General features: G+C 38.9%; 2 protein-coding genes across 2 annotated transcripts; one reads left to right on the top strand and one right to left on the bottom strand.

Annotated features, from left to right (window-relative positions):
• Positions 1-19,589: 19,589 nt before the first annotated feature.
• Positions 19,590-26,049, bottom strand: MED21 (mediator complex subunit 21). Its single transcript, XM_069490514.1, has 4 exons — positions 26,007-26,049; positions 21,190-21,304; positions 20,510-20,608; positions 19,590-19,654 (listed from the first exon to the last, which is right to left on the bottom strand). Exons 1-3 carry the CDS (start codon positions 26,046-26,048, stop codon positions 20,559-20,561), a joined length of 207 nt encoding a protein of 68 aa, XP_069346615.1. The 5' UTR covers position 26,049; the 3' UTR covers positions 19,590-19,654; positions 20,510-20,558.
• Positions 26,050-30,514: 4,465 nt separating this feature from the next.
• TM7SF3 (transmembrane 7 superfamily member 3) lies at positions 30,515-71,347 on the top strand. The gene is made up of 13 exons (XM_069489841.1): positions 30,515-30,843; positions 40,820-40,974; positions 45,057-45,207; positions 47,863-47,983; positions 49,108-49,279; positions 53,162-53,339; positions 59,448-59,534; positions 61,540-61,620; positions 62,227-62,379; positions 65,576-65,673; positions 66,260-66,422; positions 67,665-67,942; positions 70,939-71,347. Exons 1-12 carry the CDS (start codon positions 30,753-30,755, stop codon positions 67,925-67,927), a joined length of 1,713 nt encoding a protein of 570 aa, XP_069345942.1. The 5' UTR covers positions 30,515-30,752; the 3' UTR covers positions 67,928-67,942; positions 70,939-71,347.
• The last annotated feature ends 742 nt before the right edge of the window (positions 71,348-72,089 follow it).

The following is a 72,089-nucleotide window of genomic DNA, read 5'->3' as shown; positions in this document are numbered from 1 at the left end:
TATATGCATATTTCTTTATAAATTATATAAAGTATATAATGCTATGTTGTACTAATATATTTTATACATTATAAGTCAAAGCTCTAAAAAAAGAGATTTTAAAAGGGTGAGATAGAAATTAAATATAATTCTTAAATACATTTTATTTTATTATCAAGAAAACATTTCTTGGCTGGGCAAGGTGGCTCACGTCTGTAATCCTAGCACTCTGGGAGGCCAAGGTGGGCAGATCATTTGAACTCGGGAGTTCGAGACCAGCCTGAGCAAGAGCAAGACCCCATCTCTACTAAAAAATAGAAAGAAATTAGCTGGACAACTAAAAATATATAGAAAAAATTAGCTGGGCATGGTGGTGCATGCCTGTAGTCCCAGCTACTCGGGAAGCTGAGACAGTAGGATTGCTTGAGCCCAGGAGTTTGAAGTTGCTGTGAGCTAGGCTGATGCCAAAGCATTCCAGCCTGGGGAACAGAGTAAGACTCTGGCTCAAAAAAAAAAAAAAAAGAAAAGAAAAGAAAAAACCATTTCTTTGCCATTACCAAAAAAATTTAGTAAGAGAAATGTAATTAAATATGCTTTGTTTTTATAAAATTTGGATTGGTACTATGGATAAAATGATATGACGTTCTGGTTATAAGTTTAGTTTTTTTTCAATATTTGGTGTTAATGGCTCTCAAAGCTAAAAAAAATGCTGCAAAGATTATGGATTCAAATTGAAGGGTTAGTTTCACTTACTAAATCAGAATATTAATTTTTCAGTTCATCTACCAATAATAAAAGGATTTTTATTGAAATATAAGTAATAAATTTCCATCTTCCCAGATGTCAATAAATTGTTCTTGAAAACAAAGTTTTTTTTTTTTGCATTTTCTTTTCTTTTCTTTTTTTTTTTGAGACAGAGTCTCACTCTGTTGCCCGGGCTAGAGTGAGTGCCGTGGCGTCAGTCTAGCTCACAGCAACCTCAAACTCCTGGGCTTAAGCGATTCTACTGCTTCAGCCTCCCGAGTAGCTGGGACTACAGGCATGCGCCACCATGCCCGGCTCATTTTTTGTATATATATATTTTAGTTGTCCATATAATTTCTTTCTATTTTTAGTAGAGATGGGGTCTCACTCTTGCTCAGGCTGGTCTTGAACTCCTGACCTCGAGCGATCCACCCGCCTCGGTCTCCCAGAGTGCTAGGATTACAGGCGTGAGCCACCGTGCCCGGCCTGCATTTTCATATTTTAAACAAATAGTTTCAAAACTTTTTGAAAGATTTAAAATTAGATCAGATAAATTTGTTTTAGTGATATTTTAAATATTCAGAGAGGATAGTTTTACAGACGACATACATCATTTTTGACAACAAAATCTCATAATGATGGAAATAGTTCCAAACATCTGTCACTGAAATGCCTTTTACCTTGGAGGAATTTTTTTTCAAAATGCAGATACAGATTTTCTCACTCATTGTTAAGTGTCCCCTTTCCCTTGAAGTGAGAGATTAAATGGGGTTTTGTGTGTTTGTTTTATTTTGTTTCTCATTCTTATTTCCATATAACCACCTTGCAATAGTTTTGCAATATGATCCAGCCATTCTATTCCTAGGTATTTACCTAAGAGAAATTAAAGCTTATGTCCATACAAATACTTGGACATAAATGTCCATAGTAGCTTTATTTGTGTTGGACGAAAATTGGAAACAACCCAAATGTCCATCAAGAGGTGAATGGAAAAACATATTTGGTAAATCTATTAAATGGGATACTATTCAATAATAAAAAGGAATGTACTACTGATACACTCAACAATGTGTGTAAATCTAAAAATCATTATACTTAATGAAAGAAGCCAGACAAAAAAGAGTACATGCTGTATGATTCCATTTACGTGAAATTCTACAAAATTCAAATGTATCTATAGTGACAGAAAGCAGATCCGAAGTTACCTGAGGATGGAGGTGGAAGAAAAGATAAATTAAAAAGGGGCAGGAGGAAACTTTCAGAGTTGATGGAAATATCTGTCTTGATTTTGATAATGGTTTCATGGATGTATATTTATGTCAAAACTTACCAAGTTGCACAATACACACACACACACACACACACACACACACACACGGTCTATTGTCATCAATTAAACCTCAATACATTTGTAAACCAAAAAAAAAAAAGGACTGGAATATGATGGTTTTTAAATGCTATCAGTCAATATATTGGAGGGAAAAGGGAAAGGCTAAGGGTATTATTTATCAATTGAAGGCAAAATGTGAAAGTCAGAAGGCCTCCTTGGCAGCAAAAGCTCATCTCTTGTAGCCCGAAGGCAGAAAAAGCTGAGGATCAGATTCAGCCTTTAATTACCATAGTGAAGTTTCATAAACATTTGTTTCTCATCTCAGGCAATTTGGTTTCATCAAGGTCAGGAGATTGATAGAAAAGAGTGTGACCTTAACACTTGGAATGGGTCCTCTTGGTTAACGCACTTAATCTTAAACCTTCAGATTTCTCTGATTCCCCTGAGCTGGCACAAGTGGCCCTCTCCTCTCCCTCCATTAAACGTTAGCTCTACCCACTTCCTGGAAGATGATACTAAGTCCTCTGCTTTGCAAGATAAATGCCATTCCCCACCCATCCACCTCTGTCCAGGACACACTCGCACCTCGTATTCTAGCTACCAGATAAACTAGGGTCAATCACAATATAACACAGGTGGGAGGTGCTGGACCTGCTACTGAAGAAAAGGTGCTGCAGGTCCTACCTAAGGCATACTGGCAGGAGCTGAGAAAATATGTATGACTGGAACATGAAGTTGCAGAGTCAAGAAGAATAGTGTTGGATAAGGGAAAGTTTATCAACATAGGGATCATTCACATGCCATGTAACATACAACATCATATGTTTAACAACTGGCTAATAAAATTCCTAAAAATGTAACAGTCTTTAGGAGCTGATGAGAACCAGTTGATCTTGTGAGAGCCAGCTCTAGCACATCACCAGCTAAGGCTGATGGTAGGAGATGCTAGTACCAAACTAGGCTACATGATAGCAGTGCAAATGATAAGATCTCCAAATAATAGGAGCCAGCTGGCAATGCTTAATTATCAGAACCAAGATAGGCTCAATTACTGTAATGAGCAGCAAAGTCCAAGCAGCAAGCAACGGGGACCCTGACCCTCAGGGAGCTATGAAGACCGTTAAGAGCACAGGAGTACCTAATGGCAAGAGAGATGGGCATCATTGCTCAATTAATAGAATCAAAACAAACCAAGGATGGATGACTAAAATCCTGAGAGCACCTGACCCAATAAAAAGTCATGGTCTCTTTCCTGTTTCATAACTTGAGACCCTTTTCAGATTCAGAACTCAATGACTGAAGAACACTGAGGATCCCCCATGAGAAAAACCTTATAACACTGTGGCAAGTGTTTATGATAATGATTCTCCCAGACCTACCCCCAAAGGGACCTATGGCCATTTACTCAGATATATACAAAGAAAGAGAAATACCAAGGCATTTTGAGGAGTGTTGGTGGTAGGGTCTGATTTGCCATTAATACCTAAGAATCCAAAGCATTATCATGGCCCCCTCGTTGGGGAAGATGATTATGGCTGCCAGATAATAAAGTCTTGACAAAGATCCCACTCACAGTAGGTCCACTGGTTCCATGGTTCATCCAGTGATCATTTCCCCAGTTACTGCACTCTGTAGTGAGCAGAACCCCATATTGGTTTCTTAACCCATAGCATAAGAGCTATAGAAGTGGAGAAAGCCAAATGGAAGCTCTGAAACTGCCCCTCCCAACCTGTCTTGGCTAAGATAGAAAAACAAATATTGTAAATATTTGTAAAAAATTATAAAAATTCATAAATAAAAAACAATATTGCCTAGGGCTATGTTAGAAATTAAAGTCACCCTTAAGGACCCTAAAGTTGCAGGCACTGTGATCCCCATCACATCCCTATTTAATTTCACGGTCTGACCCTAAAAAAACTAGATAAGTCTTAAAGGATGATACTAGACTACCACACATTTATAAATTCATTTACTCTTCATAACAACCTCATGAGGCAATTTCTAATATTATTCCCATTTTACAGTTGTAAGGACACATAGGTAACCAAGGTCATACAACTAATTGGCAGTGCCTAGGCAGGGTGGCAGAAGAACATACATTATTACTGCTTTTTTACATTGCCTTTCCATGTAGGGCTATTCTTCAGCTAGGAAGTGGCAGATTTCTGACATGTGGCCTGTCCAAAACAAACACACAAACAAACATATGTGCATGCGGGTAGAAAATAAGTTGCCATCCAGAGAAAGTGCTCACATAACTTCTTTTGTGATTAATGCTAGTGCTTAACCTCCTACAGTGGGTTTAAAAGGGTCACATATGAAGTTGTGCCCATATCCTTTTGTTTTCAGATGGAAATAAGCGACATTTGGTCATCATATTCGTTACTGGCTCCAGGAAGTTACTAGTTCAAATTAGAATCATAACACTAGTGTTGAGTGGATTCCAGGGGAATCTTAATTTGGGGCTGTGGCTACCAAGCTCGCTAATCCCCAGTAGTCCCACTGGGTCACAAAACATCCTGTCCAACCGCTTCCTCTAACTGCTGCCTGTGTAAAACCAAAGCTCAAGGTCTAACCGCCCTCTTGTGGTGAAAGATTGCTATTCGTTTGGTCATCTTTTGACATTTGCCCTTCACATATAAGATTTTTGTTTTGGGGGTTTTTTGTTTGAAAACCTATTTTTAATTTTCTTGAGTATCCATCTAGGAGTGGAGTCTCTGGGTCACATGGTCACTCTATGTTTAGTCATTTGAGGAATTACCTACTGCTTTCCAAAATGGCTACACCATTTTACAGTTTTACCAGCAATATATAAGGTTTCTGATTTTTTTTTTTCATCCTTACCAACACTTTTATTTTCTGACTTTTTGATTCTGTCTTAGTGGGTGTGAATTGGTATCTCATTCTAGTTTTTATTTGCATTTCTCTGATGAATAATCATGTTGAACACCTTTTATGGGCTTATTGGCTATTTGTATATTTTGCTTGGAGAGATGATTTATTCTGATTCTTTTCCCATTTTTAATTATATAATTTGTCTTTTTTATTATTAAGTTGTAGGAGCTATATATTCTGGATAAAAGTCTTTTATAAGATCTATGATTTGCAAATGTTTTCTTTCATTCTGTGGATTGTTTTTTCACTCTCTTGATGGTATCCTTTGCAGTACAAAAGTCTTTAATTTTGATGAAATCCAAATCATCAATTTTTTCTTTTTTTTTTCATCCTTTTGATGATGTAAGAATCCTTTGCCAAAGTTGAGGTTATGAAGATAATTTATCTCTATGTTTTCTTCAAAGAGTTTTTTTTTTTTTTAAATAGTTTTGGGCCTTAAATTTAAGTTTTGATTCACTTTAAGTTCGTTTTTTGTATATGATATGAAGTAAGGGTCCAACTTTATTCCTTTGCATGTGGATACCAGTAGTCTCAGCACCATTTGTTGAAAAGACCATTCTTTCCCCATTGAATGTTTGTGGCACCCTTGTCAAAATCAGTTGACCATAGAAATATGGTTTTATTTCTGGGCTCTCAATTCAATTCCACTTATTTACATTATATTCCTGGGCTACCACCATACTGTCTGGATTCACATATAAGTTTTTAATCCATCTGGCATTGATTTTTTATATTTTTTAATAACAGCTTTATTGAGATATTATTCACATACCATAAAATTCATCTTTTTAAAATATATGATTCATTGGTTCTTAGCATATTCACAGAGCTGTGCAAGCATCACCACTATCTAATTCCAGAACATTTTCATCACCCCCCCAAAAAACTCCAGAGACTCTGACTTTGGGATATATATGCACAACCAGTTGTTCCAGCACCATTTCTCTTCTTTCCCTAGTGACTAGAAACATCTGTCACAAATCAATTTTTCATACCTGTGAGGATTTGTTTTTGATCTCTCTATTCTCTTCCATTGGTCTACAGTATTCGTCTGTCCCTGCACAAATTGTTAAAGCAGGCTTTTTCATTCTGTTATCTTTCTTCATGAGTACCTTGATTACTATTGGCCCTTTGTACTTTCATATAACTTTTAGAAACAACTTGTCAAGTTCCACAGAAATCCCAGTTGGAATCTTAGCTAAAATTGTGTTGTCTATGGACCATTTGAGGAAAATGGACACATTTACAATATTGACTCTCTCTTCCAAAACGATATTATGTTCTATCTACTTACGTTTAAAATGTTTTAAATAAAGTTTTATAATTTTTCCTTGATTTTTGTTATATTTATCCCAAAGTGTCTTACATTTAGGTTGTATTTGTTGTATTCTTTGAATTCTTCTTTTTAATGTCATTGAAAATGTACTTTAAAAAATCTTTTTCTTCCTACCATTTGTTGCTGGTATGTTGCATATTGTTTTTATCCAATGACCTTCCCAAAACCTATCTATGGAATCTACTTTATTTTATCTCTGTGTAATTATGTCATCTTTAAATATAAGAGTTTTGTTTCATTTTTTTAAATTTTTATTTCTTTTTCATGCCTAAATGTGTTTGTATCACCAGCACAAATGTGAGTAAATGTGGTCTTTTTTTTTAATGTGATAAAATACATTTATTGGTGTTGATAAAACATGAATGGTATGTAACACATGTTCATTCTGGTCTTCCGTTTTACAATTGCAAATTTCAATTCCTAATTGATTTCCATGTCATTCCTGTAAAACAACACAAATTCTACATTATTATTACATATAGAGATAGAAGGACAAAAATGATTCTCTTCTGCTGAAAAATAATACACTGTAACTCTTGAAATCAGATGAAGACTTCAACAGGAATTATAAAATATCCTAAGGGCATTCCACAGTACAGAAAGAAAATATCACAAGATACAAATCAGGCTACCAAGAAATCCACCCCTCATGTGATTTTGCAGATTATAAGAGAGTTTGACGGAGGTCCAGTAGAGAAATAAGGTCAAAGTTTTCCTGTAAAAGTATCAGTGAAGGTATAACTATGCAATCTATCTATCCAATTGCAAAATGAAATCTCCCATCTCATAATCCAGAAAAATGCCAATTTGTATGTTTTGCACTGTATCCCTGTCTCATATGAATCCTGGATTTTCCAGCAGCCATCCTTTGTTGATGGTGATACAACAGCACTTCTGAGGGAAGAGTCTTTGCACACCTAAGGAAACATTCACCTGTGCCTCTTCTACCTGCCAGTAATGTCTGCCAGCATGAAACCCTTCAGAACTTAGGACAGCTGGGTAAAAAGTTAACCTCTTGGGATTGTAAGGAATGTTTGATTGAATATCTTCACATTTTACACTTTTTCTGTCTTCTCAGATAATAAAATTGGGGTGGGAAGTCTCAGGATCTAGTGTCAAATCTTCCTGAAATATGCTGATCATTGTTTCCAGGTTGAAATACAGTGGAGAGAGACAGAAATTGTCTTCCATTAGTTCATATAAAATGACCACTGGGATTTTTAGATTTTCATACCTGTTCTGAATACTTCCAATACCTGTTAGAAAATTCAAGTCTGGTTGCACACACTTCTCTGCTATTTCACTTAGCAGATTATTTAGGGTAGACATATGGTCTGGTAATTGAGCTTCCTTTTCCATTAGTTTTCTTCAATATCCTTCTTTTCCATCAGTAAATCCAATAAAATAGTAATCTTTTGCTCTTTCAGTAAATGCTTAAGTTGTTTATATTCATTGCATAATTCTTCCCTTTGTTCCCCACCTTCCCGCTCATTTCACATGAGGTAGACACTTGAGTTTCTAAACCCTTTTAGCATCTTACACTTGCTTTTTTAGGTGCTCAGTGTAGCTTCTGAGCCTCCCTGGTGACTAGCTACAGCTTGCTCAATGGGCATCAGGGGTGATCCTGGTGGTTGGAGGGGACCCTGCACTGGGGACACCATGGCTCCAGGTCCTTCTCACAGAATAGGCCTAGAACCTGACTGTGCTTCTCACACAGGGGCTCCTTTTCCTGCCCTTCCTCTTGCTCCTCATTGGAGGGGAAGCTGCTTAACAATATTAGTCATGTGGCACAACAGGACGTTCCTCTTGAGGTTCTTGTCAGGGCAGGGGTGGAGGCAGATGGGACAGGGGAAGATGTCCTGTAGGTCTTCCCAGCACTGGTAGATGCAAGAGCAACAGAAGTTGGGCCCATGGTCAGTGGTCACTGGGTCTCTCAGACAATCCAGGCAGGTAGGGCAGTAGGCCTCTGCTTGGAGCTCGGCCATGGAGGCTGCAATGGCCATTATGCAAGGAGGGATCTGTTTGAGGTTCTGTCTTAAGAAAAGCCTGGTTCTGCAGGAATTAAGAAAATTGAGAAGCTGGTAACTCCACAACCTTATCTCTTCTTTCCAAAGTCAGTACCTAGGAAGCTAGAGGCCCTGAAGTGTTCTTCTGCCTCCTTTTCTTCAATTCCAGAGAAAGCTTTCAAGAAGAGCCAAAGCTCTATGGCCAATTATTGCTCTTCCTGTCTCCTTCTCCTGTATTCAGTGGCCTGCACGAATTGAAGGTTGGCTGTGTGTTGTCATGTTCAGGAAAGAATAATAATTGCAAGTACTATATTCCCCTTTCTGTGGCCCCTGCTACCATCCTCACTCAAATAGTCTGCTCTCAGTAGTGGCTTGGTGCTGAGTGGGGAGCTGCCCTGAATCCACTGATTAGGGGTTACTGGAAACTCTCAGCTGCTCATGTACTTGCAGAGCAGATGTTTCTTCCTCTATTCAGGTCAGAATATATAAGTACAACACAATCCCACTTCTTGGTTCAACAATCTAGATCAGTCTTTTTTTTTTTTTTTTTTTTGAGACAGAGTACTGCTCTGTTGCCTGGGCTAGAGTGCTGTGGCGTCAGCCTAGCTCACAACAACCTCTAACTCCTGGGCTCAAGTGATCCTCCTGCCTCAGCCTCCCAACTAGCTGGGACTACAGGTGCGCACCACCATGCCTGGCTAATTTTTCCTATTTTTAGTTGCCCAGCTAATTTTTTCTATTTTTTTTTTTTTTTTTTTTAGTAGAGACAAGGGTCTCACTCTTGGTCAGGCTGGTCTTGAACTCCTGTCTTCAAGTGATCCTCCTGCTTTGTCCTCCCAGAGTACTAGGATTTCAAGTGTGAGCCACTGTGCCTAGCCTAGATGTGGTCTTAATAGGCACCTTTGTCTTGTTCCCAAGCTTAAACGGAATGCATTTGACCTTTCAGTACCCTGTTTGCTAAAGTTTTGTAAGTACCCTTTATATTTCAAAAATTCTCCTCTGTTTCCCCTTTGCTGAGAAGTTTTTCAGTAATAGATGTTAAATATTATCAAATACTTTTCCCATATGAAGATAATCATATTCTGATTTTAATCTGTTAATATGGCAAATTACATTATCCTATTTAATCAAATCAAAGATTCATCATTATTTGATGTTTCAATAAGGAAGAAAAAAACACCTGCCCCTTCAATGTTCCAATTCAAGATATGTTTAAGAAAAAAATGAGCATCTTGGAATTTGTAAAAATACAAAATAATTTATTCTCTAAAGATAAAACTGCCAGGAATTCCTGAGATTAAAAGATTTACTGCAATGTATTCAATTTTTAATACCCACTAGCTCCAATTTGCAAATATCTTCCAAGTTTATGAGTGAAAATGGTTGTCATTTTTATTTTTGTACTGTCACTGTCAGATTTTGGCAATGAGCTTTATGCTTTATTTTGTATAAAACTGGAATTCAAAGAAAAACTGGATGTTTAGCAAAACTCACCAATAAAACTATTTGTGGTGCTTTATTTGTGGGAAAGAGTTTTGACTATTTTTTTTTCTATTTTTTTCTCTTTTCTTTTTTTTCTCTTTTTTTCCTATTCCTTCCTTTCTCTTTTTTTCCTTTTTTCTTTTCCTGCTCCTCCATGTGTTGGATATTTTTTAAAATTATTATGGGTACATAATAGTTGTATATCTCTATAGGGTACATATGATGTTTTGATACATGCATATAATATGAATTAATCAAATCAAGGTAATTGGAGTATCCATCACTGCAGGCATTTATCATTTCTTTGTTAGGCACCTTCTAATTCCACTGTTTCGGTTATTTTAAAGTATACACTAACTTATTGTTGATTATAGTCACTTTGTTGTACTATCAAATATTGTTCATTCTATATAGCTATATTTTTACACCCATTGACCATCCTCACTTTATTCCCCCCTTCCACATTACCCTTCTCAGCCTCTAGTAATCATCACTCTACTGTCTCCACGAGATCAATTGTTTTTAATATTTAGCTCCCATGTATGAGTGAGAACATGTGGTATTTGTCTTTCTGTGCTTGGCTTATTTCACTTAGCAAAATGCCCTCCAACTTTACCTATGTTGTCACAAATGACAGAATTTCCCTCTTTCATTTTTAAGCCCAAATAGTATTCCATTGTATATCTATACCATATTTTCTTTTTTTTAAATTATTATTATTTTATTTTTCAGCTCATTATGGAGGTACAAAAGTTCAGGTTATATATATTGCCCATGACTCCCCATCCCCCCAAGTCTGAGCTTCAAGTGTGTCCATTCCCTAGACAGTGCACATTGCACTCATCATGTAGGTATGCACCCATCCCCTCCCCCCACCCCATCCCCTCCAGTCAGAACTTCAAGCGTGTCCATTCCCCAGGCAGTGCGCATTGCACTCATCAAGTAGGTATACACCCATCCCTTCCCCCCAGCCACTACCTCTGTCCGATACCCAATTGGTGTTATTCCCAAATGTGCACTCAGTGAAACCAGTTTGCTGGTGAGTACATGTGGTGCTTATTTTTCCATTCTTGGGATACTTCACTTAATAGAATGGGTTTCAACTCTCTCCAGGAGAACCAAAGAGATACCATATCGCCATTATTTCTAATAGCTGAGTAATATTCCATGGTATACATATACCACATTTTGCTAATCCATTCATGAATCGATGGGCATTTGGGTTGTTTCCACATTTTTGCAATTGTGAATTGTGTTGCTATAAACATTCAGGTGCAGGTGTCTTTTTTATAGAATGACTTTTGTTCTTCTGGGTAGATGCCCAATAATGGGATTGCTGGATGGAATGGTAGGTCTACTTGAATCTGTTTAAGGTATCTCCACATTGCTTTCCACGGGGGTTGCACTAGTTTACAGCCCCACCAGCAGTGTATGAGTGTACCTGTCTCTCCACATCCACACCAACATGTATTGTTTTGAGACTTTTTGATAAAGGCCATTCTCACTGGAGTTAAGTGATATCTCATTATACCATATTTTCTTTATCCATTCATCCATTGATTGACACTTAGTTTGATTCCATAATTTGGGTATTGTAAATAATGCTGCAATTAACATATATTTTTAATTGAGTTGAGTTCCTTTTATATCTTGGATATTAACATATTTTAGGATGTATGGCTTACAAATATTTTCTCTCAATCCAAAAGTTGTCTCTTTACTGTTAATATTTTCCCTTGCTATGCAGAAGCTTTTTTAGTTTAATGTAATTTCATGTGTCTATTTTTACTTCACGTGAAATTTGGGAGTCAAATCAAAAAAAATCACTGCCAAGATCAATGCCATGTAGCTTTTTCCCTGTTCCCCCCTCCGCCCCTAGTAGTTTTACTGTTTCAGGTCTTACATTTAAGGCTTTAATCCATTCTGAATTGACTTTTGTAAATGGTGTGAGATAAGGGCCTAATTTTATTCTTCTGCATGTGGATATCTAGTTTTACCAACACACCTTATTGAAGAGACTGCCCTTTCTCATTGTGTGTTTTTGGCACTTTTGCGAAAAATATTGACTATAAATGCATGGGTTCATTTCTAGGGTTTCTATTTTGTTCCACTGGACAATGTGTATATTTTTATGCCAGTTCCATGCTTTTTTAATTACTATAGCTTTGTAATATAGTTTGAAGTCAGGTGGTGTGATGCCTCTGGCCAAAGAGAATAGACCTCCTTATCATTATGCAATGCCCTTCTTTATCCCTGATCACTTTCCTTGCTTTGAATTCTGCTTGTCTGAAATTAATCTAGGTACTCCTGCTTGTTTTTGATTAGTGTAAGCATGGTACATCTTTCTCCATCTATGTACTTTTAATCTGTGTCTTTATAGTTAAAGTGGGCTTTTGGTGGACAACATATAGTTGAGTCCTAGTTTTTGATCCACTCTGACGATTCCTTTTAATTGATGTGTTTAGACCATTGATGTTCAAAGTGATTATTGATATAGTTGGATAAATAGCTACCATAATTGTTACTGTTTTTTATTTGTTGCCCTTGTGCTTTATTCCTATTAACGTCTTTCACTCTTTTTCTGCTTTCTGTAGTTTTAATTTAGCATTTTATATAACTTCATATCTCTTCTTTATTAGCATATCACTTATACTTTTTTAGTTGTGGCCCAAGAGTTTGCAATATACATTTACAACTATTCAAGCCCACTTCCAAATAACACTATACTGCTTTATGTGTACTGTGAATATCTTATACCAACAATCCTAATTCCTCCCTCCCATTTTTATATCATTGTTGTCATTTCACTCATCTATAAACATAAGCATGTATAAGCATATATTACACACATACATGTACATATACATAAGATGTATACATAATCAAATACATTGTTACTATTATTATTTTGAACAAACTGGTATCTGTTAGATCAATCGAGAATAAGAAAATATAAATTTTTATCTTTACTTATTCCTTCTTTGATTCACTTCCTTTCTTTATTAGATACAATTTTTTAACCTATATTATTTTTCTTCTCTGTAAAGAATTTCTTTAAACATTTCTTGCAAGGCAGGTTTATTGGCAACAAATTCCATCATTTTTGTTTGCCTGGAAAAGTTTTATTTCTTCTTCACTTTTGAAGCATAATTTCACAGGATAATTCTAGGTTGGAGGGTTTTCTTCTTTCAATACTTTGAATATTTCACTACATTTTTTTTTTATGGTTTCTGAGAATTTGGATGTAATTCTTATTTATCTTTGTTCCCTAAAGGTAAGGTGTTTCTTACTTTTGCTTCTTTCAGGATTTTTTCTATATCTTTGATTTTCTATAGTTTGAAAACGATATGCCTAGGTGTAGTGTTTTTTTGTTTTCATTTTGCTTTTCGGCATTTATTCTGCTTGGTGGTCTCTGACCTTCCTGAATCTGTGGTTTTGTGTCTGACATAAACTTGGAAAAATTCTCAGCCATTATTGTTTCAAATATTTCTTCTATTTCTTTCTTTTTTCTCTTTCTGGTATTCACATTATATATGTGCTACATCTTCTGTAGTTGTCACACAGCTCTTGGATATTTTGTCATTTTTTTCAATCTTTATTCTGTTTGTTTTTCGGTTTTGGAGGTTTCTATTGATACATCCTCAAGTGCAGAGATCCTTTCCTCAGTTGTGTCTAGTCTACTAATAAGCAAAGGCATTTTTTATTTCTAGCATTTTTTTTGGATTTTTTTTTTTTAGGATTTTCATCTCTCTGCTTACATTTCCCATATGTCCTTGCATGTTGTCTACTTTATCTGTTAGAGCTTTTAGCATATTAATCTTATTTGTTTTAAATTCCCTAATAATTTCAACAGTCCTGCCATGTCTGGTTCTGATGCTTGTTCTATTTCTTCAATTTTTTTTTTTTTTTTGTCTTTTAGTAAGCCTTGTAATTTCTTTTTTGTAGCTCGACACGATGTCCTGGTTAACAGGGACTGTGGTAAATAGTCCTTTAGTAATGTGTTGGTAAGGTGTAGGGTGAGGGAAGTGTTCTATAGTCCTATGATTAGGTCTCAGTATTTTAGTGAGCCTATGCTTCTTGACTGTCAACTTCACAAGTGTTTCTCAGGTTTTTTCTCCCCACTTAGGTGGGACAGGATGGCTAAAGAGGGCTGTGGTTGGATATTTCCCTTCTCCCACGAGGAAGGCTAGAGCTTGATGAAGTTGGATATTTCCCATCCCCTAGGTCAGTTAGGCTCTGGTAAAACTCTAGTAGGTTGGGCTATGGTTAACTAGTTTCTCCTAAGGCCAGACCTTGTTAGGAAGAACAGATTTCCTTGGTGTATTGCAAAATTTTTTTTTTTTTTTTTCTCCTCTCCCTGCTTGGAAGCAGAAGGAGCTCTTTCTCTAATATTTGACTGTGAGAACTTGTTTGAACTTCTGGAGGAAAAACTCACAAAAGCATGGAGGTCCTCCTATAAGTGGGTCCCCCAAGAGTTTTAACTTCTCAGACTTGCCTGAAGCTAGCCTCTAGCAGTTCATCATTCAGAGTTCAGGTTTTCCTGCCCCACCACTGGTCCCCAAAGTGGTTTTTGCTTAGCTATGTTGTGATTCTCTGTATCTGCCTGTCTCTCCAATTTGGAAGCCAGCAGTTTGCCCTATGACCTCACGTCTCTTACAGATCTAAGAAGTTATTATTTAGTTTGTTCAGCTTTTTACTTTTTGTTAGTATAGACTTTTAAGCTCCATATATGAAGAACCAGATATTGTGACTTGCTTCTAACAAACAGAATATAGCAAAAGTAATGGGATGTCACTCCGATGAATAGGTTACAAAAGACTATCACTTCCATCTTGTTAGACCTTCTCTCTTTTGCTGACACTCTCCTTTGCACTCTTGCCCTCTGTTGAAAGATGCTGTATGTAGCGAGGCCCTATGTGGCACGAAGCTGGAGATTTCTAGTCAACATATGAGAAACTGAGACTTGGTCCAACAGCTTGGAATAAACTGAATCCTTCTGATGACTAAATGAGTGAGCTACAAAGAAAATATGTCCATTCAAGCCTTCAGGTAATTGCAGTCTTATGAGAGACCCAGAGTCAGAGGACCTGGCTAAGCCATGCCTGCCTGGCTTTTTCTGGCCCATAGAAACTGTGAGATAATAAATGTTGCTCCTTTAGTCCACTAAGGTTTTGGGTTAATTGTCAAGCAGCAGCGCCCAACTATAAGGAATACATTTTAACTAGTTTTTCCAGAGGGCAGATCTTATTAAGAGTACAGTGCTCTAGTGTATTTTGAAATGATTTCTGTGACCTAGCATGCACGTGCACACATGCAGACACCCATACATATGCTTATAGAGCTTCATAAAATAGTATTTACTGTTCTATATAAGGAACTCAGATATTTTCTATTCCATTAATTTTTTATATAATAGGGATACGGATTTGATTTCATGACCCACAAATAAGTTGAAACAATTTGAAAAACACTGATTAAGAATATAATCCCTAGAATAAAATTTCTTGGATTTGTATGTAACACAGGTCTATCTCTTAGTATAGTTCAGTATCTCTGACAATTACACAACCTATCTGTGTGTCAGCTTCCTAGTCTGTAAAATAAAGAAATGGGAAAATACAGGATGCTGTTGAGGATTAGATCAGATAATATGCACAAGGCATTTAGCACAGAACTCTGCATATAGACAAGGCTAACTATTCATAGATATTAGGTCATGAAATATGAAATGTCTGATTTCAAATCAAAAGTGTAGTTTATTAAACTCAAACAAGAGGAGGTACAATTAATCAAAGTATGCACCTAAACTGTGGACACGGTTTTGCCACGTTAATGGTAGCCTGTTTAGAGCAGCAGCAAAGAACCCTGGAGAGCGAGTGGCAATGAAATCACAAAAGGTGTTTTCCACAGCTTGTTGAGAACTGAATATTTTTCCTTGCAAGAAGTAGTTCAAAGCCTGGAAGAAGGGGTAGTCAGTTGGTGCAAGGTCTGGTGAATATGGTGGATGACAGAGTTTCCAAGTCCAGCTGCTATAGTTTGAGCAGCACTGTTTGTGTGACATGTGGTCAAGCATTATCTTGCAAGATGATTGGCCTGTCTCTATTGACCAATCTCAGCTGCTTAATCACAAGCAGCCTCATCATTTTGTCCAGTTGGTTGCAGTAGACATCCACTGTAATCAATTAACCAAGTTTCATGAAACTGTAGTGGTTAACACCAGCAGTGGACCACCAAACAGACACCATTAGCTTTTTTGGATGAATATTAAGTTTTGGACTGCGTTTCAGCACTTCATCTGTACCCAACCATTGTGCCAAATGCTTGCGACTATCAAAAAGAATCCATCTTTCATCAGACATAACAATATGGTGTAGAAATGGTTCGCCTTTATGTTGTGACAGCAAAGAAAGACAAGCTTCGAGATGGTTTCTTTTCTGATGCTCGTTTAATTCATACAGTACCCATCTACCCAGTTTCTTTACCTTGCCCATTTGTTTCAAATGGTCCAATATTGTTGGAATAGTAACATCAAATCTTGATGCTAATTTACAAGGAGGCTGAGATGGATTGGCTTCCACTACAGCTTTCAGCTCATCATTATCCACCTTGGTCTCAGGTTGCCCACATGACTCATTTTCAAGATTAAAATCACCAGAACGGAACTTCTCAAACCTCAAACCATTAATGTACTCTGTGTTCATTGGCCACATCCCTCCCAAACACTTCACTGATTTTGTGCCGTCTGCACTGCATTGGTTCCACAAAGAACTCATATTAGAAAATAACAGGAATTTTTGACTTAAAAATTGCTCTAAAAAACATGTAAGATAATCACAAGCCAAAACATGCATTTGCAAGACTGAAGATGTACCTTCATGATAAAAAAAAAAAACCCCAAGAAGTGTCAAAGTAAAATGTCAGAGATATCAACTGTCACGCTTAGTACTTAAGGAAATCAGGCATTTCATACTTAATAACCTAACATTTCTTTGCTGAGACTTTCTTTCCATTCATTTCAAGAGTATTCACTGTTACCTTGGAGAATTTTTATAATAACTACTTAGAAGTCTTTGTCAGATAATTCCAACATCTGTGTCTTTTTGGTGTTGACTGATTTTTTCTCAATTATTTGTATGTCAAGTATTGCATTCTTGACATTTTGAATATATGAATTTCTGGGTCTTATTTAATAACACATACAATTTTACTTTTTGTTTTGTTTTAGTAGGTATTTAGTACAGCTGAACTCAGGCCACAAGTTCCAATCAGCATATTGTGAACTGTGCTTCCAGTTTCAGTTCAGTTTTTAAAACCTTTACAGTGCTATTGGGATCTGTCTCACGTGCACACAACCAGCAGCCAGAACGAGACTTGGCTGGCAATCTCTCCTGTAGTTCATTTCACAGACTATATATATTACATATATATATTTTTTTGAGACAGAGTCTCACTTTGTTGCCCGGGCTAGAGTGCTGTGGCATCAGCCTAGATCACAGCAACCTCAAACTCCTGGGCTCAAGCAATCCTTCTGCCTCAGCCTCCTGAGTAGCTGGGACTACAGGTATGCGCCACCATGCCCGGCTCATTTCACAGTCTATGTATGCTGTTTAGAGTCAGAGCCACAAAGGTGCAACCTGAGGGTGAACAGATGCTTATAAACTATAAGGGATTGCTTTCCCAAATCCCTTTCTCTCCACAATCTCCCAGTACTTTCTGATTTCTTGGGCTCATCCAGGCAGTCCTCCAGCTAAAAGGCTGAGGCTTTAGAGGCTATGCTGCATGTCTGATGATGCTTGGGGGAGGATAGAGAGTGAAAATAAGCAATGGGAATTTGTTTTACTCTGTTGGTACCATAGGTCCTTCAATTAGAAGGAAAGTTTTGGTTTTCTTTATATTAAGCTTTCCTTTATTCTAGCTGAAAATGACCCTTTCTTCTCGTTAGTACCATCTTGACTCCTTTATAACACTTATATGATTTGAAAAATAATTTTCTTTTTCTTTTTTTTTTTTTTTTTGAGACAGAGTCTCGCTTTGTTGCCCGGGCTAGAGTGAGTGCCATGGTGTCAGCCTAGCTCACAGCAACCTCAAACTCCTGGGCTTAAGCAATCCTTCTGCCTCAGCCACCCGAGTAGCTGGGACTACAGGCATGTGCCACCATGCCCGGCTAATTTTTTCTATATATTTTTAGTTGGCCAGATAATTTCTTTCTATTTTTAGTAGAGATGGGCTCTCGCTCTTGCTCAGGCTGGTCTTGAACTCTTGACCTTGAGCGATCCACCTGCCTCGGCCTCCCAGAGTGCTAGGATTACAGGTGTGAGCTACCGTGCCCGGCCTTGAAAAATAATTTTCTGATCAAATCTTCTCTCCCCCAGTTAACTATAATAAAGGGTACAGATTTATGCCAAATGTGTGTGATAGCAAAGTGTTTTTATTACACTTCGATGACAATACACATAAAAATTAAAAGTTCAAAAAATTTCTATGACTAGCCAATAAATTGCTGCAACTTTTGCCAGCTAATGCTCATGCTCATGCCCCCAAACTTTGAAACGCAGTATTTTTCAAGAACTATTCTGGAAAAGCTTGATTATGATAAAAATAACAGGAAGAATACTCTATTGTTCTTGAGCTTTCTGCTGAAACTCTGAATAGCAACAGATTGCTAAGCAAATGTAGTGTAGGATATTCTAAAAAATGCTGCTTCAGGAGACAGATTCAGTTAAAATGTGAAACACATTTTAATTCCAGCATTCCAGTGTAAATAATTGGTGGATTCAAGGAGATCCAAGAGTTGGATGAGTGACCATAGTTGATAATGCTGACACAAATGTTAGCTACAACAAACTAAGATGAAATGGAGAAAACAATATTGAAGTAACTGATGTAGTTTTTTTCTGATCTGATTAGAATACACAAATAAAAGTTGAGAGGTTAATAAGATCAAAAGACAATACCTTCAGATAAATAGAGAGAATGAGAAGGAATCAATGATTGAGGAAACATACTTCACTACGATGACAAGCAAATTAAGGAGAAGGATGAAAAAAACCAGGTAAAAGGATATGGGGAAAAAATAGTTCAGGATGAAGAAAAAAAATTCTCTCACAATAGCAGGGGAATGCCACAGACAGACTAGAGGATTTCTTAGTAAAAACAAATGTCAGGATGAACTAGAACAGGTATGAGGTTCTGGAAGAGGAAAAGGTTTGCATAAAAGTGACCTACTCTCATCCAGCAACACTAACTCTGTTTCTCAAAAGCAATAGTTTCAGAAACTGTCTTGCTCAAAGCTCCGAATTTATAAAGGACACCAACCTAAACTGAAATGTACCATATCTCTGCACTTACCTCCTTCTCCTCTGGCTTGAGGAATGGTCTGATACGAAATATATCAAATATAAAGATATAAATTCTATCACAAAAGAATTTTATAGTATATTATGACCACTAATATAATATCTGCTTTCATAATTTTATGCAGATAAAAATGATGTTATAATGATGGTTTATAGCTGGTTCAATCACAATTTTATAAGCTTATTTATCAAAAGTTAAAATAGAAGACTATTAAAAATAGCTAAAAAGGTAACACATGTCAGTGTTTAATGTTTCTGTAACTGTTGGTAAGGCTTACATCTAAATCTGATGCAGAATTCTTAACGGCATTGTAACAGTTCTTTCTTAGCCACATGGTATTCACTGGTACTATGAGTCTGGAAGAGACTGGCTATGGGTACCACTTCTTGTCTTCAGCTGTGACTGCGCAATATCAGCGAGAGCACTTTGTATCTTTTCCAGAAGCATGTCCCCTCGATAAACAACATCCTCCAGACAAGTGGCAGCTTCATGGTTTTCTTCTTCTAGCTTATATAAGCTAGCAGCCTTTATAAAACACAAATTTAAAAATCATTAGAGTTAAGAAGGAAACTGCAGCAGAGAAATTTAATTTTAAATCTGGATGACTTTATGACCATTGTGATATATTTTTCAGTAGCAGAAATTCTAAAAATCAGATAACTTAACAATTTTCCTTGCATGAATTATTAAAAAGAATGAAGTTTCAATTAGAGATCTCTAGATATTTATATGTGACTCTCTTCCACATTACTTTTGGACACTATTATTCTACTCCACAAACAGAATGCCACCTCCTCTCATTCTTCACTAGGAAGAGACAAACTGAGGAAAATTGGGGATTTCCTTATAACTCAAAACTGGACAACTATATACATTCAACACAATCTTCAACAGACTATACCAACTCCCAGTTAATAAAACCCTCATCTTAAAGTAACTTTGAATATTATAACAAAACATGCCATGGTTTGAATGTTCCAAAATTCATAGGTTAAAATTGAATCACCAATTTGTGATAGTATTAAATGGTAGGGCCTTTAAGAGATAATTAGGTTATGAGGGCAGAGCTCTCATAGATGGGATTAGGACCCTTGTAAAAGGGCTCCAGGTTGAAGGGGAAGCTCTTGCTCTCTTGCCTTTCTGCCTTTCACCATGTGAGGAAGTAGAAATAAGGGCTTCAACAGATGCCGACGCCTTGATCTTGGACTTCCCAGCCTCCAGAGCTGGGAGAAAATAAATTTCTGTTCTTGATAATTACCCAGGCTCAGGTATTTTGTTATAGCAGCAAAAATCAACAAAAATAAAAGGCACTAAATCTATCTCTTTCAATTCGAAATTCTCCATTACTGGTAAAATTCTCAAAGGAATAGATACTTCTACCTGCAAAGCAGCTGTAGATTCTTCACTGGGTAAGGAATCTATCAAAACATCAATGTCTTTTGCTGTTCGTGCAATCAGTGCTGCAAAAAGCTGGGCATACTCTAGAGAAAGATAGATAACGGTAAAGTAGGATATTAGAGAACCTCAAGTACCCAGAAACAGAAATTAAATTTTAAGTTAACAAAGCCAGAAAACTTCACATAACTTTTTCTGAACTGAGAGTCTAATGATTTTAATCTAATCAGATCCTAACCCAATGATTCTAATGATTAAAGTGTAATTTTAACACATCAATCCTATTACACATTTAGCTCCAACTGGGAATTAAGTATAATGTATTTTTTTCTCATATATTAGGACAATATGGTGGTCACTTAAATAAAGAAATCTGTAAATGGGATGCCTTTCTTATTAGGGTCCCTCAAGTAAAATTCAGCTAAATTCATACAAATTCTATTCAAAAGGAGCAACAATCTGTTATTTGACATGAACAGAACTATGAGATGTAAATTGACTGTGATGCATTCATTTCTTTTATAACAAAACTTGTAGTAACATCCTCAAATAATATTTTTAGTAAAAAGCCCATAAATAAGTTAAATTTCTCAATAAAACTAATTTTAAAGGATTACAAGAAATGTAAGAATCAAACTTAGGAGAACCCAAGAAAACTTATTTACCTTCTGTAGGGTTGGCTGGTTGGTCTTTGTTAATTGCTGTCTGAATATTATTAAAAGAGGCAGGGGGACCACATTGCTGTAGCACTCCAATGGCATTACAAAACTGATCTGCAAGCTTGGGCCAAAGAAAACATGTCAAGGTTAGAAATAATTTATCACTTTTAAGGACTTCATTGGTAAGGACAACAAGTTTCTATAATGATCTCTGGGCAGAGGATTAAAACAGAAAGGAATAATTATTGATAAGATAGCCAGTTATTAATAACTATGATTAAATGTTTTAATCCTTCAAAGAAACTAAGTTTGGTATCAATCAGGATGAAGTTAAATTTGATATCAATCAAGTAAAAACAGTGAAGAAATACAAAATAAACTTTCTTTTCTTCTGAAGGTAATAGAATGGTAAGTGGCCCTAAGTTTCATAAAAAATGTATTATTCATGTACGGAGTATATGATTGCTTTTCTGAGACTGCAGTAGTTATTTACAAGTACAAAGAAATAGTAGGAAAAAGATTGTTAGAAAAGGCACCCTAAGTAATCAGAAATGTATTTCTTCAAGACTCAATCTGTCAACTCGTGGTGTCTAAAAGTATTCCTTAAGCAGTTTTGAAGACTGAGAATACCAATTCCTTACCATCTCCAAACTAAATGCCTCTATCCTCCCTACCAACTTCTCTTGCTAGTCTTGACCTCTCAAACCTCAATTCCTATTTCCAATCAGTGAATAAGCACCTCCAGTGAGTTTCTCTGCCATTATTTCAATGACAAAACTCAAAGTTAACTATTTCTTGTTTAATATCTATCTAATTTGTATGGAGAGTCAACCAGTCTAGTCTTCTTAATCAACCAGTCTAGCTTCAGATTCTTACTTTCATCTTCAAATCCTGCTAATACTACACATCTTTCTCTTCTCCTTCTATCATTATTGCTGTTGCCTTAGTTCAACCAACTATCTCACACCAGAATTATTACAATAGCTTCCTTACTGTTTTCTTGTTCACCATGTTATTTTTACCCTGCTCAAAATATTTGAGCTCACTCGACCATAGTCTTCGAAATAAATCTCCAACTCAGGATGTTTCAGTTTTCAATAATCTAAATCTATTCTACTTATTCATTTTCTACTACTCCCTCATATTTACCTGTCTAGTCATAAATTCACTTATGACTAAATGGCCTAAATTCACTTATGACTAAATGGCTTTGCTTATGTTTTGCTAATTGTAATGGAACAGTAAGTGCTCAGAAGGTATACAAACCTAGATCCTAATCCTGGTTCTATTAATCTGATTAGCTGTTTTCATTTTTAAATTGGGAACATTCTCATATCACAATGTTGTTGTGAGGAATAAAGAACATGCAAGAAAAAAATATTCCACACAGTGGCTATCTGTTCCATCCTTCAGAAGCTTTCAAGATCCATTTATTCAACAAATATTTATTGAAAATCAACAGCATGACACACTGTATATACCACATTATAGTGATACAGTGAATGTGACAGCTTCTGCAGTCAGTTTTCAAAGGGTAAATAGCATATGTTAATAACATTAATATTAACATATGAACATCGTTAATAACACATGTTAATAGTTATACAAAAATTAATTATCATTAGGATAAATGCTAAGAAGATTCCATTTTGGCTCTATAATTTGTATTCCAATTTACTTCAGCACTTATAGCTAAAAATGCTTGATTTATTGTAACTCCCTAATGACATACTGTTTTTGTACCATTTAAATATCTCTTGAGTATATGACATCTCTTTAATGTCCTTAAGGAGCAGCTCTTTGTAAACATGATAGTGCTTGCATACACAGCAGCCACTCATATTGGTTAAACTAAAGGCTTCTCTCCAAAATCCAATTCTCACAGCATATCTAGCTTGGAGTTAAGGCTATATTCTCTTTGTCCTTACTATCCTTCTAGTTATAAGACATGTATGAATATGAGACATTTTCCCTAAAATGTTTCTACCCAGCAGCATCATGACAATTTTTTATAAAACCTTAAAGGAGCATCTCCCTGAGGGAGGTTGGCTGGCAGCCCAGGCAAGTCTCTGCAAAGTAGAATTTATCTTGGTGAATATATCAACATTTAGGGGCTAGTCCTCTCAGCCTTAAAAGCTTCTATGTTATTCAACTAGTAGATCAATTTTTCACGAGTAGACTCACACTCTTCAAGTATACAAAGACTAATGTATTAACAAAAGTGCCAAGTTACTGGCCTCCAGTGGGAAAAAACTGGCAAGGGGACAAGGTACTTAGGTTTTTCAGTCAGCATATTGTCTCCATAGGCACCTTACCTGGGACATCAAATTATAATCAGAATGAAAATGAGAAATATAACTACTAATGGAAAACTATGTAACAGAAAACTATTTAACTCTCAAAAGTAGTAAGTATAGTCACATGTCACATAACAACATTTTGGTCACAGGGAATATATACTATGGTGGTCCAAAAGATTATAATAGAGCTGAAAAATTCCTAGTCACCTAAGTCACCTAGTGACTTAATAGCTGTCTTTAACATTGTAGCACAATGCATTACTTCCATGTCTGTGGTGATACTGGTGTAAACAAATCTGCACTGCCAGTCTATGAAAGTATATAGTACATACAGTTATGCACTGTACATAATACTTGATAATAAATAACTGTGTTACTGGTTTATGTATTTACTACACTACACTTTTTATTATTAGATTGTATTCCTTCTATTTATATTTAAAAAAAAAGATAAAACTGCCTCAGGCAGATCCTTCAGGAGTTATCATAGGAAATGACAGGTCCATGTGTGTTATTGCCCCTGAAGACCTTCCAGGGCAACAAGATGTGGAGGTGGAAGAAAGTGATACTGATGATCCTGACCCCATGAAGGATTAGACTAATGTGTGTGTCTTAGTTTTTAACAAAAAAGTTCAAAAAGTTTTTTAAAAATTTAAATATTATAAAGTAAGAAAGTTTCAGTAAACTAAGGTTAATTTATTCTTGAAGACAGAAAAAAAACTGTTTTATAAATTTAGTGTAGCCTAAATGTACAGTGTTTATAAAGTCTACAGTAGTGCACAGTAATGTTCTAAGCTTTCGCGTTCACTCACCACTCACTGACTCACCCAGAATAACTTCCAGCCCTGCAAGTGCTATTCGTGTAAGTGTACTGTACAGGTGTAGCTTTTTAAATCTCTTATGTTTTTACTGCATCTTTTCTATGTTTAGATAGACAAATACCACTGTGTTACAACTGCTGTTACCAAAAGCTCAGCACTTGTCCTCTATGCCATACCAGAAGAACCAGGACAAATCATTTGAGAAGGAAACAGAAGCTTATCAATTTGCTGGCAAATGAGGAGGATGGAGACTACTGTCTGAAATGCCATCGTCCTCCTTCTGGGCAGAAGTACAGAGCTTTTAAAGGCTCTGATCAATCCCATCTTTGGCTAAGACAATCTCATGACCTCCACTGGGATTCATCCCATCTTCAGTTAAAACAATCTCTGGACCTCCACCCAGATAAATCCCATTTTCAGATTAATCCCATTTGTGGCCAAGGCAACCTCCACCCTGACAATTCCCTTGAGCCATCTCCTGTGGTACAAAGAACAAAAGACATTCTCCTACCCCTTCCGACCACCGGCTTGAGGCAGGGATGCAAGTCCTAGTTCTCCAAAAGGAGTAGGGGATATTTTAAAGAGACAGAAAACATTCCTGCCATTTTTTCAAGCCATTTCTTCTCTTATGTGTTCCCCTCTGTCAACATTACCCTTCCATACTTATGGAGGAGGGGTGACCACTTTGTTACACTGCCTACAGTACTCAGTACAGTGACAGGGTGTACAGGCTTGTAGCCTAGAAGCAATAATAGGCCACACCATAAAACCTAGGTGGGCAGTAGGCTATACCATCCAGGTTTGCATAAGTACATGCTATGATGTTGCACAAAGACGAAATTGCCAAACCAGGCATTTCCCAGAACACATCCCCTTCGTTATGGGACCATGACTGTATACGTATCTTTTGGCTTGCGTATACTTTCCACTCAGGCACAGTATGTAGGAAAAGAATAACCAAAAGGAATAAATTTAAAGGAGCAACTTACAAGACCTGACCATTAATAAAGAGTAGACTTTCTGAGAGACATTAAAAACTTAAATGGAAAGATACAGGAGAATTAGAAGATTCGCTATCATAAAGATGCCAGTTGTCCCCAAACTAATGCATGCTGTGGAGTGGTCAAGAGATGGAAGGTGAGACTCTCAGTCCGTAGGTTATGAGCTAAGATCAAATAAAACTTGTCACCTCACCATCACTCCCGCGTCAACCTGACAGTGCTGGTGAGGGAATACTCCCGGTAAAATTTAATTACGAAAATCTAATCATTCAGACCTCGAGATCCTCTCAGCGGGTTAAAACCGATAAGGGAAGAGAAGAAAAAGAAAAAAGGAAAGGAAAGCTCCTGCTTCACCCCTCAAAGAGAAGAGATCCCATAAGCATCACTGACAAGAAAATAAAACAGTTCCCAGAGAACACGACAGAAACGTGCAGGCGAGGAGTCTCAGTGGCGTGTACGGGGACGAGATATCGTCCACATCAAAGAGGCTGTTTCCCCCCGCAGTCCCCGCGCGCCGCGGCGGCCGGCCTCAAACCTCCGAGTTCGCGGAGACGCCTCCCGCCGCCCCGAGCGAGCGCTTTTTGGTGAAGCCCTCCCTCAGTCCGCTCCCCAAGTCCGCCATTTGTCTCTTGGGCCCCTTTCCTCCCTTGCTTTACCTCAGGAAAGAGAAAGGCAGAGACTAATCGAATGAAATTCCTCACCGAATTCACCGCGTCTTGCAGTTGCGTGAGCCGATCCGCCATGTTCTTCCCACACGCAGACGGAGGCTAGCGCAGCTGCTCGCGCGCGATTGGGCAGTTCTAGGAGGCGTCACGGCCAATCACAGGGCGACGTCCTTAAATGCCAGAAAATTAGGGTGGGGCCGGGGAGGGCTCCCGCCCGGCGCGAAGGGGGTGGAGCTTCCCTGAGGCGAGTTTTATTTAGCTGGCTGGACCCGGGAAAAGGCTGGGTATTCTGAGCAACTGGAGCACGTGGTCCGGCGTCCGCACGCTTTTGGGGCTTAAATGGTCTCGATGTTGTTAGGTGTTAAACGCTTTACAGAGATAGTTGATTTCTGCGGAGTTTTTTTTTCAGTGATTTCTCCTACCTGGTCATGTGTTCATTTTTTAACAGCACCTTGAACACTTTCCGTTGCTTTTGCTTTCTAGGTGGATCTCAAAACATGTACCAGCAAGCAACTCACAAATACTCGGGAGTCACAATATCGACTTTAAATTCAAAATCTAATTGAAATTCACCAAGCAATCAGGAAGGGTTGAGTTAGGGTGCCTCCTCTGTTGCCTTTGGGCGGGGGGTAGGGGTGGGGGTCGCTTACCCCAGAGGAGACTGCGCGCTGCTTTCATTCTGAGGGTGGGTGTCCCGGGGAGACTGACACAAGAAATGGTACAATTAAGTACTAACCTGGGCTGTGTCGACTGTGTATGGAGAAGCAAGAATGCGGGCAAAGGTGAGAGGAGGAAGAAGAGCATTTGGAGTTAAGAGGTAAGGGTGTGAGCGTAGGTAACTAATAAGCTGCTCTGGTTTGTGTGACGGGAAACCGTGGGAGAAACCGAGGAGGGTTAGTGGAGAGGAGAGAAGAGGTTCCGGAAAATAGGCGAGATGCGTAGGAGGGCAAGTTCAATTTTAAGAAAGATCAGCTGCACAATTTCGATTTAGAGTGGGGACCCATTTGAGAGTTTAAATGTGAAGGGTGATAGTAGAAACTTGATATTTAAGGAAAGTTAGCCTGGGGATAGTCGCGGTGGCTAACGCCTGTGATCCCAGCACTCAGGGAGGCTGAGGCGGGAGGATCGCTGGAGGTCAGCAGTTCGAGACCAGCCTGAGCAAGAGAGAGACCCCCCCCCCGCCCCCCGTCTCTACTAAAAATAGAAAAAAATAGCCAGGCGTGGTGGTGTGCCCCTGTGGTCCCAGCTACTCAGGAGGCTGAGCAGGAGGATCCCTTGAGCCTGGGAGTTTGAGGTTGCTGTGAGCTAGGCTGATGCCACGGCACTTTAGTCCCGGCGATGGAGCGAGACTCTGTCAAAAAAAAAAAAAAAAAAACAAGGAGAAGAAGAAAGAAAAAGAAATGAGCGTGGAATTAGCAAATGACTGGTTTGTGAAGTTGGAACCTTTTTTTTTTTTTTTTTTGAGACAGAGTCTTTCTGTTGCCCAGGCTAGAGTGCAGTGATATCATCATAGCTCACTGCAGTCTGTGGAACAAACTCTTATACCCTCTTTCTCAGGCTGATTATCCCTGATTACTTTCTTGGGGTGGGGGAAACAATCTGTGTGGAGCTCAGTTTGTTGGGTTTATCCTAACCCTTGCTGGGAAGTTCCACTTCTGTTCACTCCCATCCCCCACCCCATCCTCAAACAATCTACACACCTACAGGAGCCTAACTGGAAGGCAAGTGAGGCACCTCCCTTCATATTGGGATTAATGAAGGATGATTCTAATTTGTTTCAGCTGTACTTTGGGGGTAATCTGCAACCTTCTTTTCTCACCTACAATTGAGAATGTACCAGCCGGCAGTGCCTGGTGGCTCACGCCTGTAATCCCAGCACTCTGGGAGGCGGAGGCAGGCGGATTGTTTGAGCTCAGGAGTTACAGACCAGACTGAGCAAGAGTGAGACCCTGTCTCTACTAAAAATAGAAAGAAATTATATGGACAGTGAAAAATATATATAGAAAAATTAGCTGGGCATGGTGGTGCATGCCTGTAGTCCCAGCTACTCGGGAGGCTGAGGCAGGAGGATTGCTTGAGCCCAGGAGCTTGAGGTTGCTGTGAGCGAGGCTGACACCAGGGCACTCTAGCCCGGGCAACAGAGCAAGACTCTGTCTCAAATAAATAAAGAGAATATACCATGTGCCAGGAAATACATCAGGAGCTAGGTTTGTAAAGATGAATTAAGCCAAGGGCTTAGTAAAAGGAGGGTTTTGCAGTTGTCCAAGAGTGAGAAGAGCTGGGCCTAGAATAGGGTGTGGACAAGAGAGGAAGGAAAAACTAGACGACTTTTGAAGAAAAAATTAATATAGATGGTTGACTAATTGGATATAGTTTGGTCCACTAAATAAGAACTGAAGAGTACTTGGGTACCTAGAGTAGAGGAGCCACTTTAAGACAACTCATATTATGACTCAGCTTTTGTCCTGTCATTATCTTCCTTACAGGTCTTCAGTGGTTCCACACAGACCTCAGGTTGATGTCCAGCCATCTGTGCCTGTTTTGTTTTGTTTTGTTTTGTTTTTGTTTTTTGAGATAGGTTCTTGCTTTGTTGTCTGGGACTACAGTGCAGTGGCATCATCCTAGCTCCCTGCAACTTCAAACTCCTGGGCTCAAGTGATCCTCTTGCCTCAGCCTCTCAAGTAGCTGGGACTACAGGAGCTCACCATTGCACCTGGCTAATTTTTCTACTTTTGGTAGAGTAGGTAGCTGGCACAACAGGAATGCACCACCACACACAGGTAATTTATCTATTTTTTTGTAGAGACAGGAGTCTCGCTTTCTTGGTCAGGCTGGTCTCGGACTCCTGGCCTCATGCAATCCTCCTGCCTTGGCCTCCCAAAATGCTAGAATTACAGCTGTGAGCCACCTCACTCAGCCTGAATAATTTTGTTTCTTTAACACCAGTTCACATTATGAGCATTGCTACAGATTGTTAGCTTAAAAGTGGGTTAACTGAACGTGTAATTTCCAAGCTATTGCTCATTAAAATGTATAAATGAAAAATTTAAACAGGAAAGAAAAGCAGGGCAATTTTCCCCAAATAACTTTGAATCTACAGATCTAATTCCACGATTATCTGAGCCATCTATCACATGGACTACTGTCTCTTGAACAGCATTCAGGTATGAGATTTGAGAGAGGAAGTTCAGATTCAGGCTGTAGGTCTTCGAGGATATTTAGCCTAGAGAAAACGAAACTATTTTTAAATGTGGTACTTGTCACTAGCACAGTAACCACTACAGATACAACGTCCTTCCAGCATTTTTATAGTGACATCAACCTTAGCTGCTAAGGCAATTGCTATGGGGAAGGGTGGGGGAATGACAAGAGAACCTGCAGCCCTCCCTTCTTTTTATAACATGCCACAGTGACTCAAAGGTTCAAGGCAGCACAGAGTCTTCTAAGAAAAGGATCCTGAGGTTTATCCAGCTGGTCTTGACACTCTGGGTGAGAAGCTGGGCTGCTTTCCTCCTGTCTGAACCTAACTTTTTTTTTTTTCTTTTGAGACAAGATCTTGCTCTGTCGCCCAGGCTAGGGTGCAGTGGTCTGATCATACCTCACTGCAACTTCTGGCCTCAAACAATCCTCCCACCTCAGCCTCCTGAGTAGCTAGGACTACAGGTAGGTTCCACCATGCCTGACCTGACCTGAACCTAGTCTTTTTTTTTTTTTTTTTTTTTTTTTTTTTGAGACAGAGGCTCTGTGGCTCTCCTGGGTAGAGTGCAGTGGCATCACCATAGCTCACTGCAACCTCAAACTCTTGGGCTCAAGTGATCCTCCTGCCTCAGCGTCTCAAGTAGCTGGGACTACAGGAGCTCGCCATTGTGCCTGGCTAATTTTTCTACTTTTGGTAGACATGGAGGTCTCACTCTTGCTCAGGCTGGTCTTGAACTTCTGACCTCAAGAAATCCTCCAGCTTTGGCCTCCCAGAGTGCTAGGATTACAGGCGTGAGGCACCATGCCCAGCCCTCAGCCTAATCTTAATCTGATTTTGTGCCTTCCCCTAATTGCCTGCTGGGCCATAGATCTTCCATCAACCTCCTGTCCCTGGCTAGGATATTCAAAGATAAACAAAGGTACATCCCAAAGCTGGCAGTGGGCAATGTGGAAAAGGAGTTCTAAGCCCATCACCATACATACTCTGTTCTTGGGCTGGCCAAGCCATTCGCAGAAGGAAGACCCTGGGTTCCCTTTGATGGGAGCAAAGGGAGGCTGCAGAGTTCCTCACACTGGTGTAGGAAGTACACGGCTGGCCATGTGGTGCCAGTGGCAGGAGCTTCTGTTATTGTTAACAGGAGCCTGGAGGCGTTAGGCCACAACATAAAGTTATTTTGCACTATAACGGTGGTTTTCATAAGAGGAACTTCTAGGGGCACCCGGGAGCGCCGCGGGCTGCGAGCCCCTCGAGTGCCGGGAGGAGGCGCGCGCTGCCTGGGAACGCCCACAGCGCCGCCGCCCGGGAACCCGCCGCGGTGACGTACGGAGGGGCAGGGTAGGAGGCGTGGGTGAGCGCGCCTGGGGTTAAGGGCTCCAAGAGGAAACCTCTCGCTAGAGTGGAGGATTGCCGCGGGCCGCTTGTCCGCGACTGCGGTGCTGGCAGGTGCGAGGCGTCTGCACCTGGAAGGCGATGGCGCCGGGCGCGAGCTCCCCGGGTTAGCGCGGGCGAGGCTGCTGGGCCCCAGAGCGCACGCCCTTTCCCCTCCCCGACCTTGGCTTTGGCCCAGCCCGGCACAGGCCGCTATGGGGCTCCTGCGGCTGCTGGTCCTGGCGGTGCTGGCGTCGGAACGCGGGGTGGCTGGTGGAGCCGAGGCCTTCGGGAACTCCAGCGAGGGTAAGGTCGGGGGCGCCTCGCTCCTGCAACCCAAAGTTGCTTTTGCATTTCTTGCAAGGTCGGCTTGCAATTCGCTCGGCTCCTGTCCACTTAGCAGAAGAGGTGGTGCCAGAGGCATTGCTGCACGCGGGGTAGTGAGTTCCGAACGGGCACGAATGGACCAGAGTTCTTTTCTGCAGTGGATACTCCCATTACTAAGGAGGCCTTACTGTCAAACTCTTAATTTAGGCTGGGGAAATGGGAAGAGATAAGCAACTGTCTTTTTCAGACGCACTGTTATCTCCCTTAGGAAGCAGCCATGTTTGTGGCCTTAAGCGAACATACTAAAGCGCTCCTTTACTCCTAGGTGGACTGTCAGCTTCTGGACAGCGAGACTTGGCTGGGAATTTAGGGCTTTATGATGGGTGGCCTTTCAAGCTGCATCAAGCTTTTACACTCCAATATCCATAACCAAATTGGTTATGTTCTGCAGAGTTTGAGAAGAAAAATAAACCCAGAATGGGACTTTTTTTTTTTTTTTAAAGCCTTTATGATCTAATCTATTAACGCCATTTGGAGATAGGAAAACATTCCACACTCACAGTGAGAGATAAAGGACACTGAATTACAGATACATAGACATACAGACAGCGAGTGTATACGCTCAATTCTACAATTTCAGCCACAAATGAAAAATAGAAACACAAATGTTTACTAGTCCAGACATCAAAGAGTTGTTCTCCTTCTTATGGGCGAGAAATTCCTAATGAATTTGAGCTCGAAATAGACAAATGGACAAAGACTAACAAACTGTATTCTCCATTGTCTCTCACCCAACAGGGAATAGATCTCTATAAGACATTAATTCATTTACAGAGATCACCAAATTTCCAATCATTGCAGCTACCAACATAGAATAGCTTGTCATCTGTAAATGAACTAAAAAGAAAAACAATGGAGAGTAAAACTAAAATTAGAAAACCAAGAATCAACAAAGTTCTGTTGCCACTTCAGATCCACCTGTGGGAAGCAAGAAAAAACGTGTCTGGGCTTGGCTTCCTCTGAGGTACACCATTTCTGATGATTTCAGGTGACTCTTGCTCATCGTCCTGGGAACTCAGAATGGGACTTTATATTGTAGGTCTTGTGCTTGGTGAAGGGGTTTTAGTAACAGCTCGTGGTTTGTTAATATAAAATGTATACAGCACTAATCATGTGCTTTTCTGTGAAACTAAGCACATTCTCAGTTTTGTTTTGAGCTTAAGAGACTAGTTGCAGTTTGGAAACATATTTTCTGAATAATGTGATTGTGTTTCTATGTCCTTAGCTTTGAAAGGCCCTTTTACAAACTGAATTCTAGTGTCTTTGCATAGGACTAAGGCTAAAGCTAAAAAGGGCAATTATATTTTTTGCAGAAAAACCTTGTTTGTAATAGGGCACTAACATTTACTGTGTGCTGTATGTGCCAGGCACTTTCCATGTGCCGTGTTATTTAATTCTCACATCCTTAATGATACATAATGATCATCCTCACTTGGCTCAGGATGAAGCTGAGGCCCAAGGCACTCATTACACAAGTGAACAGCTAGCTAGTAGGGGCACGGATAGGATTTGAACCCAGGTTTGTCTCCCTGCAAATTTCATGGTTCTTCCACTTCTGTAAAGCTGCCTTCCAATAAGAATATTTTGTGCCTGGGTGTGGTAGCTCACGCCTGTAATCCTAGCACTTTGGGAGGCCAAGGCAGGAAGATTGATTGAGGCCAGTAGTTCAAGACCAGCCTGAGCAAATGTGAGACCCCATCTCTACAAAAAATAGAAAAATTAGCCAGGTATGTTGGTGCACACCTGTAGTGCCAGCCATTCAGGAGGCTGAGGCAGGGGTATTGCTTGAGACCAGGAGTTTGACGTTGTATCCACTCCTCTCTAGCCTGGATGACAGAGCAAGACCCTGTTTCACAAAAAAAAAAAAAAAAAGTCTTGCTCAGTGTGGTGCTTTATATTTAATCCTGTGAATCCTCATTCCTCAAAATAGCCTTAGGACTGAGGTAGAAGAGATGCTATCTCCATTTTAACAGGTGAGAAATTTGAGATGTTGAGTTTGTGGTTGATCCAGGCCAGCCCCTGAGTCAGGAGGACTGGAATCCAGACCTTTTTTATTTCTAGTTTGGTGTCTTAGTATTTAGATTCTAGAAATTTTTACACAAAAGTTGAAAAATGTGAATAGTAATTTTAGAAATTAATATTTTTCCAGACATTATTTCTTGCCTCTTTTCTATGATTACAGCACGGATTAACAAGGTTACTCTTTTTGCCATGCATTAGTATTCTTCTGTGCAGGAGAGGGACAATGTGGGAACTTAACTGCTGAGTGATAATAAAAGCTGGTATTCTCCACATTTGTCAGTATGGTAAAAATCAGAAGGGAAATTAAGAAAGACTTAGTTCGAGACTTGCATGATCCTTCTGGAAAATGGCTGGGTTTCTGTTTGATGATTCTGATAATGATACAAGCTGAACAAATTGAGCAACTGCTGTAATTTACCCGTCTTTAGCAGGGCAAGCTAACTTGCACAACTTGAGTAGTGGCTTGAATGCTAAATGAATCTTTGAAGGTGGTTGATGGAATTCCTTGAATGTTAGAGGAAGGTACTTTCTGTGACCAGCAAGGACAGGAAAAGAATTGAACATATCAACAGTTTTCCTTCCTCCTGGAGTCCCAGTTCACTGCTACCCTTAACATCTTTCATTATCGTTTTAGATTTATATCCAGTAACTCACATGGAATTTCAAAGTAATTGGAGTTGAGCAGGGTGTCATTTGGGCCTTCCAATGTTTGTGCCATGGTTAGTGCTTTAAGCAAGGTAGCAGGCCAGTTGTAGAGTTATTTTCAAGTGATATCCTTCTCTCAAAAGTATGTGAAAGGCAGTATGTTCATTTTTGTGTTTCCTTTGAACTACTAGGGCTACGAGAAATTGGGAGGGGCAATTGAATGCTTGCCAGCTCAAGTAGCTGAACCATTTTTGTTCTTAATATTCTATCTGAAGAGAATTATGAAGACTAAGCTTTGACAGATCTCTCCTAGGGTTTGGTTGTTGTGTTGAAGCACAAACAATGGAGGTAAATTTTAGTAAAATAGTAAAAAGGAAGAGTTGGACATTTTTACAGTTGCCAGATTAGGTCTGATTGGGATAGAAAAAGGAAAAGATTAGGATTGGGCAGCTCTTTTTAGAATGGAATTATTGTAAAGAAAAAGTGACTCTTGGCAAAAATGGAAGATGGATATGAAAAATAGAAAAAAGTCCCCTTCTATGGCTCAGATGGAAAAAAGAAAGCCACTGCTTCTTTGAGGAAAGCTACAGTGTGAGTAAGTGCTGCAGCTTGATGTTAGCCAGTTGCTCTGTAATATCGTTTGATGTGTTGTCTTTCTTCCTCCTACTCCTCAAGTCATAAGATCTAATTGTCTCATAAAATGCTTCTAATGAATCCTCTTCTACATGGCTTAGAGGTGAATGAAGTTAAGTTCCTGTTAACTTCTTCAGAATATATTTTGGGTAGGTATCTTCTTTTGCCAAGTCTGTTTTTGTGAGTAGAAATTAAATGCAGTTTCTGCCAGACTGTGCTGCTGTCTTAACTTTCAGTATCTTTGATTGTCATTCTATGGAAGTCTCTTTTCAACTTGAGCTTATGATGTGCTGGGCATTTCTGTGAATTCCCTGTACGTGTTAGTCCCTTTCTTCTTCCCACTAGTTAATTTGTAGGGCCATTCGGAGAGTACCTGTTTTTTTGTTTTATTTTGTTTTTAATAAGGAGATGTGTCTCTGAAGCACTGGAAAGCTAATTAAAGTTAATAATGATACTTTATTGTGTAGCATTTGACGGTTTAAAAAATTGTCTCTCATTTGTTTGATACTTTCGGCAGCCAACTGATACATGTAGCACATTTATGTCAATTTACCAAGACATGAGGAAGCAGAGGCCCAGAGGAAGTAAGTTACTTGCTTGAGGTCACACTGTTCAACTGTCATTCAACATTTATTGTGTGCCGGGTAGGTGACTGACTGTACTCTACTAGGCACCAGCACATCCAATGTGACAAAGCCCTGCACAGCCAACAGTCAGACCACAACTGGTTTGGTGAAAATGCAATCATCGGTGAAGTGTGAAATGCCTGTTGGACTGCCAGGGTTACACTGCCACAGTATTTTCATACAGAAGTTAGGTTAAAGATAACTAAGAATAGGAGAAAATGCGTTATTCGTGGAACATTGCATTAGGAGTTCTCAACTCTGGCTAAACATTAGAATCACCTGGAAAACTTTTTTAAAAAAGTATATTGGTGAAAAGACAACTAGAAATTTAAATTTTAAAGAAAAAGTAAATGTATGGTAGCATCAAGAAACAATAACTATTTAGGGATAATTATAATGGGATATGTAAAGACCTTTATAGAAAAAACTATATATGTCAACATTGTTGAGATAAATTGAGAAACTAAATAAATAGAGGAATATCTCAAATTCATAGCTTATAAAATTCTATGTTTTAAAGATATTTCTCCCTAAATGATACATTCAGGGCCATCCCAATCAAAATCCCAGGCTTTTTTTGTGAATATTGACAAACTGATTTCTAAAGTTTATATGGAAATGAAAAGGGCCATACATAGTGAGACAGTTTTGAGGAAGAAGAACAAATTTGGGACAGGGGTCAGGAGAGTGTAATATTGGTGTTAGAATAGACAAACCAGTAGGACACAATTGAGAATCCAGAAACAAACACATATGCTCGCTTGACTTATATGCAAGGTGGAACTGCAGAGCAATAGGGAGATGGTGATATTTTTAATGGAGGTTGCTATGTCAAGTAGATAATTATATCACGGAAAAAAATGAACCATCACCCGTGTCTCACACCATATATAAAAATCAATGTCAGGTTGATTTTTAGACCCAAATATGAACAATAAAACAAAGTTCTAGAAGATCACATGGGGAGTGTATCCTCATGATCTTGGAAAGGTTTCTTTAAAATGACACAAAAAGGACTAATCATAAAGGAAAAACTTGAGAAATTGGACTACATTAAAATGAAAACTTTTGTTATTCTAAAAGTAACAAGAGAGTGAAAAGACAAGCTACAAAAGTGGGAGAAGATATTTGCAATTTATATCTAACTGAATACTCATATCCGTGAGGTATAAAGAACTCCTAAAATTTGAGAAGGACACACAATCCAATTTTTAAAATGGGCAAAAGACTGGAACGGATTCTTTCACAAACTTTGTGTACTTCTCTGTTTGTTATTTAATAAATATTTGTTTTTTAATTCATACCTGGATCCTACCCTTAGGGATTCTAATTTAACTAGTCTGGAGAGGGTTACAGGCAACAGTATTTTTATTTTTTAAATCATCTCCAGATTTATAACATACAGCCAGAGTGTATAACTACTGCATTACCGTTTCTTTATTATAAGGATACTTTATGATCGCTATGGAAAATTTGACAAGTAAGAAGATGTGTAAAGAAAACAAAACAAAAAAATCATTTAAAAATATACCCGCAAGGCTGGGTGCAGTGGCTCACGCCTGGAAGCACTTTGGGAGGCCAAGGCAGGAGGATCTCTTGGGGCCAAGAGTTCAAGATCAGCCTGGGTAACATACTGAGACCCTATCTCTTCCAAAATAAATAAATAAATAAATAAAGTAAACCCCCCCCACCCCCCAGAGATTCCTCCTCTTAATACCCCAACTTATTTTTAAAGTGACCAGATTTTAAATAATATTAAATATATACAGTATCCCTCCTGGTTCTTGCTGTAGGCATTTAGGGAAAAGGGGATAGTAAGGCATCATCTTTCTGTAGCTTTTGGGAAATCTAGGAAGTAACAGATGAATGCTATTAACTATTCCTGAAATGCTGGGTATACTTCTTGAGGAAAAAGTCAGAAACAGAGACTGCAGCTTCATATTTGTCCTGATTATTTATTCTCATGGGATGTTTGTTTTTACTTCTTTTTTTTTTTTTTTTTTTTTGAGACAGAGTCTCACTCTGTTGCCCAGGCTAGAGTGAGTGCCGTGGCGTCAGCCTAGCTCACAGCAACCTCAAACTCCTGAGCTCAAGCGATCCTCCTGTCTCAGCCTCCCGAGTAGCTGGGACTACAGGCATGCACCACCATGCCCGGCTAATTTTTTCTATATATATTTTTAGCTGTCCATATAATTTCTTTCTATTTTTAGTAGAGGTGGGGTCTCGCTCTTGCTCAGGCTGGTCTCGAACTCCTGAGCTCAAACGATCCGCCCACCTCGGCCTCCCAGAGTGCTAGGATTACAGGCGTGAGCCACCGCGCCCGGCCTGTTTTTACTTCTGAATTTCTTAGACTAGAACAAGACTTCTTAGGTACAGTTTAACCATTTAAGATCAAAGGTCATCTGTTACACTGTCTCAGCAAAACTTCAAATGAGTTTATTGCCTGCCAAATGCTTTCTAGAATACTCTTCCACAAAACCAGAACTGTTTTATTTCTTCTGAGTTCTTATTCATACTGGAATGGTAACAGCTTGTATGTTTATCAGTAAGAGATTGGTTGAATAATTATGGTACATATACAGAATGGAATATTGTATAGCTTTTAAAATGGTAAAGCCAGAATTATATATGTTGATATAGAAAGATATCTAAGACCTATAAAATGGGCCATATCAAACATTTATATCTCTTTCTGTCTGTGTGGAAATATGCAAGTTGATATCTGCCTAAGTCTTAAAAGATATATACCAAACTGTTAACAGTGATGATTTCTGTGCAGTTTACTTGCTGGGGGAATTAACTTTCTCTACATTTCATACCTTTTTAATAAAGATTATATATTATCTAGAAAAACATTACTGTTTTAAGGAAAAACAAAACAAATGCCAGAAGTGTTGAGAGAGTGTGCCCATTTTACCTAGGCCCTAGTGTGTGTCCTTGTTTTATAAAAATTTAAAATGTAGAGTTGAAGTAGAACTTGTGCTTTGAGTGCTATCAAGGATGGAGGCTTTTTTCCTATTTGGCAATTTCTTTCTGATAAGAACACCTCAAATCACTGTAGAAATGTGAAAAACAAGGAAATACATAAAGAAAAGAAAAATCACTTAAAATATACTCCCAGGGATACCTGCTTTTAATACCCTACTTATTTTGTCACATCATCAGTTGTTTAATAATGTATTTTAATTTCCATGATTTTGTGTTTCCTTATAGCCTAGAATTTCTAAAGTTTGGGTTCTGCAAGTATTTCTGGGGCATGATTCATCCTCACCCTGAGTGACACGTTAAGGGAAAGTTAAGAAAAGTTTACCACCAAGACTTCCCTAGTTGACAACTTCATTCTCTTCCAGGGCTTTTAAAGGTTCTTTGTCCTGTTTTGATTCAGGGCCATGGCATGAGAGATAGACATAAGGATTATCAAAACATTTTCTAAAATATATCAAAAGTAAAACCTAAGTGATAATTATGGAAGTCTTGGATAACCTTTATGAATTTGCTTGTACCAGTTTTGATCACTGTACCTAACAGCCAGAGTGACTATTTCATAAGTACTTCATAAATATTGGCCAAATAGGGAAAATGAGAAAAGAAGGGAAAAACTGCAAATGTAAACTAGAAAAGGCAGGATGGTAAATGAGATGAGAGTTTTGGACAGTTAAAGGATGGAAATCTGATTCTTTCCTAGGAAAACAGACTGATACTGCTTATTTTGACAGCCCAAAGTAGGTGGATATTTTTAAGACTTGGGAGATGGGTGATAGATCAGACCAAAATTAAAGTGCAATATGTGAAACATTTTTAGTGTCATTTACTGAGATCCTTGTAGTTTTATGTATAATTAGGTTTTCTAACAAAATAATCATGATAATGAGAAGGCCTGGAAAATCTAAAAAATGTTTTTCTTGTTTCCCTTTAAAAAAAAAAACAACACAAACTCCCCATATTTTCCAAACTTCCCTACCTAGATTCTATTAGCCACTCACTAATATTTTTATTAATACCTCTATTATGGCTGGAGTTTGGTCCATATAAAATGTAAAATGTCTTTCTTTCTCATTACATAAATAGGAAATATACCATCTTCATTTGTCATTGTTCTTATATAACTGTTAAAATTTTTCTCTGGAGTTTTAGAAATTAAATTTTAACCACAAATAGCCTTTTTTTCTGTCACTAGTTTTTTTTTTTGTTTTTTTTTTTTAAACCATTACGGTATGTAGGTAATACAGCATTGCAGAGTTTAGGAAAAAGTTACAGAGATTAAGCATTATTCAGGTCTTAGCACTATTTGTGTGTTCTTTTGGCTTTCCTTCCACAAGTTAATTATTCTTGATATTTTTTTGTTCTGCTTGTTTTTAATAGTCTAGATGGAGTATTTGTATTAAAAAAAAAGTGTTGAAAATTGACCTTCTTGGGAAATGGTACTTAGGAATGTGTTATTAAGTTCTTTAGTGTCTGGTGTGTTTTTCTTTTACCACCCACTGACTCTAATTTCCTTCTAAAATAAAACATGATAGTTCCACAATGGGACTCGGGTGAATTATAATCTTTTTCTCATCAAATCCTTTTCATCTATATTAAATTTAAATCTTTTTTTGTTTTTGGAATCGAACCCCCAGGACTCTTTATGTGATACTTGGGAGCTCTGCTGTTTATGCAGAGATGTGCTGACTGTAGGGGGGAGGGGGAGGGGGGCGATGCAGGACCACGCAGAAATAAGGGCAACCTAATTTAATGGATTATTGCAGAATTAGATTGGCAAAAGAAAGAGCTGGTGTGCAGCTGGGAGAAAGACACACCACGGAGAACCGTGGACAGAGTGGCTGAGATATGGACGATGGAGGCAGGGAGACAGATGGGAGAGGACTGGATGAGGCACTGGATAACTACCCTTGTTATAACCTATTGTTTATCTGAACTTTGAGCTTGATCCTTAAACAAACAAAAAGTTCCCTTTGCAGGAATGCTTGTGGTTAACAGTTATAGGTACAATGCCTGGGCAACAGACATTTTCGCCAATGGTGATGGCATCTTCCTTTGCAAGTTAGGAAGTACTATTCCCATTTGACAGCTGAGGAAATTGAGGCTTAAGGGAATTAAGTAATTTGGCAAAATCACACAGCTAGTACGCTCTGGGATTAAATTGAGCCACCTGTGTCTCTCCAGGCCATGCTGACTTCAGAATTCACTAGATGGTACTATTCTTTAATACTTGAATTCTTTAATAGTGTATTCATGATTGTTTGTAGCCCCATAGAGTTGTTCATCTTTAAATTCAGGGACACTGTTCCAAAGAGAATTGTTATTGCTGCTACCAGATGGGAAATTTTTCTGGGCTCTGGGAGCCCATCCTCAAATCAGCACTTTAAGAATTGTTCACATCTTTTGAAATACCTCTGTTCCATTTTAGTTCTAATCCACCACTTACTAGCTGCATGACCCTGCGTCATCTGCTTCACCTTTTTTTTTTTTTTTTGAGACAGAGTCTTACTCTGTTGCCCAGGCTAGAGTGCTGTGGCATCAGCCTAGCTCACGGCAACCTCAAACTCCTGGGCTCAAGCAATCCTCCTGCCTCAGCCTCCTGAGTAGCTAGGACTACAGGCATGCGCCACCATGCCCGGCTAATTTTTTCTATATATATTTTTAGATGTCCATATAATTTCTTTATATTTTTTTTAGTAGAGACGGGGTCTGGCTCTTGCTCAGGCTGGTCTCGAACTCCTGAGCTCAAACGATCTGCCTGCCTCAGCCTCCCAGAGTGCTAGGATTACAGGCGTGAGCCAGCGCGCCCGGCCTGCTTCACCTTTTAAGCTTCATGTCCTCAACAGGCAATACTGGCAATAATAATATTTACCTCAAGGAGTTTTTCTGAGGATTAAATTGGCATTCCACATTTGTTTATGAATGTGATTTCTTCAAATTGATATTAGAGGTATAAATGTTATAATGAAAATTTTCTCCCATTGCAGGTCTTCTTGAATTTTCTCTGGGGAAATTTAGGTACTTGGAGCTCACCAGGTCCTTTCCAGAAGAAGCTATTTTGCATCATATTTCCAGCAATGTGACTTTTCTTATTTTCCAAATACACTCACAGTATCAGAACACAACAATTTCTTTTTATAGGGTAAGTACAAATAATTATTCCAGTAAAAACCATTTCCATATATTTGGGTCTTGTATTTAGAATAACCATTAGAATTTGATGTCTCTCAATGTTTACGACATTATGTGTTAAATTTTAAAAAAATCAAGATTGGGTCTTATCAAATTAGTGATTGAGACTGGCCAAGAGGTGAGTTTCTCAGGCCTTTCTTGAGTGTGGCAGCCTCTGATTTAAAAAGGAGTGATACAATGGTATATTATTCAGCTATAAAAAAGAATAAAATCCTGTCATTTGCAGCAACTATGGATGGACCTGGAGGCTATTATGTTAAATGAAATAAGCCAAGCACAGAAAGATAAACATTGCATGTTCTCACTCATATGCAGGACCTAAAAAAAGTAGATCTCATGAAAATAGTAGATTGGTAGTTACCAGAGATGAGGAAGGGGAGGGAGGAAGAGGTAAAAAACGTAAATGTGTTTACCACCACTGATGTGTGCACTTACAGCAGGTAAAGATGGTAAATTATGTCTGTATATTTTACCTTAATAAATTTTTTTTAAATGGGGGTACTAGGCTTGGTGGCTCACACCTGTAATCCCAGCAATTTGGGAGGTTGAGGCAGGAGGATCACTTGAGCCCAGAAGTTTGAGACCAGCTTGAGCAACATAGCAAGACCTCATTTCTACAAAAAAATTTTAAAAAAGTTGGCCAGGTGTGCCCTCCTATAGTCCCCACTACTCAGGAGGCTGAGGCAGGAAGATTGCTTGCGCCTTGGACTTTGAGGTTGCAGTGAGCTATGATGATACCACTGCACTCCAGTCTGGGTGACAGAGCAAGACCCTGTTTCAAAAAAAAAAAAAAAAGGGCAGGGTAGGCGAAGGGCACCCTGTATCAAATGTCTCCTCTCTGCAGTTAATTTCCTCATAATTTCCTGCCTTTTCATTTTCTTACTCTAGTGTGTTCTTAATGATTTGTACCTGAGAATATGTTTTAATGGGTTTCTATTGTAGTTTAGCTATTTAGTGTTGAAGTTTACTAAGAACCTTATGGAATCAACTTTATTCTTTAGAGTCTATCCTGCAACCAATAAAATTATAGCACTCCGTTCATCCAGCCCTGGGCTATGCTTCCAGCAGTGTACAAGGACCTTATTATAGATGTCATCACTAAACCCTTAACCCAACCTCACCTTTGAGACATTTTTTAAATGCTCTGGATTAGCGTAAGCTATTAAGGGTCTGCCATTTATAGTAATCTTTTACATGTCTGTTTATATTTAGCCTATATAACCCCTTAGGCTAACAAATGAATTTCACCCTGTATGGAGTTGTACTTCTTTTTATTTGTCTTAAGCCTACCTTGTAATATTCTGGAATTTGGTAAACAAAGCTGTCTTAACCCAGTTTGTATATAATTTTATAGGCATCGGTTGTACTATCTTTCCAACGAAATATTTTGTATTTTTTTATTCCTGCCGTCTTGCATCTACCATGAAGGTTTTAAAATTATGTGTGAGAGTGAAGTAGGGGAAATAGTTAATAGACTAGAAATGGAAGAGTTCAGCTGAGGAAAAAGGAAAAGGAATAAATTGTGTTAATCATAAGAGATACCCATACATTGATTTTGCTGGAGTTTTTTGCAGCCAGAGCAGAAAGTAAAGCATGTTACATTTTATAACTTCCTTAGAAAGGAAGAAGCATGCCAGTTCCTCAGGGTAGGTCAAATTTTTTCTAGCACTCAATTTAAGAGAAAACTTCCTATTCAGGCTCTTACATAGGAGACATAGTATAATGGCAAATAGATGATTTCCTTCTCTTTTTTTACTAGCTCTATTTAAAAAAAATTTTTTTTAATTGACAAATAATAAGGTAATTTGCTTCTTAATGACATTATAACAAAGACAACATTTGAAGGAAAAGAGAGAAGATGGGGAAAAAGGGGTTTATATTTATTGAATGCCTACTATATGCTAGGCCACTGTTTCTTTTCTTTTCTTTTCTTTTTTGAGAGAGAGTCTCGCTCTGTCACCCTGGCTAGAGTACAGTGACATCATCATAGCTCACTGCAACCTCAAACTTCTGGGCTCAGGAGATCCTCCCAAGTAGCTGGGACTACAGGTATGCGCCACCACGCCTAGCTAATTTTTTCTATTTTTTTGTAGGGATGAGGTCTTGCTCTTGCTAAGGCTGGTCTAGAACTCCTGAGCTCAAGTGATCCTACTGCTTCAGCCTCCCAGAGTGCTAGGATTATAGGTGCAAGCCATCGTGCCAGGCCGGCCACTGGTCTTAAGCTCTTGAGGCTATTGTCTGCACAAGTCTATGGATTCTCTCCCAGGCAAAATATATACTTTCATGGGGACCTCCAGAAATTTAGCTGGACCCTCAAGCCCCTAGTTAGGAACCCCTATGTTTGGTTTTCCATATGGTTAATTCACACCACAGCTCAACAAAGTTGTCACAAAGCCTGTTTCTACATTTAAGGAAGTAGGGCTTGGATAAAGCGATGTCAGCATAACTAGTAAGTGCCCAAAGAGGCCTGGATGAACAGCATCTTGGGCCTTGATTTCCATGCAGAAAGTATCTTAGTTATCCCTAATTGTATTAATAACAGTTTTCATTTCTTGGGCCACCTGTAGTTCCCACTATTATATCACTTAGAAGATCATGACCAGAAGTGCACATGGCTCTGGAAGCAAGTGGTCTGTGTGAAGAAAATTGTTTCTGTTTCCTGTGCCCTTCCTGGTGAAGTATGGTACTTTCGGTTTTTTGGGTCATCATGGCAGTTGGTTCTTTGCAGCTGTTGACCCTGTAGTTCATCAATTAATATTTGAATCATTCTCCCTTATGCTTGTCAGGTTGAAACTGATCTGGTACCTTTTCCTTCCCATTTCCTTAGCTGTAAGAGAACACCCTGAATCTGTTACCTTTTAGCTTAGCCTTTTATTCAAAAAGCTTTCCAAGCAGACGGGAGTAGAGGATGGTAGAGGGGAGGGGGTGAGAAAGGATTAGGAAGGGGCACAAGGAAATGTTTTGGTGTGATGCAAATATTCACTATCTTGATGATGATAGTGTGTTCACAGGCATCTATGTATATCAAAACTTATTAAATATTTAGTATACTTTATATGCAGGTTATAGTATGTCAATTATAACTCAGTTAAAAAAGCTTTTCAAAAACTCTGAACTCCTTGGGGCCAGGGCTCATGTTTTTATTTTGGTAGTCTCAGTACCTGACATAGTAATTACATATATATATATATAGACACACACACATATATATATATATATATTTTTTTTTTTGAGATGGAGTCTTACTCTGTCACTCAGCCTCGAACTCCTGGGCTTAAGCAATCCTTCTGCCTTAGCTTCCTGAGTAGCTGGGACTGCAGACACGTGCCACTGTGCCTAGCTAATTTTTAAAATTTTGTTTAGAGGCAGGGTCTCGCTATGTTGCCCAGGAGGGTCTCAAACTCCTGGCCTCAAGTGATCCTCCCAAGTAGCTGGGATTATAGGTGCAAGCCACTGTGCCCTGTGATATAGTAAATCTTAATTCAGGTGAATTGGAATGCTTAGAAATTTCACTGTACATCTGCTATTCTTATCAAAGATCATTTTTATAGACTGAATGTTTGTGTCCTCCTCCCCAATTTCATACGTTGAAATCCCAACCCACAGTGTGTTGGTATTAGGAAGTGGGGCCTTTGGGGGGGTGATTAGCTCATGAGGGCAGAGCCCTCGTGTATGGGACTAGTGCCCTTATAAAGAGGCCTCTCACCAGAACTTGACCATGCTGGCACTCTGATCTCAGACTTCCAGGCTCCAGGACTGTGAGAAACAAATTTCTGTTGTTTATAAACCACCTAACCTGCAGTACTTTGTTATAGCAGCCCAAACTGAGACAATCCTGTGGTACTTTTTCGATGTGTATATACGGGCATGTGAACATAGAGATGAAAAGAATTCTTTAATTATTTAAAGAAGTTCTTTTTTTTTTCCTTTTTTATTTTGAGATTTGGAATAGGACATGCATGTAGATCAGTTCTATAATTTGTTTATTTTGCCCAACTCCTTATCCATGATGACTTTTCTTCCTAATTGCAGACTCTCCTTCCCAATGCCTCGGAAACAGGCACGAACAGAGGGCTGGTTTCCATTCTTAGACCAGAGCAGAGTATGTGCACTTGGTACTTGGAGACTTCAGATGCAGAGCCTGTTCAAAATGTGGCCATTCCACTCTCCTACTCAGAAAGAGGTAACCTTTCTGTCTTCCACTCCCTATTACTCTCTGGAATGTGGGATGTGTTCATGAAAACTTAAGAAAAATTATCTTAGTTTGTTTATTACAAGTGAATTTATTTAATCAGAAATGTTTTTATAGCAAGGGAGCCAGAGATTAGAATGATGATTGAAAACTCAGGTGGTGACTAGAAGAATAATTAATTCAAAAAACATTTAAGGAGCCTTGGAGAAGCAGTAACAGTAAGGTAAGACACGGTCCTTGACAGTTTAGTTAGTCTAGGGAGAGGAAGCAGTAAGCATCATGTCAGGAAGAAGAATGGAGTATTTGGAGAATGGCGTGTAGTGGGTTTGGCTGCAGCCAGAGTGTGTAGGGCCTTGCCTACAATTCAAGGCTTGTACTCTATTTTGAGGTGGGTTTTAAGGAGGCACAGAGTTGAGTTTTGTTTGTTTGTTTTGAGACAGAATCTCACTCTGTCACCCGGGCTAGAGTGCAGAGGTGTCATCATAGCTCACTACAACCTCAAACTCCTGATTTCAGACGATCCTCCTGCCTCGGCCTCCAAAGTAGCTGGGACTACAGGCTTGTGCTACCACGCCCTGCTATTTTTTTCAATTTTTTTTTTTTTTTTTTAGTAGAGATGGGGTCTCGATCTTGTTCAGGCTGGTGTCAAACTCCTGAGCTCAAGCAATCCTCCCACCTCAGCCTCCCAGAGTGAGTGCTAGGATTACTGTGAGCCACCGCACCTGGCAGCATAGAGTTTTTATGCAGGAATGATGTGGTCCATTTTGTCTTTTGGAAAGCTAACTTTGGAAGTAGTAGGGGGAAGTGGATTGGAGAGGGCACAGCAGAGTCAGGACTCAACACATCTTTGAGGGCTCAAAGTGAGAAATGAGGATTTGAAAAGAGGCCAGGAGAGCGGGGCTGGAGAAGAGGGACTGGGTTGACGACAGAATTGTTAAGACACAATGACCATGCATTGTAAGGGAAAGCATAGGCTTTCTGTTTGGGCAGCTGGGAAACAGTGATACAGAGTAGGCGTGGTGGGAACTGGGTTGTGGTGCTGGGTGTTTTGGGGGGGTGGGTTGGAATAGATGGGGACTTCAGCTTGGGGCACATTGGAGTTTAAATAAGGCCCTGGAGCGGAGAGGTGAGCTTACATACTCTGCTAAACAGCTGTTAATAAAAGCTGAGGCAGTGAGTGAGTTTACCCCAGCATATAATTAGAGATTTAGGAGAAAAAATAATAGCAAACACTTTCATAGTGCCTACCACGTGTCAGGCGCTGTTTCTGGGGATACTAACTGGTGAGAAGCACGTGCAAGACTAAGGAATAGACAGAGGCAGGAAGAGAGCCTGGAGGTTCCACTTTACGGAGAGGAAATACTACACTGCAGAGAGATCAAGAGAAGGGACTGAAAGTGTCTGTGTGATAGAGCAATTAAGAGTCAGTGGTGGCCTTTAATGAGAGTCATTTTAATGGCACAGCAGGGATGAAAACTTGATTACAATGAATGAGGAGTGAAGGTCAGGTGAAGAAAGTTAGACTACTCTTAAAGTTTGGGGGTAAAGAGAAGGAGAGGGAGCAGTAGTTAGTAAAGGAAGGAGAATCTGGAAGATTACCTGGAGTTGAGGAAGGAAAAGGTTATCTGTAACAAAAGGGTAATTACCTGATAGAAAAACCATAGACTTTAGGCTTCCATCAAGGAGAATATACAAAGAAAAATTATGGGCTGGGCATGTTGGCTCACACCTATAATCCTAGCAGTCTGGGAGGCCGAGGCAGGAGGATCACTGGAGCTCAGGAGTGACCAGCCTGAGCAAGAGCAAGACCCTGTCTATAATAAAAATAGAAAGAAATTAGTCAGACAACTAGAAATAGAAAAAATTAGCTGGGCGTGGTGCCAGAGGCCTGGGTTCTCAACTACTCAGAAGGCTGAGGTGGGAAGATCACTTGAGCCTAGGAGTTTGAGGTTGCTGTGAGCGAGGCTGACGCCACAGCAGTCTAGCCCAGGCAACATGACAAGACTCTGTCTCAAAAAAAAAAAAAAAAAAAAAAAAGGAACAGTGAAGCTTCAGCTGGATTATATATCATTTTCTCTGGTGTGGTAAATATCTGTAAATGCAGAAAAAGGAGAGTATGGAAGAAGAGCACAGAATTTAGAGGAAGGTTCCACATAATGTTAAAACATATATGCACACTGCATATCTCTGTTCAGATCTCCAGGGGAAGTCAACTAATTGCTGATCTTTTTAACTGTACAACAAGATTGGCAAACTGTAGACCACAAGCCAAACCTGGCTTGCCACCTGTTTTTGTTCATACAGTTTTATTGAAACCCAGCTATGCCTGTTCCTGTACGTGTTGTCTATGGCTGCTTTCCTGCCCCAAGGGCAGGGTGGGTAGTTGCCAACATCACCAGCCCAACAAAGCCTCAAATACTCACTGTCTGGTCCTTTACAGAAAAGGTTTGCTGCTCCTGCTCCAGGGCCCGTAAGCTCAGTTAGCTTTACTCTCTTTAACCTCAGTTCATGAGATAGTACAAAACTAGAAGCTCTGTGTTTATATTTAATTTCTATATGAGAAGTTCTTATAAGAGTACAGTTCTGTTTTTCTGTATGATTTGAATATTTCAGAATTCTTTAGTAACTTCCCTATTTCTCATCCAGATCCTATCCCTGGAGGCTGTAATTTGGAGTTTGATTTAGATATTGATCCCAACATTTACTTGGAGTATAATTTCTTTGAAACGACTATCAAATTTGCCCCAGCAAACCTAGGCTATGCGAGGTATGTCTGGCTCCCATCTCTTAAAACTGCTTTTAGAACACACATGACTAACTGTTGTGTAGATTCAGCCAACTCTTTCAAATTCATACTTCTTTGTGGTAAAATGGAGTTGTTTAATATTTTTTGGAACTGGTGTAATTTAAATTTTGTTACTAATATTTGAGCTGTCATTTACAGTTAATGTTTTCCCCCTCCATTCTTGTGAATTCTTTTTATTTGAAGAGGCAGATGTGAGTCTATCATGAGCTCTGATTTTTATAAAGCATGTTAAACATAGAAAGCACTCTGTAGCCCTGAACCATCCTTGTATTTTTATAAGGATTTCATTATTTTAATGAAAACTCTGCCTCAGTTTCTACTTTAATAGTAACAGTAGCTAACATTTGAGAAACATTTGAATGCTCCCTGGACATCATCCATAGTGTTGACTGCTGTATATTCTTTGTCATTTAATCCCAATAATTTTATGAAGAAGGGACAATTGCTTTTATTTTGCAGAGAGGTTCCCTAGGGGTTATTGAGGCTAAGTGACTTGCCTACATGCACACAGCCCAGCTGCCATGTTACTCTAGGCATCAGAATCTGGTTATTTAACCACACTTGCCTCTTATTGTATATCTTAGTTTGTGCTGCTCTAACAAAGTACCATAGACTGGGTGGTTTATAAACAATAGAAATTTATTTCCCACAGTTCTGGAGGCTGGAAGTCCAAGATCAGGGAGCTAGCACAGTTGGGTTCTGGTGAGGGCTCTCTTCTAGATTGCAGACTGCTGCTTCCCATTGTATCCTCCCATGGCAGAAAGAGGGTTAGAGAGCTCTCTGGGGTTCCCTTTATAAGAGCACTAATCCCATTCATGAGGCCTCCATCCTCACGACCTAGTCACTTCCCAATAGTATCACACTGGGGGTTAGGATTTCAACATAGGAATTTTGGGAGGGACACAAACATTCAGGCCATAACTGTGTTACTTTTCTTCAGAATACTAATTATTGTCTCTGCAAAAGGTGAACTGTTAAATTGGAATTATTGTTGCAGAAGTTTGAAATTTGAGCTTTTGGTTCCTTTTTATAGATGGGACTTGCACCACAAGAGACTGATGTTCAGTTTTGTTGGTTGACTTTAGAGGCACAGATCCTCCGCTATGTGATGTTGGGACGGGCCGGGACTCTAGGTGGAGGTTGCAGTATGACGTCTATCAGTATTTTCTGCCCGAGAATGACCTCACTGAGGAGGTGTTGCTAAAGCATCTGCAGAGGATGGTCCAGGTGTCCCAGGTGAAGGCCAATGCTGTCAAGGTAAATCTGATTCTCGTGGCTTGTGTGTCTAGACTGTGATGACTTTGTAAGAGTTGAGAAGGGGAGAAGCTACCAGGAGCTTATTTCTTTCCTGTTTTCTTGATCTTTTTTGCATAATCACTTTATTTTTTGTTTTGTTATCATCTTGAGAGTCTTTGCTAGTGATATCCCAAAATGATGTTGGCCTTTTAGGAGATGCATGTAAATTAAGTTTTAATTGCAGTCACATCTATGACCTGGTAATCTTGAGATATGCATGGAAGTAGGTGGTAATTTTCTATGTACTCCCATACTCTATGTCCTCCATGGGAGTACATAGAAAATTAATAGATTAAAACTTTTAATAGATTAAAATAGATTAATAGATTATCTGGATTAATAGATAAATAGATTAAAACTTCTGGCAAATATGAAGTTTATGGTGTTTTGAGAAAAAATAATGGGAGGCTGCTTAAGGATATACACATAGGCATTAATATTTGAATCCAAACTCAAAGCCTCTACCTTGGAGCAAAAATTTTCTCCAAGTTTTTGAATCCCTGGAAACCCTTGCTCCTCCAAGTGTGGACCACCAACCAGCAGCATTGGCATCACCTGGGAGTTTGTTAGAATTGCAGCTTCTGAGGTTCCACCCCAGAACTACTGAGTTAGAATTTGCATTTTATAAGACCCTTCCAGCTGATTGTTATGCATATTAAAATTCAAGACTCACTGCTTGAGATCATTTTTGTGGAGGGCAGGATTTTATCTTTATGTCTTGAAAGTGCCTAATAGTAGTATAATATACGAGGTCATCCTTCCACCTGATGGTTGATGGGTGGAGTTTTTCTGGACTGCTCTGATTCTTCCCAGGAGATTGGTAGATTACAAGATTACATAGAAAGAAGTGATTGAAGTAGGGCATATACGATTGGCCTAGGGGCATAGTCTGTTGCAGAGCAAGATCTCATTTTGTTACTGTGGCACCTAGGATGTCATTGCCCCATTCTGAGCAGCCTTAATACAAGAAAATTCATTATGCTTATTCACAAATTAAGAAGCCCTATTGGTAAAGTCTATCAGTTGCTTTAGTAGATATGAAATTTTTAAGACTATTCTTATTTTCATGAAGAATATAAGAACTTATATAATAGGCTCCTTTTAAACTTTTTGTTAAAAGAATATTTTGTGCCAGAGTGCAAGGAAATCCTCCAAGACCAATGAGTGCATGTTAGAGAGATCCTGGAGCCTGTTCAAAGGCACTCGCATTGGCAAAATTTGGGACAATTCGAGTATCCAGAAAAAAGGTGTATTAATTGTAAGCTATGAATAAATAAAAATGAAAACTCCCCATTTGCCACTATTGGGAGAGATTCTTATAGCATATTATTCTGAAAATTGATAAAGGGAAGGAATTTACCCTGCCTTTTTAATTTTAATTTTTTTAATGGCCAGTTACTAAAGCCCTTTTTTTTGGTTTTTTTTTTTTGAGATGGTCTCGCTCTGTTGCCCAGGTTGGAGTGCAGTAGCCTCATCATAGGTCACTGGAACCTCAAACTCCTGGGCTGAACCAATCCTCCTGCCTCAGCCTCCAGAGTAGCTGGGACTACAGGTGCATGCCACCATGCCTGGCTAGTTTTTAAAATTTTTTGTAGAGACTATGTTGCTCAGGCTGATCTCAAACTCCTGGCCTCAAGCGATTCTCCCGCCCTGGCCTTCCAAAGTGCTAGGATTATAGGCATGAGCCACAACGCCGGGCCTCAGCCTTGACGGTTTTTACAGGTGGAACTAATTAATCCCCAGTTGATGAAAGAAAGCTGTTTACAGAAGAATGCCAGTTAATATATGTAGGAGGAATAATAGAATTAGAAAATCACTATTTTGTGACCCTCAATGAAATAATTTAAGCAAAGATCATCAGGTGAAAGGTTTTGGGGAGACAGGATATTTCCAGGGTGCTTAAGTAGCACCCCTAAGATTAATTTTCATTGGAAAAGAGAACTGTTTTTAGGGGGGAGTGACCTTACAGTCTCCACCTTATCCTAGTGTTCAAAGCTAGTTTCACTGATGCTGGGTCAGCCTGCATCATGTGCTCATGTGCAGTCTGACATCACCATCACCTGTGGAATATTCTAGCAAAAAAAGTCTAATCTGAATTCAGTCCATTGGATTCCCTGTTTACAAGAAATATGGGGGGTATTTAGTGAGACGCCTTGAGCACAATTTGACAAATCTAGATTGTGGAATATTCAGTGGAATACATGGTACTCTGCAGTGTACTATATTTAATACATTACATGAGATAACATGTTATTATAAAATAGGCTTTGTATTAGATGATTTTGCCCAACTGCAGGCTAATGTAAGTGTTCTGAGCATGTTTAAGGTAGGCTAGGCCAAGCTATGATGTTCAGTAGGTTAGGTGTATTCAATGCATTTTTGACTTATGATGGGTTTATCCTGATGTAACCCTATCGTTAAGTCAAGGAGTGTCTGTACTTGGTGCCTTGCTACTCAGAGTGTGATAGATGGACACGTAGCATTGGCATCACCTGAGAGCTTGTTAGAAAAGCAGAATTGCAGGTACCACTGCTGACCTATGGGATCAGAATCTGCATTTTAACAAGATTCTCACAGCGATTCACAGACACATTAAGTTTGAGAGAACATTGTGGCAGGACACACACTATGAAGTATTGAGAAGTGAAATGTCATGATATCTAACTTACTTTAAAATGATTCAGCAGAAAAAAAAAATAGAAAGGGAGAAGGAAGGAGGGCTAAAAAGGCAAATATGGTAAAATTTTAACAACCGTTGAGTCTAAGTGGCTATATATAGTCTATTGTCTTATTCTTTCAACTTTTCTGTATGGTTTAAACTTTTCATGATAAAAGCTTGGGAGAATAGGTGGTAATATATACATTCTGTTGAACTCGACCAGTCCTTTGCCCAGAAAACATGTTGTTTGTTAAGCAATATTTTTAAACAGTGGCAGTCTTCTAGGAGGCTCATAATTATTTACTCCTGAAACTCAAATGTTTAGTTTTCTTATTTATATGAATAGGAACATGTCTGTTTATTATGGTTACGTAGGGCATTTGTTTCCTCTGTTACATAGTTTAAAAGGGAATTTTTGAAGTTAAGGACTGCTATGTAATACAACTTTACAGAACGTTTTCTTATTTCAGGGTGTGTTAGACAAAAATAAGTGGGTTCTCTATGTGAGATGTTAACAGACTTTGTCTGTATCAGCTCTGTAGCTAGTAGTAAAAGCTAACATTTGCTGAACACTTACCCTGTGCCAGACGTTGTGCGCAGTTCCGAGGAGAGAGCAGTGAGCAGGATAAACATAGTTCCTGCCCTTAGTTGTTTATAGTCTGGCGGATGAGAAAACATTATTTTGCTTTATTCTAACTAGCATTTACACATTATTTATATCATATTTTACTTAAACTATTAACGTTTAACACTATACAAACCACTTTGGAAGCATTTTGTGTAAGAGCTTGTTAGTGATTAAAGCACATGCAAACTGTGTAGGATGGTCTTTTGACGGAGCTAAATGGGTGTATATTTTAAATAAGAACTGTCTAGGGAATGGACACACTTGAAGCTCAGACTCGGGGCGTCGGGGAGGCATGGGCAATATATATAACCTGAACTTTTGTACCCCCATAATGAGCTGAAATAAAAAAAAAAAAAAAAGAAACTAATGAATGGTTTGTCATGGAAAATATTCTACAAGAGTATATATAATTAAATAAATCCTAACACATCAATAAAAATGTTACAAAAAAAAATTGTAATTTAATATTACTCCTTAGTAGTAAATGGGATGTAGAATAGCTTTTTTTTTTTTTTTTTAATTCTAAACACTAGTTACACATTATTTTTGGCTTCAGGTGGTAACTCTGACAGCTGATGATAAGACAAGTGTTTCCTTCTCCTCCCTCCGTGGACAAGGTGTCATTTATAATGTCATTGTTTGGGACCCATTTCTAAATACGTCTGCTGCTTATGTTCCTGCTCACACATATGCTTGCAGCTTCAAGGCAGTGGAGGGTAACTGTGCTTCCCTTGGTGAGTATAAGGCTTTAAGCTATTACAAATCTTCTTTGGCTTTGCAGGTCTATGTCAACTAATATAGAACTTCAAGATATTCAAAAATGCCTTTGTCTAGTTTTTATTCATTCATTTAACAAATGCCTTTTGAGCCCCTATGTTGTTTCCTTCTCTGTTTCAGGCACTAGAATACAGCAGTGAACAAAACAGCCACAATTCTTGCCCTCCTGGAGCTTCTATTTTAGTGGGGGAGATGAGATGAGACAGACAAGATAAATTTATAAAATATGTAGTACATGAGAAAGTGATGAGCACTAAGAAGAAAAACAAAGCAGGAAAGGGAGATAACAAGTGGCAGGGAGAGGAAACTTTGAGATAGCAGGGCCAGGGAGGTCCTTGCTGTAAGGTGACATTTGAGTGAAGAGCCAGCGCAAGGCAGGGAGCCACACATGTGCTAGGGGGAGGTGCCTGCTGGGCATAGGGAGCAGCCCGTGTGTCTTAATGTTTTAATGGGAACACTTGCTGCTTTTTGAGAAAAGATGTGGGAAAGAGCAGAAACAGGGAGATTGGGTAGGATGCCACTGAAGTAATCCAGGTAAGAGATGACGGTGGGTTTGGTAGAACCAGGCCAGTGAAGGTGTTGTGAGATCAGTGTGTGTGTCTGTGTGTGTGTATTTAACATTTTGTTTTTATTTTTATTTATTTATTTTTTTTTAAAAAGCCAGTCAAATTTAGCAGTGGGGGGTTGAATACCAACTTTAGTGACACTAATGTTAATAAGTTCTGATAACCCACTACCATCGGACCAGCCTAACATTTTATTTTTAAATAGTGTCACAGGAAGTATGCAAAAATAATATAAAGAATTTCTGCATAATCTTTATCCAGATTCCTAGAATGTTAGTTAACATATTATGCTGTTTGCTTTTCATTCTCTCTGTCTTTGTCTCTCCCCCTTGCTCTCCTCTCACTCTTTCTGTTTACAGGTGACCTTTGAACAACATGGGGATTAGGGGGTGCCAACCCCCCCACAGATGAAAATCTGTGTATAGCTTTTGACTCCCCCCAAAACTTAACTGCTAATAGCCTACTGTTGGCCACTTACCAATAACATAAACGGTTTATTAACACATATTTTGTATGTTATGTGTATTATATACTGTATTCTTACAATAAAGTAAGCTAGAGAAAAGAAAATGTTATTAAGGAAATCATAAGAAAGAGAAAATATATTTTCTATTCATTAAGTGGAAGTGGATCATCATAAAGGTCTTTACCTTCACTGTCTTCAATTGAGTAGGAGGAGGAAGAGGAGGATTGGTCTTGCTGTCTCCGGGGTGACAGAGGCGGAGGCATGAGAGGCAGGCACACTCAGTGTGACTTCTGTTAAAAAAAATCTGTGAATAAGTGGACCTGCAGAGATCAAAGCCATGTTGTTCAAGGCACAGTTATATATATATACATATGTGTACATACACACATACTATTTTTTCTCTGAACCATTTGAGAGTAAGTTGCAGACTTAAAAACCTTTTGTGTTTATTTCCTTGCATAACTGTGGTAAAATTATCAATAGCACAGAGTTAACATTGATAACCTACTGTTTTTAATCTATAGATGTTATCAAATTTCACTACTGTTCCACTAATGTCCTTTATAAGAAAAAAAAAGTTTTTTTCCTGTTCAAGGTCCAATTCAGGATACTATGTTGCATTTAACTATAATAAGAAGTCTCTTAGTCTCCCATAATCTGGAATGATTCCTCAGTTTTTTTTTTCTTTTGTTTTTCAAGACCTTCACGTTTTTGAGGAATACAGGCTATGTAATTTTTTAGAATACTCTCAATTTGGGTTAGTTTGACGTTTCCTCATAATTAAATTTAGATTATGCATTTTTGGCAGGGATACAAAAGAAGTGATGTTGTGTCCTTCTCAGGAGACACTTGTTTGTCCCATTGTTGGTGGTGATGCCCTGGCGTACTTGGTTGGTGGTGTCTGCCAGGTTTCTCCACTGTAAAGTAACTGTTTTCCCATTTAAGTTAAGTATCTTTGGGGGAGACGCTTTGAGTATCCGTAAATATCCCGTTCTCAAACTCTCACTTGCTAGTTTTAGCATCTAGTGATCATTATCTAAAACATTTATTACTAGGTGGTTGCCAAATGACATTTTTTAAATTTCATCATTCCTTCTATGTGTAGTAGTTGGCATTCTATTAATATAAGGAAGAGTTCTCCCCACCCTCCCATTTATTTATCTATGTCTTTATTTATATAGGCCTGGACCCAGAGATTCCTGTATCATTATCTGGATTGTAATCCATTACTGTCATTTATTTTCATGTTCAAATCTTCCTAGATTTGGCCAGTAAGTGGCAGGATATATTTTGAAATAGGGTGTACTGGTGGATTGGATGAGGGGTTTGAGAGAAAGAGGTGTAAAGGACAACTTTGTAGTTTCTGGCCTGACCAACTGGAGAGAGAGAGTGTTTGTTCACTGAGGTGGGAAAGACTGTCAGAGGAGAAGGTTGGGAAGAGTTCAGTTTTGGACATGTTCAATTTTAGAGCTCTATTAAGCCTTCACGGGAGATGTTTAATTGACAGTTGGTTATATGTATAAGCCTGGAATTCAAGGGAAAGGTCTGGGCTGGAGATTATCGTGGAAGTCATCAGATTAAATATATGGGACTTAAGCCACAGACAGATGGTATCATTTATGGAGTATGTAGAAAGGGAGGAGGTCCAAGGACTGAGCCCTGGGTACTCCAGTGTCTAGAGCTTAGGAGTTGGAAATCCCACTAAGGGGGCTGAGAAGGAGCCGCCAGAGTGGTAAAAGCAAAGTGGTGTTTTTTGTGGGTTTTTTTTGTTTGTTTTTTAAGCCAAGGGGAAAAATTGTTTTGAGAGAGAGTGGTCAACAGTGTCACAGGTTGCTGATAGGTCAGCTAAGAAAAGAGACTGAAAATGACCCTTGGATTAGCAGCATGGAGGCCACTGGTACCAGCGATAGCTGCTCCAGTGGAGTAGTGGGGCAAGAGCCTGACTGGAGTATGTTCAAGAACAAATAGGAGGTGATGATAAACATCGATGAAATTGGAGAAAGTGTTCAGATAGCTGTTTAAAGGGGTTTTGCTCTAAAGAATAGTCTGTTGTGTTCAAGCCAGGGATTAGGGTTCTCTCCCTCTGCTAGAGCCATATCCCACTGCTGAAGAAAAAAACAAATCAGTGGCACTTGTTAAAGCACAATGAGGAAGACTGTATTCAGGGTGCGGGGGGAGTATTGCAATAGGTACAGGGACCACCACGATGGAGTTTGGCAGTGGCGGAGAGTGATTGGGCTCAACTCCTAACACCACATGGGCAAGTGGAATTTATAGTCAGGGAGCAGGGTGGGGGTCAGTGGATGGAAAATTACTAAGAGGAAACGTCAGGGGTAAGGGGGATTCCTATGAAGACAGGCCTGGGTGATCAGACATCACCTGGGGGATGATGGAGGATGAGGAACCTGATCAGATATCAAGTGTGATCAGATATTGAGGGTGGGGGTTTCTGGCTAAACTTTCATATCAGAGTTCTTGCTGAAAGTGGATTTTACAGGCATGTGCACAGATGGCCCTAGGAGAAGGTTCCGGAGCCTGGCCAAAGTTTGGCTAAGCACACGCTCTTTGCCACCGCCCAGTTTTCCCCTGCCACCCACACTCAAGATCCTTGAGAGATACTATGCAAGAGACCTAGGCAGATATAAGTTTTGTGTTTTTAACTGATGGACTGACTCATGTCCGGGTTTCCTCTGTTTCTTTCCCTTGAACCCTTTACACCAGAGCCCCTTCTCATCAGAAAGGTCCCTGGGCCCTGGCTTAGGTGATGGAGATCTTTGATCTAGTTGTTCTTCCTGCCCACAGTTGAACCCTCCTAGTGCTGTTGGACCTATTGTTACTTTCACGTTCAAGCTCAGTGAGTACCAGAGTGCTTTTCCTGAGCTTGGAGGAGGGAGGATATATCCACCTTGCCTTTTAACTAAAACCTTGGCCTGTGTATCATAACCTCTAGTGACACTGTGATGGTTAAAGACACTCTAAACTTTGGCTTTCTCTTGTCTTCTTATTCCATTTGCTCTTCATTGCCCCCAAAATGACTGCCTATATTGTCTCTTGTGTTATAATATCTCTAGATTCTACTTTTTATGAAACCTTCCCTACGCTCTGATTTTACTTGCTTTGTTTTAGAGACAGGGTCATGCTCTGGCACCCAGGCTGGAGTGCAGTGGTGTGATCATAGCCCATTGTAACCTTGAACTCTTGGGCTTAAGCTATCCACCCACCTCATCCTTCCCAAGTAGCTGGGCCTACATGTGTGCCACCATGCCCTGCCTAATCTTTTAAAAAAAATTTTGTAGAAGTGGGGTCCTGCTCTGTTGCCCAGGCTGGTCTCGAATTCCTGGGCTCAAGCAGTCCTCCTGCCTTGGCCTCTCCAAGTACTGGGATTGCAGGTGTGAGCTACTGCACCCAGAAGCTGATTTTACTTGTATAATTTTTTCTCTACCTCCTACTCTTCATTCTCTACCTTCTCTGCCTGCCTTCTTGGCACTGTGATAAGGGGTTCTATTTAGTTCTCTCTGGTGTCATGGAAGATTTAACCGTGTGTGTCAATTTTTATTGGGTTGGAAGACCTTACTCTCTTGGTGCTTGTACTTGCTGGAAACTTCTATCAGATTTTCATTTAACGAAATCGTCCCTGTGAACTTAATATTTTTGGTGTAAAAATTAAATCCTAGAACAACAGTCAACCACAGGTCTGAAATAAACAGAATGTGGTGTTTTTAATCTTTCGTTTAATCTTTGGGGCTCCTCATTCTCAGAAAAGCGGATTTGTAGGTATATATTAAACCCTGCAAATTCTGGTCTTCCATCTCATGTTTTTTATTTAAGTGTATGTGTTCATGGTATCGCCATCTGAGCTCTTAAAGATTTCGATGTGGTTTGATTTGTGGCAGGTTTGCGTGACATTTTTCACATGAGATTGTATAGATGTTTTTGTTTTTAATTTTAGTTCAGAGATTATTTTCTTGTGTTTATCTCAAAGGAGTCACGATGGTGGTAAACTTAGCATGTTTTTCTCTTTAATAAGCTGTACATTTATATTAAATATTAAATGTGATTGGTATTTGTATTTAAGTTTGTAGCTATTAAAAGATCATAAGAATAGGGATTCATTGACAGCATGAAGCATATTGTGTTTTATTCTTGGTTATAATGCATCATTTTCCCCAAAGCAATATGTATAATTGATAAGATTGGTAGCAGTTTGTACATGTGTGATTTATAAGTATAATACATGTTCTTTATTTTTATGTGAGTTTCGGTTTAAATTTTTTATTGTGGAAACTCCAGTGAGCCTCCATATACCAATTATCCAGGCTTAACAGTTTTGGTTCCTGGCAATTATCATGTTTCAGCTACACTCCTACCTGCTTCTCTGCCTCTCCATCCTTTTTTATCACTGTATTATTTTAAAGCAAATCCCTGGTCATCATTTTACTCAAGTATTTCAGTATGTATATCTTAAGTAACACTTAAAGATAAGTGTTATTTAAAAAAAATAGAACCACAGTATCCTTAACACAATTTTCAATTAAAAATATCAAAAATAATTCTTTAATAGCATCAAATTAATAGCCAAGGTTATTTTTCTCCAGTCATCTCATTTTCCACAATTTGTTTGAGTAATATTTCAAATATCTATACATTGTATTTAGTTGTATCTTTTAAATATCTTTTGATTCATAGCCTCCACCCTTTTTTTCCTTGCAGTTTATTTGTTGAAGAAACAGAATTGTTTCAAATCTCTGCTCCTCTCCCCTCCCCGCCCAAGACTATGTCATAGGAAGTGTTACTATCTCTATCAGCAAGCATGCATCGTCTCTTTTTGTTATAGCAGCAGCTGCCATTGATTTTCATTGCCTGCATGGATTAATTCACCAGGGGTGGCAAGGGTATTTTTAAGATAAGTTTATAATATACATGTATGGAATAAGTCAGTTTTCATTTTGCTTTGTTTATAAACGTTGGTCTACTAATTCAATACAAAGTATCAAGTTGGATGTATTATCCACTAAATTTTCATTATTTTTTAGGAAGAGTATCTACCAAAGTGTTCTTCACTCTTTTTGCCCTGCTTGGTTTCTTCATTTGTTTCTTTGGACACAGATTCTGGAAAACAGGTAATATGTCTGGTGTAGTTGCTGTTTACATTTCTTGTGGTCTTTTAAATGCTGCTGGGGAATTTATGACCTGTAAGGAGAGTAAGCTCGCACTTATCTCTGCTGTCTTCATACATTGGTGGCTGGGTTTTTTCAGTAACGATTCTACTGAGTTACTCTGCATTTTTTCCCTCTTCTCTCAACAGTGGAGTGCCCTCCTCTTACTAAGAGGGGAATAAAATTTGGTTTGTACAGTGAGCTTCTTCAATTGCTAGTTGACTGAAGATAACTGAGACTGGAAATCAGGGTGTCTATGTAAAAATAGGTGTGGATTTGGGTGCTGGTGGTTTCCTATGAATCAGGCCACAGGGCTGCAGTGTTATAGTGAGATTGAAATGTCTGCTCAGACCTGGGAGGTTCAGAGGCCAACAGGAACTCCAGGACCCACATCAGTGAAACATAGTGGGAGAGCGGAATATAAATCGTTACCACTAAATTGGTTTGAATTCCTAGAGCTGCCTTTTATATAACTCATGTTTTCAATTACAAAAAAAAAAAAAAAAAAAAATCCTCATTTAATTAACAATAATCAATAACTGATCATCAAGGGTAAACATAATCCAGATCTAATAAAGCTCTTTGAACTTGTATTAATAAATTGTTTGAAACAGAAACTCCTTTTCCTCTATTATGACACTTTTTTCTTGACTAACTGGGAAGAGAGTATTATGAAGAATATTTAATACTTTAAAGTGTAGAATGATTTTTTTTTTTTTTTTTTTTTTGAGACAGAGTCTCACTCTGTTGCCCAAGCTAGAGTGCATTGGTTTATGTCATCAGAGTTCACTGCAACCTCAGACTCCTGGGCTCAAATGATCTTCCTGCCTCAGCCTCCCAAGTAGCTGGGACTACAGGCATGTACCTCCATGCCTAGCTAATTTTTTTTTTTTTTTTTTATAGAAAGGAGATCTCACTTTTGCCCAGGCTGGTCTCAAACTCCTGGCCTCAAGCGATCTTCCTGCCTGGCCTCCCAAAGTGCTAGGATTACAGGTGTGAGCCACTGTATCTAGCCATCAAAGTGTAGAATGATTCCATAACAAAGAATTTAAATGCTAAGTTGTGGGTAAGGCCCCAGAAATATTGCTAGTGTCTATTTATTTATTTATTTTTGAGACCAGGTCTCGCTATGTGGCCTCGGCTAGAGTGCAGTGGCTATTCACAGGTGAAGTTATAGTACATTGTAGCTTTGAGCTCTTGGGCTCAAGTGATCCTTTCTGTCTCAGCCTCCTGAGTAGCTGGGACTACAGGCTCCAGCCACCATACTTAGCTCTCAGTTTTTTTTTTTTTTTTTAATGTTAATATATACCATTTTATATATATTGAAATTGAGATAAAGTATGAATACTACAAATAACAACTGAGGAGAACTTAAGAAAATAGGTAGAGCTATGTCCTTCATAATCAGGATTCGGCTTATTTGTGGGAACAAAACTATCTCTATGCTTGCATTACCAAGTATTTTAATGGGTGAAGGTAATGACTGATTATTCATTCTGAACAGGAAAGGATGAATTAAAAGATCTAAAAGTCACATTTTGCTTTGGAATACTTTTTTTTTCCTTTCAAATTTCATTTTTGCTTATGTAACTCTTGAAATTTAGTGTGTAATTTCAGAAAAGACATAAGTGACAGAAATACTATTCTTGTTTTAAGTACAAAATATAAATATATTAAACTGAGCTATGAAATTAACAAGTAACAATTTAATAATTGAAACTGACCTATATATAAGTGTATCCTATAGTTAATACTTTAATATTACATCTTTTTAATAATAATTATTCCCAATGACTTCTAAATTTCTTTTGCCTTTAGATAATTATTTTTCTTCTCCAAATGCCATAATGTATAAATTCTAGGAGCTTATGCATGTACTTGTAGATTAGATACTTAAATTGCATTGTAAAAAGAGTGCCTGACCATATCTTGTTTTGCTTTTTTCCTTTCCTGGCGGTTTGCTACTTAGAATTATTCTTCATAGGATTTATGTTCATGGGATTCTTCTTTTATATACTGATTACAAGGCTGACACCCATTAAGTATGATGGTAAGTGAAAATTATACAGTTTAATTGGATGTTAAAAAGGAAGATGCTGTTTACACTCCACCTTTCCTTCCTGTTTGACCTGTATTGTGTGTGATATCCTATTACGAATGTAAAATAATGGGTCTCCTATGCGCTAAATATCTTTTCTAACTCATTCCGACCTTTTATTCTGGGTTTTTAATCTGCATGGTGAATTCCTTGGTACTTAAGGAAATGAAGGGCCATGTTGATTATAAACCTGTATTCTGGTTATGTGATATGTTGAAGATATGAGATGTATAGCAATCAAAATATTAAGATTTTCTTTACCTTGAAACAACTCCCCCTGCCCTGTCACATTTAACAGAACGCTTGTCATCTTTGCTTCCTCAGTCCTGATTTATTGACAAGCCAAGGCTGTCACTGATCCTTTGAGGTTTAGCTCCTTGGCTAGTTTCCACATCTCAGCCCAGCCCCCTCCCTAGAGAGGGCTGCTGCATGCCAGCTTCATGGCACCACTGAAGAGCCCTCCGTGCCCGACCTGCAGGAAGGCTAAGGTTGCACTGCTGATGGTATTGTGTGTCTAAAGTGTGCTGTTTGAAATGTTCTTTTTCTCCCTTTGTACAGTGCGTCTGATTCTGACAGCCATCGCTGGAAGCGTTGGTGGCATTTTCTTGGTAGCTGCGTGGTGGCGATTCGGGATCCTCATGCTGTGCATGCTGTGTGTTGGACTGGTGCTGGGGTTCCTCGTCTCGTCGGTGACTTTCTTCACTCCGCTGGGTAGGAGATGTGTAACTGATGTTTTGTGTGTTCGAGTCGTTGTTGGATTTGGATCCTGGAGTGGAGTTGTATGCCACCACTTCTCCTGGGGAGTTCCCGAAATCTGCGCTGATGATGTGGCACTTTTAGATGGGGCCAACACAAATAAGAATCCTCCTCCTTCAAAGGCACACTATGTTAGATGAATTATAGAATGTCTTTCGAGGTAGCTTTGTATCTATTTGTCGTGATAAGGTGTGTGTTTCCCTTATAATTAATGGAGATAAAGGGGACTCAATATATGGCAGAACCAGGGTCATTCTTTTTTAAACCCTGGAACTCTTTCTTAAAGTGACTCTTGAACAAAAGCCTAGTATATCTCAGCGCTAACTTTGGCGCTGCTCTGATGGCAGCTGAGTTGGGGACCCTGGTGCTTTGTTTCCAATCTTCTCCTGTCCCCTCCCCCTCCACTCCCACCCTTCGTCCAACTCCATGTGTTCCTGAGCTACCTAATTCCCCTAGGGCAGTAGCACAGGGATGGTTCTGTGGGTTTTTGTTGTTTTGAAGTAATTCAATTGCCATCAGTCTTTAAAATCTGGTTAACTTGTGAATTAACTTTCTTTGTCATTATACATTAACTTAGATTGTTGTCAAAAAGGGTGAGAAAAAGAGTATTTACATTCCAAGGTACTCTATTAGGCTGCTTCCTCTCTGTGATGTTTAGTTTTTATATTACAATATTAGGTTAAAGTTGATGGAAATGTTAGATATAAAAACATCTGTCTCATGAGGCTGTCAGCTCTTGAGAATGTGGGATATAACAGAGAGCAATTCATGTGTCCTTTGGCTCTCTAAAGATGTTTGGTTTTTTGTTTGTTTGTTTTTAAGACCCAAGAGAATTGACAACTTGTGTTTACCGACTATCCAAGGTCCTTTGCTCTGACTTTGGGAAACCCATAGCCAAGCATATTTCTCCTGATCCCCTTGCAATAGCCTTTCAGTGTGATGAAAAGTAGTGTTTAGACTTGGCTAAATGACAGGTGCACATGAAGGGTGTTTGTTGAAAATATAGATTCAAGGCTCTACTCTAGATGTGCTAAATCAACTTAATGGGCTTCCTCCTTTATTGTTGCTTAGAGGATGGAGAGAATTTCTAGTAGTTAGAATTTCTAGTAGTTAATGTGCTTTTGATGAGTAGAATGAGCATAAATTATGAAGTCAGGAAAAAACCCCGCATGTGCATTCTGACTCTGTCACTAGTGCCCCTGCTAGCTTATAACCTTGGACAAGGGACTGAAGTTTTCTTTCATCATCTGTGAAACTATCTCATAGGATAGGAGTGAGATAATATAAAGAGAAATGTCTCTTAATTTTCATCTCTATAAAAGTATCCTACAGCAGTTAGATACTTTTTGACAAACTACTCCTATTGGTAAAAATAATTTTAGTGTAAACCCTTTGTATATGTTCACTTATAAACTTTCTCATTGCTCAGTGACAGTTACAGTGATCATCTCCTTAATGCTAGTGTGTGCAAACCCATATTTTTAAGCATTAAAATTTGAAAGGTATTTGGCTGACCCCTCGGATCTGATTAGATTACTACTGTTTCACCTTGTGGGGGCAGCAAAGAGTTTATACTCGGAAAGTGTCCATTCTTCACATGCATGCATCTAACTACTATTTTCAAATCCCTAGATTTCTTGAAAGACTTTTTTTGTAAAGCCATGTATGTATTTTGTGAAGATTAGTATAGTTAAACTAGAGAATATGACCCATAAATTCACCTCACTACAGTATGTTGCAATTGGCTTTCAGAGAATGTGGGGTCCCGAGGTCTGATCTTCTGGCCAAGGGACTCCCACTCTGACCAGGATATGTGGGTCTTGAGATGTGGGGCCATTTGCAGATGGATGGAATGGTGGTGCTGATGTCAGTGTTAAACAGTAGCCAGGCTGATGTTCTGGTTTTCTAAACTTAAGTTATAAAGAGGAGTTTTCACATATTCATTCTGGGTCACCCTAAGGCAGCAATCCCCAGCCTTTTTGGCACCAGGGACCAGTTTCATGGAAGACAATTTTTCCACAGACTGGTGAGGGAGGGATGGATGAGGGATGAATGATTCAAGTGCATTACATTTATTCTGCACTTTATTATTATTACATTGTCATTTGCCACTCACTGATGGGGTTTTGATGTGAGTCTGCAAGCAATTGATTTATTATGGTCTCTGTGGAGTCGAACCTCTCTGCTCATGATAATCTGTATTTGTAGCTGCTCCCCAGTGCTAGCATCACCACCTCAGCTCCACTTCAGATCATCAGGCTTTAGATTCTTATAAGGAGTGCGCAACCTAGGTCCCTCCATGTGCAGTTTACAGCAGGGCTTGCACTCCTATAAGAATCTAATGCCGCCACTGATCTGACAGGAGGTGGAGCTCAGGAGGTGATGCCGGCAATGGAGAGTGGCTGTAAATACAGATGAAGCTTCCCACTGACCCACTGCTCACCTGCTGTTCGGCCAGGTTCCTAACAGGCCACCGACCAGTACCTGTCCACAGCTCCAGAGTTGGGGACCGCAGCCCTAAGGTATGCTGCGTTTTGGAGTCTAGCAGAAGGAGGAGGGTTTGGCAGGAGCAGATAAGTGGTTAGTCCCTGTCTTTGCTGATGCATGAGGAGGTCACATCTTACAGTGTGCAGTGGCTTGGCAGGATATGCTTTAATGGTAAAAATCTATTAAATGGGTTTGCTGCTTATGTCAGGCTCATAGCTTAACTCTGAATACCTTTTACTTGTATTTTTTATTCTGCAATACAAAATCATGAAATCATAGAAATTTAGAGCTAGAAGGGATGATTTAGAGCTTAGAGACAACATAGCTCAATTTTCTCATTTTATGAGTTAGGAAATAGAGCCCAGGGTCACAGAATAGAACAGCTTAGACTATTCCAGCCTCTTCTAAATTACCCTGTTTAATAAGTGCAGAGCATTTACCTGCTTGATTTCCTTGCCCCCCACCCCCACCTTCTAAACCACATCCTTCAAAGAAGATTGTATTGACAGTTAAATGAAGAAAATCAGAATTCATTTCTAGTTGCCAACATATTCCCTGGTTGTTACTTTAAACCTTCGATATATGTCTGTGTTCAGATATTGAGGAAATGAAATTTAACTTGGAGAACCTGTTGTTTACTCTTGGTTTCTCTTTGCTTTTTCAGGAAACCTAAAGGTTTTTCGTGATGATGGTGTGTTTTGGGTGACTTTCTCTGGTATAGTTATCCTCATTCCAGTAGTTTTCATGGGCTGCCTAAGAATAGTAAGTGTTTCACCAGAGTTAGTTTTATTCATTGTTATTGTCTGTGCCTTCAGCTGATGGCTTGCTGCATCATTTTGCATGTTTTATTCACTGGGGAGGGCTGTATGATTTTCTGTATCCGATGACTGCTTCTAAATAGCCTTGTTACTATGAAAGCAAAGGAAGTTCTATTTATGATTATCACAGACTTTCATCAAATGGAGCATCACTATTGATAAGCTTTTAACAGTGGGAGCAAAGTAGTGTAACGACCTGATAGGTCATTACTTCCAGCTGTCTCTCCAGAAGAACGCTTCTTCCTCTAATTAGATTTTATTATTGAAGTTCCTTCTATTGGGAGATATTTTCTATCATATTTGGATAAGCTAAACCGTGTTTTAAGAACTCACTATGGATGTCGAAGGTTGTTTTCAGGTTATTGAAAGATAACTGGTAACATTTATTCAGCTGTAATGCTGGGTCTGGTCTCTTTCCATGTGCCCTGAGGGAGCAGAAGTGATTCCCTGTGATGGAGGCCAGTGATGAGAGTTAGAAACTATTCTTGTTCTACCAGGGATGACGCCTAAACCCTTTCGCTCTCCCACAGCTGAACATACTGACCTGTGGAGTCGTGGGCTCCTATTCGGTGGTTCTGGCTGTTGACAGTTACTTGTACACAAGCCTCTCTCACATCACGTTGAATGTACTCAGGAGAGCACTCAACAAGGATTTCCGCAGCACTTTCACAAATGTGCCTTTTCAAACTAACGGTAAGACTCTTAAATCTGAAAAGCAGAGTGATAGTCCAGTGGGAGTCTTGGCCCACCTGTGCTAACAAGAGCACTTGGTAACTAGATTGAAAGGAAGTCATCTGGGACAAAAGGAGGAACACACCATACGGTGATATGAGAGCCCTCTGTTAATGATAACTTACCATACAAGCAAAGAATTTAAATTTTTAAGGTGGTTACAGTTCATACTTCTAAAAATCTACTAAATGAATTTTGTTAAGAAATTTCTAAGCCAGGATTATTTAGGTCTACCTGGTCAGTTCTCAGTTGGGAGAAAAATGCTGACAGTAAAGATGTTTGACACCTTACAAGTGGGGGTGGGATGTAGGGATGAGAATGACAACCTGACTTAATTTTTAAGTTATTCCCTTGTATCCCTCCTTTATTAAGCATGCAGTTTGCTAGTTGAAAGTAAAAGTGACTTTCAATTAGTGTTGTTTCTTCAATTGTGATAATGGCTAGATTTCCCACTAAGTTTTTGAAGAAAAAAATGACTACCACATTAAATGTTCACAAGATTGGAAGAGATGTTGATTTCAGAAATGTTAAAATGTGAAGGGTAGAAAAGCAAGTCATAGAATTGAAGATATGTCATATATTTGTGATTATTATAAATTTTTTAGGACAAATCTTTCCCACCACCATCCAGAGCTTTCCCTTTGGATAAGGGGTTGATAGTAGAGACCTTGAAATCCATGTGACTTGGAAGTTTTAAGTACAAGACAATATTTTGCCAAGCCTTTTGCTATAAGCTCATTATGCTTTGTTGAATCTTTTCATGCATTCCTGTATCTACTCTATATGAGTGGAGTAGGGTCCCATATAGAGTGTAATGCGAATTAAACAAGCATAGTGGTATCTAATGTTCCGTGACATCCACATGTGAAGTATAACTAGATCACCTTCTTCCTCCAAACCCCCTCTGGAAAAACACACAACTGTACCTGCAGGCACTAGTCACAGTGTTGGAATGCCAAAGATCCAAACCACCGATTCTTTTACAACCTGTTTGGACTTTTCAGATGCCTGTAATAGAAAATTTCTAGCTTCAAAAGACTTGTAGCTTCCCCACTGATTCCTTGGTTTGTAAGTGAGGAAATGCATATATGTTTAGACTAACTCCCCAGGAAGATACAGATTTAGTCTATGAAGGGTTGTGTTATTATATATTAGGTTTGAAAATACTAGAGTTCAAACTGTGCTTTTCTACTGTTTTTTTAGACTTTATTATCCTGGCAGTATGGGGGATGCTGGCTGTAAGTGGAATTACATTACAGATTCGAAGAGAAAGAGGGCGACCGTTCTTTCCTCCCCACCCGTACAAGTTATGGAAGCAAGAAAGAGAGCGCAGAGTTACGAACATTCTGGACCCCAGCTACCACATTCCTCCATTGAGAGAGAGGCTGTGTGGCCGATTAGCCCAGATCAAAGAGCTCTTCCAGAAGGAACAGCCAGCTGGAGAGAGAACACCTCTGCTTCTGTAGATGCCCAGGAACTTGGTCTGTGTGCCTCTGCTTTCGTGTTTATGCCCAGGCTGCTTCTGTCTTAGAAGAGATCAGGCATATATCTGTGCTTTGCATGATATTATGGTGTCTTTAATGATAGATGGTAAGGGTATGCTAGGGAATTAGGATGATTCTAAGAGAGAGAATGAGAAAGATGACCAAAAATTTGGTGGCTGGGAGGCTTTCCCTTATTTCCAAATACTTGAGATATTAAACTTATTGGTTTACAAATATATGATCAACTTACTCCATTAAATAGGGACACTAAAAAATATTAAAAAACAATGATTCTTTTGCAAAGCCCTGGTGTTTCTTTTTATAACTCCTTAAATCTCTCACCTGATTCTGTCTGAACATGGAGGGGGGGGCGGTTTATTTAAGTGTTATACTGAATCTTTATTTGCCACCATGTTTGGAGATTTGGGGATTTGGTACTGGGCATTTAAACTTCAGAATATGAAAAGAGGAGTTACTTATTTTCCTACTAAAAGCAGTCTGATTACTTAGTGGCATGTCTTTCTTAATACCATACATTATCAAAAAGGTATACCCTTTTTTGTGGGTTTCAGTATTTTTAAAATTTTTAATTGTGATAAAAAAACACATAAAATTTACCATCTTATTCATTTTTAAGTGTACGATTCAGTAGGTTCCCTTTGTTTTTGTCTTTTATTGCTTAAAATGGTGATTTAAATAGCTACTAAATTATTTCAGTTATTTGAAGATAGTTCAATTTATATCGATAATAGAACTTTTATGTGGATGATTTATTTATACTCCAAATAATGGCCTTTTTTTTTTCCTTTCAAGGCCTTTTAAGATAGTATTGACAGGTGATCTTTAAATTGCATTAGATGACATATAGATTAGGAAACAAGTTGACCCCTACATTAATCTATATTGCTATTAACAAGGAAACCTTGAAAAGTTTTGCATTTCATAGTTTGTTCTTTCTGCTAAATTAGCTGTTTAGCATGGGCATAAAATGCAATTTTTAATAATTTCTGTGTGAAGCCTTTGTGCCATCTGTGTTTTAAAGTGGTGAGGACGGTGTCAAAAAGGATTCAGGTGTTTAGTGTGCTGCTTTTAATTAGGCTCTTGGATTCCGTGAGGAGCATCCCTCAGTTTGGACACCCTTGTTTCACCACCAGAAAGCACCTGGAAGCCCTGGGCTGCATACCTACTGCTCATGGCCTTTTCTCAGTCAGCTGTCAGGGTGCTGAACTGTGAGCTGGTGACTCTGACATGCCTGAGTGATATTAAGGCTGGTGAGATGGTTGTTGCACACGTATTTGTCAGTTAACCACTATTTAAATGATGCTGCTTGTTAGAGTTTTCTCAAAGTACAATAGATTTTTGATGTTTCAGGTAATTGGGAAAATCATGAACTTTTAAAAGTGTTCTGGGCAGGATAAAACAAAATTTAAAAATATAGAACAAATCATTTTTGCTTTGAAAAATTCAGTGCAGGTGTCAATTTACAATTTATTCTGTTATCCTACTGTCTATAACTACAGCAACACTTAAACTTGATGAAAAAATTTTTTTTATAATTTACTGTAGAGATTCTGGCTTCTACTGTACCTTTGTACATTCTAACAAAGTTATATGGAATGTTTGTGAGTTATCTTCTGTCCCATCAGAATGCACTGCCAGTGAAGACTGTAAAGGCAGAACACACCTTTTTGGAGGGAAGATACAAACTGTTTAAAATTTTTCATGATAATTTGTGGGTGATAAAAAGCCAGTTTGTATAGTTTTATAATAAATACCTATTTTGGAAAAAAGCTAAAAAGCCTCATTATTATAATATTCTTATAAAAGTTTTCACTGATTATATTTGAACCATAGCGATAAGACATGAGAACAGTTTCATAGCTATAAAAACAATTATTTAATCTGGACAATTTAGTTTTTTTAAAAAAATCAGTTAAGGATAATTGAAATAACAGGAAATGAAGAAATCTGGGGCAGTGTGCTAACATTTACATTCTTTCTTAGAAGGAAAGCTGATTCCTTCTAGTGGATTAATTTGTGTTGGTGTTATTAGCACTTCGGGTGTGTTAAACTGAAGAAAACTAGCAGTATCACGGAGAAACCTGTTAAACTATTCTTTAAATGTTTTCAGAAAATTCTGATTAACCTGTTATAGGTTAGCCACCAGGTTGCCAAACCAGCTAAATGGAACTATAGGTCAATTGAGTTTTCAATAGCAGGTGGAATAAAAAACTGATTCTAACAAAGAAACTGCCAGAATATTAGTCCTGGAAAGGACTTTGGAGGTCATGCTCTCTAACCTCTTTATTTTACAGCTCAGATAATTCTTGACCAAGGAGTTAATTAGATGAAGTCATAGAGTTAGCTAATAACAATGCCCAGACCCAAATTGAGAAGCCTGACTCCCTGTCCACATGTGCTTACACTCTTGTCATGATGAAGATGTAAATCACTGATTGTTTTAAATTTTCTTCTGCAAATTGATAGGATGTTCCTAATGTTAATATTTATTGCTATGACCTCTCCTTTTGGAAATTATTTTATACAGCGAAAACATGTTTTTCCAAGTTAATTCAGGTCACGGGCCATTTCTTATTTCTTTTAAATGACTGGTACATAATCGACATTTAAGTTTTTCCATATCCATAAATATCTCCATAGCAGCATTTGTATAGATCTTTTTGGTATAAGCTTCTCCTTGATGATATACTTAATACTTGTTAGTAATATTCATTAAAACTCACAGTTCTTGGGTCTAATTTCATGAGACCTGGGCCTTGCCCTGGGGCTTAGTCCTTGTTGGGAGGGCGGCTTCCTGTGTTTCCCTTTATGTTATAGACTGAACTGTGTACCCCCTACCCCAAATCAATAAGTTGAAGCACTAACCCCCGATACCTTAGAATGTGACTGTGTTTGGAGATAGGGCCTTTAAAGAGATTTAAGTTGCAGCCATTAGGGTGAGCCCTAATCTAGTCTGACTGATGTCCTTATAGAGGAGGAGATGAGGACATACAGAGAAACACCAGGGGCATGTGGTCACGGAGGAAGGACCATCTGAAGAGGCAGCAAGAAACCCCAGAGGAAACCAGCCCTCCTGGCACCTTGATCATGGATGACCAGCCGCAAGAACGGAGAAAATCACTTCTGTTATTTAAGTCACCCGGTCTGTGGTATTTTGTTATGGCAGCCCTAGCAAAGTAGTACACTTTGCAGATCCTTTTACCCTGACTGTTGATTGAAATACCTCTTGGCATTTTGGCCGCTGTATTTGCAGGACCACTCTTTATGAGATTGACATAAAGAAAGGTTCAAGTTAGTGGAAAATCTGGACTTATCCAAGGACTACAATGTAATCATTACACTGGGGAGGTTGGCAGGTCTGGGCCACACTGTATCAGCACAAGACGCAAAATTAAAAAAACAAACAATGAAAAGTAGTTTTTGACTTGGATCTCACCTTCACTCATTCAATAAATATTTGAGTTCTTATGTTCCAGGCATTGCCTCAGGCACTAGGAAGATGACAAAACAATACAAGCATGGTCTTCAATCTTAGGGATTTGAGAGTAATCAGTGAAACAGACACTAGTTACACAAACGAGGTATAATATGCAATGAAAATTATAATAGGGTAGGGGTAGAATCTGGGATGCCAGGGAAGAATTCCTTGAGGAAGTGACATTTAAGCTCAGACATGGAGGTATGTAGGAGTAGCCAAACCATAAACAAAAGCCTGGAGGCCCATGGAGGGCCATCAGGTAGTGTCACCTGGATGCCCAGCTTGTCATTATAGCCCTTCATTTTGGTGGGTTTTCAGGGTCATCGTTTCCAGTCTCAGCTTTTTGGCACTTTGAGCAGGATGTTGTCAGGCTTCTCTTGTTAAATTTTAACTGTACCACAAAACTGCACAGAGCACAGCTTGCCTTGTTATTTACCTTGCTGCTTCAATTCCTCCCAAGACCCTAGAATTTAGCAGTTGTTCTCTGGGAGGTGGGTCAGATGCCAAGTGACAAGCTATGTCCCTCAAAGTCATTTTTTCTATTCCAGAGTCCTGTATATCATGAGTATAATATATCTGTTGCCCCCAGGGTGAATCCCTTCCCTTGGAAAATTAAAGAATGGCCATAATTATCTTTTTACTTTG

The sequence above is a fragment of the Eulemur rufifrons genome, chromosome 16 (genome assembly GCF_041146395.1).
Source record: "Eulemur rufifrons isolate Redbay chromosome 16, OSU_ERuf_1, whole genome shotgun sequence".
NCBI lineage: Eukaryota > Metazoa > Chordata > Mammalia > Primates > Lemuridae > Eulemur > Eulemur rufifrons.
This window is presented reverse-complemented; position numbering and strand designations above follow the sequence as displayed.

Excerpts from the sequence above, each read along its gene's own strand:
- TM7SF3 (XM_069489841.1), top strand. The coding sequence starts at position 30,753 with ATGGGGCTCCTGCGGCTGCTGGTCCTGGCGGTGCTGGCGTCGGAACGC. Across the intron at positions 59,535-61,539 it reads ACACAGATTCTGGAAAACAG|AATTATTCTTCATAGGATTT; the intron begins GTAATATGTCTG and ends TTTGCTACTTAG. Across the intron at positions 62,380-65,575 it reads GACTTTCTTCACTCCGCTGG|GAAACCTAAAGGTTTTTCGT; the intron begins GTAGGAGATGTG and ends TTGCTTTTTCAG.
- MED21 (XM_069490514.1), bottom strand. The coding sequence starts at position 26,048 with ATGGCGGATCGGCTCACGCAACTGCAAGACGCGGTGAATTCG. Across the intron at positions 21,305-26,006 it reads TGCAAGACGCGGTGAATTCG|CTTGCAGATCAGTTTTGTAA; the intron begins GTGAGGAATTTC and ends CTTTGGCCCAAG. Across the intron at positions 20,609-21,189 it reads ACCAGCCAACCCTACAGAAG|TATGCCCAGCTTTTTGCAGC; the intron begins GTAAATAAGTTT and ends CTTTCTCTAGAG.